The 60,948-nt window shown below is 43.2% G+C and overlaps 1 protein-coding gene across 1 annotated transcript; it reads left to right on the forward strand.

Moving 5' to 3' along the window:
- Positions 1-6,000: 6,000 nt before the first annotated feature.
- LOC149288284 (unconventional myosin-VIIb-like) lies at positions 6,001-59,589 on the forward strand. Its single transcript, XM_089492015.1, has 48 exons — positions 6,001-6,018; positions 11,227-11,340; positions 11,438-11,590; positions 12,039-12,223; positions 13,280-13,401; positions 14,010-14,152; positions 14,380-14,493; positions 15,533-15,686; positions 16,375-16,451; positions 16,675-16,794; positions 17,344-17,486; positions 17,766-17,976; positions 18,297-18,432; positions 18,550-18,653; positions 26,523-26,663; positions 27,137-27,295; positions 28,007-28,099; positions 28,594-28,688; positions 29,047-29,131; positions 29,479-29,697; positions 29,840-29,971; positions 30,347-30,547; positions 30,876-31,040; positions 32,514-32,597; positions 42,168-42,295; positions 43,095-43,221; positions 43,518-43,637; positions 43,945-44,118; positions 44,466-44,693; positions 45,218-45,385; positions 46,239-46,356; positions 47,011-47,137; positions 47,441-47,598; positions 47,777-47,958; positions 49,031-49,155; positions 49,266-49,423; positions 49,572-49,725; positions 50,341-50,496; positions 51,289-51,394; positions 52,636-52,749; positions 53,254-53,338; positions 53,969-53,971; positions 54,126-54,232; positions 55,642-55,827; positions 56,222-56,338; positions 56,871-56,954; positions 59,053-59,172; positions 59,512-59,589. The coding sequence occupies exons 1-48, from the start codon at positions 6,001-6,003 to the stop codon at positions 59,587-59,589; spliced, it is 6,291 nt and encodes a 2,096-aa protein (XP_089348141.1).
- The last annotated feature ends 1,359 nt before the right edge of the window (positions 59,590-60,948 follow it).

Genomic DNA, 60,948 nt, shown 5'->3' on the forward strand with positions numbered 1-60,948 from the left:
ACTTTCCTGTATCTTAGATGCTATTCAGCAAGGACATGCACAAGATTTTTCCCATGTCCTGTTCAAGACCAGTAATGAACATTAATTTTCACATAAATGGGGAACCGTCAAGCTCCCCCCCCCCGAGATACAGATATACAGATACAGATATACACTGATTAGCCATAACATTATGACCACCTGCCTAATATAGTGTTGGTCTCCATTTTGCCACCAAAATACCCCTTGAATGTTAAGGCATGGTCACCATCCTGACTGGTCTGCAGCTATGCAGCTCCTTAAGCAAAAAAACTTTATGTTCTGGCACCTTTCTATCAACCAGCGTTAACTTTTGAAGCAATTTGAGCTCGTCTGTTGGATTTGACCACACGGGCCAGCCTTGTCCCCCCACCTGCATCAATACGCCTTGGCCCCCCATGACCCTGTCACTGGATAGGTACTGACCACTGCAGACCGGGAACACCCCACAAGCTGCAGTTTTGGAGTTCCTCTCACCCAGTGTCTCCGTTATTTATTTAAATTGGTTGGCATTTTTGGTTGTTGTTAGAGTCTCTATACACTGTACCCACTACCTACACAAATGAGCTTACAATAAACATGCTTCGCAATGGGAAGCTTTGAAATTAGTCTGATTTGTGCTCCTAATATTAACTACCCCTAGGTGGCACAGCATGTTAACATTAGAAGTCCTTTGTGCATGCAAGGTACAGATCGGAAAGTATAATTATACATGTAGTATGAATTAAAGGGGAGTGAAAACGTAACGGGGAGGAAAAATCATACTTACCTGGTGAACAAGGATGACAGTTCCCATAGGTATCCATACAGTGGGTTTGTAACATGCATACTTTTCATTTTTTTAATTGGTAAACACTTTTTATTTAGTATATAGGACTCTCATATTTAAGAATTGGGGAAGTGACAGATCTCAACTGCCATGCTGATATCATAATCGAGCCACCTGGTTAATATAGATTTATTAATAATAGTGTACATTAACCCGGAGCTGTTCATATAATCAAGGTGTACATAACGTTATCTCATGTGCTCATATAAGGTAGGCATTCTGCCTTATAATAAATACCAAAGGCTCAAGACACACCGACCAAAGGTCTCTGTAATGGTTAATGAATAAGGATTTATCAGTTATCTATGAAACTGGATCGGGAAATAAAACATCATTTACCCATTAAGGTATTTGTACTTGCCAACACAATAGAGTAAGGACGATAAAGAACATTGTTTGGACTTCCCCATGGTATGAAACAGAATAGAAGGGTTAATTTTGATTATTTACCAGACAGTGAGTTTAAGTGAGTTGGTATGAAATGAAAGATCTCATACTCACTGAATTAACTATAAACTACAAGTCAACAAACCAAATTGGTTTTTGCTGCGAAAATTGTGATTTATTTTTTTTTAGAAGAAAAGTGAAGCAAGGTGAATAAATCCCTGATACAGGTCACTGCAAAATGATAAGCCATACAATATGAGTGTGGTGGACCGTTACGCACCAATTTATGGACTTTAACAAAAAATAACAAAAAACGTTTGTATTATGTGGCCTGTCTGGAGACATAGAGTAGCTATTTATCCTACAGACAACATCGTTCAAATAGTATAACATAAATGTGGGCTCATAGGGGGATTGGCTTGGAGTTCAGTTTATGATTATATCAATTACATGCGGTGAAAAGATTAGCCCTGCCAAGAGGTGATCAAAGTCCAGTCATAAATGGGAGATACCAAAGCTTATTTACATATTCTTTCTTGGATTCTCTTCAAAGCAGCAGACACATAAGGTAGGCTTTAAAAAAAAAAAAATAAAATAGTATATGAATATTATATATATATATAAATATATAGTTCTAAGTGAAATGCTTCTCTTTGGCTAATATTTGATTACCATTTGTAGGTGTTGTAATACTGATGAGGACAATGATATGATGATTCTTACAGGGTCCTCACATGCTGTTAACATGAGTCACAGCATTCAGAAGGTATACATTTTCCAGCGTTTAGGTTAGAGTACATTTCTAGGTCTTTTTATTTCTTTAAAAACACATTATTTAATTGATTTCATCGACCCTTGTGAGGAACAGCCTGTCTACACAGTACTATCAGGTTCCGGGTTGCTGCTAAAATAACAATGACCAATATGCACACAAAACAGAGCAAGAATCAGAGCATATCCAGCTATTACCATTGGAAAAAAATACATTAGAAATAAATATTGGGGATTCTGTTACACTATATGGTCATATATTGCTTAGCCCGCCACCTCCGGTCATTATTATTTTAGCAGCAACCGGGGAATCCAAACGTTTATGCTCTTCAGGCTGTGCTCCCCTTTCTGTGTATATATATTTTTTTATTATGCACATTTGCAGTTTTTGACCAAATGTTAGAGTTGGGCAGCCACTCCTGCCACACAGATGCCTCATTAATGGTGTCCAGAGAAGGCTTTAAATTGCCCGAGAGACTCATTTAGGTTAAAATGCCGCACTGTCCCACTGATTCAGCTCCTTGATAAGCCATATAAAAATTAGATAGGACTCGCCGAAATGTAGGTACTTTTGACGTAGTGGTGGGGTAAGCAATATGTGCACATAGAGTGTGACGGACTCCTCAAATATGTATGCCTTAGATAGCTGTTGTTTGAATGGTATTGGCTGTTTGCGCTGATTTATTGCTCTGTTTAGTACACAGTATAGGATATCCTTTTTCTTTAACTGTTACACTAGTTTTAAACATGGATTAAGTATCTGCTAGGCATTGTACCTAATTTGGAGACCATGTTTGCCAATTAAACATAAAAAGACAGTCTACTGTCCAAAACTGCCTTACTAGTGATGAATTCATGTTATGTATTTAGATGGCTATGCAAACCCAAGGATATATATATAAAATATGCCATCAGGGCTTTATATTCAGACCCCGAGGCCAAAGACAATATGTCCCTGTATAACAGCTGATTGCTTTGGGAATAGCAATGGCACAAGGCAAGGATGCCCATTGGCACCTATGCTGTATATCCTAACAATGGAACCTTTTGCAGCCAGGATTAGAAAAAAATAGAGATATACAGGGTGTTACATTGGATAACTGATAAAAAATCAGTCTATATGCAGATGATATAGTTTTAACTTTAACAAATCCTATGTTATTTTTAAAAGCCTTTATGGATGAAATAAAAAAAATTACAGACTAGTTTCCAATTACCAATTAAATATGGGAACGTCTCAAGCAATGGCGATTAAGCTGGACTCAAAAAAATATGAAGCTAAATTTCCCTTTTGACTATGGTGGAGACTTCACATATTTAAGATTAAAATACTTACAAGGATCCAAGAGATAGCTAACAGTATAGAAAGCACCAATACGCTGATTGGGCTCATAAACTTTATTAAATCATATGTTCTTCCCAAATGGACTTACGTTTTTTTAAGAATGCTGCCCTTATCTATACCTTTGGGTTGGTTGCGCAATCTACAGAGACTTATTATGAACTAATGAGAAGAAGCTGAGATTAAGTAGGTGTTAATTGATGAAAAGTATGATAAAAGGTCGTTTTTCAGTTCCAGATGTGGTTAAATATTAGGTTACCAGTGTGAAAGTGGTACAAGATTCAATCATTAATTATGGAAAATATTAAAATTTTGAATGGATTGGATAGCACAATCCAATGTTTGTTTTTTTAATTCAAAATATATTCAGATAAAAAAATATGAATATTTCAGACCCTAGTTACACTGACAAAAAAATATAGGAAAGATTTTGAGATTAATGAATGGTGTAGATCCCTGTTACGGGTGAAATGGTTAGCCACTGTTTAGAGCTTCATTAAAAAAATAATACATGTCACTTGGTACCAGCCGTAATGTGTAAAGTATTTCCTTCATCACGAAGTCTGTGTTGGAGACGCAACAACAACGATGACAGCCCAACACAAGTATGGTGGAGCTGCAATAATCTTCAGAATTTGTGCAAGTGAATATTTCAATTTCCTTTGTATTAAAAAAAGATATTCAAAATTAGCTGAAATTGCTCTATTGCAGCTAAGTTTACCAAAAAATACCCTTCTTTAAAATATATATTATTATTCAAGGTTTAATAGTAGTGAATGTTGTTACAAAACCATATACAGAGCTGGTGAAAAATAAATCATCAAATACATCTCCAACATAAGATGGAAAAAGGCATGTCTTCTAACTTTGTAAACTCTGACATATTTGAAACACAGTGAAAATTATGGTTGGAAAAATTTCTGGTTTCAGATAAGAAGGGCAGTTCCCTGTGCATGAAGAAAAATTAAAAAAAAAAATACTTTTTTCTAGGTCCCTTGTAGTAAAGTTGCAAATTAATTTGACATATTAGCAGCTTTTGTGTTGGGTAATGTATTACGTTTTAACTTTTGTATTAAGATGATTATTCTGTATGTTTGTTTATTGAACAACGATTTAATAAAGACTATATAAAAACTTGGCCGTCACCATAAAATATCTCTCCTCAAGACAGGGGCCCAATTTCCTTAAGCATTTACTCCCCTGCACTCAGCAACAGCCCTCTAAAGGCCCTCCCTAACATCCAGACACCACAAATCAAGCCCCACCTCATTGAGGTAAATACTGTCACCCCATAATAACAAGCCAGATTCCTTCGTAATTTTATACGCTAAGATTATCACATTTGATATTCTTAATTACCCTTTTAACAGATGCATGACATAAATCATCACCCTATGTGTAATAGAACCCATTTTAACATTATGAGCTAACTCCCTGCTGTATTGTGATTAGATGAATTATTGATGCACAATAAATAAAGCAATTTATTTATTTGGATTTTTAATTCTATGCCTCCACCGAGACCTGCCTTCTTCATGGGATTTGTGAAGTACTTTATGTAATCCCGACCCCTTCCAGGCCAGGCTTTCCCCCAATACCACCCAAAAGCCACAGCTTTCCACTTTCCTATCATACCCCCTTACACTACGGTTTTTCACTATGATGCTTTCTGGTGCACTGGCATCCTCTGTAACTTAACTTAAAATTTAGAATATACTATAGAGTTTTGTTTGCATTCATTCATTGAACTTAATTCAGTGCATTGTTTTGGGGATTATTATTATTACAACATTCTTTTGGTGATTTGTTTGTGATCATTGCTATGCTAAATAGTCATTTTTCATTTTCCCTGAGTGTGGTTTTATGATGCTATTTGAGCTCATCACTCTTTAGTTACATAATTGTCTCATGTACTTTTGAATGTAATATATTAATTTGGGTATTAAAAGTTTGTTAATACATTTCTATCAGCAATGTGTTTTTAAGGGACCCGCCTTAATGAACATGCTCGGGTATCACAGGGATATCCAAACATTTCCAGCAGTACGTCTACAGTAGATGGTGTGGGACATAATGGCACTTGTTAGAGATGCTGGTTGTATCTTCATGAAATGGACTCTTTATATGCCTCTTTTGCCAAAGAACAGAGGTTTCCTCTGGCACAAAGGGATGTGCATGAAAATGTGTCAGAAATAACAAAGTTAACAGTGTTATAATTAAACACCAATTTTAAAAGAGAGGGGCAAAGGATTTCAATTCAGTGTATTTGTTACAATTTTGTGTTTTTCAATATTTATGTCCTCTATGGAGTAAATTTCATTCCACATGGCAAAATATTCATCAGTGTTTAGAGCATAATAAATATTGGCTTTATCAGCTTTACTCACTGGGATGCCATTTCAGACAAAGTTCTGCTTGGTTCATTATTTGTTCATACTTTGCTCTATAGTTTCTACAAATGAGTATGAACATCCAGTTATTCGTCATCAAAATGTACAACTAACACCTACCCTCAGCATCTGTCTATTCTAGCTCCATCATATATACATGCATATAACCCAGTTTGTTGGGTTTTTTGTTGAGACCACTTAACTTAATTCAGTTCTTCTTCTTCTCTGTAGGCAACATCTTCAAGCCAATATCTTGACCAGAGATGGTTATCCTTCGAAAGGTAAGGGCTAGGTGCTGAAATATAAAATTTGAAAAGCAATGTCTAATAGAGCTACATAAAAAAGAAAAGTGCTTTACTTGCTAAACAAATACATCATTATCTAAAACTCTTTGGAAGGCTATTTTCTCCCAAATCCTGACTTTAGTGCAATGGTTGATCAATTCAGGAGTTCTATTCAGAATGGCTCTCCACATACAAACTGGCAGTGATTTGCCCCTTTGGTGTGCAACTTCAAGGGATCCAACTAATTTTAGCAGCAATTTTGTTGAATGTTGGCATCAATATTGACTATTACCTAATAGCTTGTAGATAAAAGGTGACTATACAGCGCACAAAAGCAACAGGTGAGCTACACAAGATACAATTCATGCACTTTTGCCAGTTTATTTGCTTCATAGAGTGTTTCTTTTTAGAGTGTTTTTCTTTTTTCTTTTCCATTTCTTTAGTTTCTTTTGACTAAGTATTTACCTACGTTGTTCCATGTCTTTAGTGCCACTGTGGGAGGCAAATGAGGACGGTATTAACAGTAACCTCACATCAGTAACCTCAATGTTCTACCATTCATTTTTAATAAGCCCTGTCCAAGTTATGTCTATTATCCATCAACCATTTTATGAAAATACCTCTCCTACAAAAAAAAAACCCAGGAGTTTGAGTGGCCTTTGTACATGCACTGCAGAATTGCACACAATATAACTTTCATTTGTATTGCATTGTATAATGAACTACATGTATATTTTAGGAGGCAGTTTCACTGTGACACGTCTAGCAGGAGGACATTGACATGTACACATGTCAAAGTTCATAAACAGGATTAACTGAAAATTGTCACAGCAAAACTGGGAATTTAGTTTATTACCTTACATATACTTACAGTTGTAATCTCTGAATAACACAGGATTGCTGGATCCCTCTTCATTTTTTACTGCTTTGTCTTTTATGTTGGAGTAGAAGCTAACTTATGAGCTAATAACAAGTAAAAATACACCTCAAAGATTTGTTCAGCACAGATGGTCCCAAAATTATGTTTTCTCCATGTCTTTGGAGTATTGTTTTGTGTTAAATCGAATGTGATTTAGCCTCAACAAAACACTGAGTATTAAGTTAAGATTAACAGTAGATTTATCCACATTTTTGTTCTTAGTTTTAGATACTTGCATTATCAAGGTTATTATAGATGTCAGTGGAAACTAAAACTTGAATGATCATTTTTTAAATGTTTATCCTATGTTGTCATGTATGCAGTGATGTAGTCATACTGGATGCTGTCCTACTCTCACCCAGGGCAGAATCCCCAGCCACCCCCTCCATGGCCATCATTTGGTATATGACATCATATCCTGGCGCTCCATATCTTAAAGGTGCAAAATGCCAGATGAGGCCATATGGAGATTGTGCCCAGTTGGCACAGTCTTCCAAGGTGGGGCAGTTGAGGAGATCAGAGATATTCATTGTAACTGGTCCACTAAGCAGCAGCAGAGTGACTGACCTGCTGCCCTAGTTGACCCAGGACAGAATATACTACGGTGCATGTATGTGTGGCTATGCCAGCATTTGTGGTAGGAAAGCAATGCCAGCTGTTTCACTGGTCATTCCGGAGAAGGGAAGTATGCTACATGGTAACAAATCAGTAAAACATGTTTACATTACCTAGGATTCATTCCTTTAACATTTCAATTAAATCGAAAACCATCTGTGTCCAACTCTTTAAGGTCTGATTAAGTCAGTTTTTTGTTGCACCTTAGTGGTGACAAGACAAAACATTAATCTCACTCTGCAATGTGTTACCTTAGCAGATTTGCCATTTTATCGTTTTCCTCTAAAAGTTTAATTGCATAGAGACAAGAAACATTAAAGATACTTTTTATGTTTCAATTACAAAAACCTGTTATTATTCGGTTTTGTGCCACATGACAGTTAAATATTCCTTTAACATTTTTGAATGAGACAACATTTGGTATGACAAACGGGAGTCACCATGGAAACCAATGGATTGTGCCTGCTGATTGCTCCACATTTAGCAGGTGCTCTTAACCATTTGACGACAATTGACGTACCTAACAAGTCATGGGTTTAACCAGGGCCGGCCTTAGGGGTCTGCGACCTGTGCGTCCTCACAAGGCGCCATGGCAGCAGGGACGCCTGCCTGGGACTTAAATTAAAACATTGGGTTTTTTTTGGTTTTTTTAAACATTATTTAACATCCTTCATGTTAAATAAAGTTAAAAAAACAAACAAAAAATGATGCTTTAATTTAAGTCCCAGGCAGGAGTGAAATTTTCAGCAACCGCTCGGCGCCCGTCACTCTCCGTGACTCTGTCACGGTGCCGGCATTTCATGTTGAGCGCCGGAATATGACATCATATTCCAGCGCTCAACATGAAATGTCGGCACCGCGTCAGAGCGGGAAGATGGATGCCTCCTCCGCAGGACTCCGGCAACAAGGTAAGTGAGGATAATGAGAAGTAGGGAGAGGGAGTAGATAGTTAGAAGGGGTGGGGGGGATAGTGAGAAGGGGCGGGGGAGGTAGTGAGAAAGGGTCGCCAGAGGAGTAGTCCGCACAGGGCGCCAGAACACTTAAGGCCCGGCTCTGGTTTTAACCAATCTTAGAAAATGTTCAAAGATCACTTTCTTCTTCTAGACGGTGGTGCTGTAATGCATCGATATCTTGTAACCTATCTAACTTTTAATCGTCTAAAACGTATCCATTCATTGGGGTGTTTTTATTGGACTTCTTTTGCTGAGTGGAGAACAGAGTCCTATAATCACAATGTCACAATCGTACACTGAACCTTCTTTTTTATTCTAGCTACGTGGCAACCCCCACAGCAGTATCCATCTCAAAAAGGTCCTCTATTCAACATTCCAATGGCCTCAACATATAAGGCCAACAGTGCCTCTTATCAACAGGCCAGTATGGGTTACCAAATCCTCCCAACCCAGTAGATATTTAGGCATTAGAAGCTTATATGGCTGCCCTGGTGTCCTCTATGTGTATGTCTTCCTCCCCACCATCCACCTTTAGCTCTTACTGCATAACTTTGACAAAAGTGGTTTATGCTTTACTTTTACAGGGGTTCTTTAGGTGTCAACATGGAACAATCACTTATTGCATCACTTTTAAGGAGCACTACTAAATCTCTCTGTAAATATAAGTAATACATGACCAATTGAGTATTGGCATCAATCAAATATTTCTCATTTACAGGCAGTACCTTCTACAACCTCTGCATTAGATAATGTTGGTGTATACAGTGCCCTCCACTAATATTGGCACCCTTGATAAATATGAGCAAAAGGGCTGTTGAAATAGCTTTTATTATCTTTATTGTTTAAGTCTTGAACGTGGCCTGTTAAAGGACATGACCAATTGAGTATTGGTATCAATCAAATATTTCTCATTTACACTCTTTTTACAGGCAGTACCTTCTGCAGCCTCTACTTTAGATAATGGTGGTATATACAGTGCCCGCCACTAATATTGGCACCCTTGGTAAATCTGAGCAAAGAATGCTGTGAAATATTGTCTTTATTGTTTAACCTTTTGATCTTTTCTTAAAAAAATACACACAAATACTCTGCTATCATTTAATTGATGCCAATACTCATTTGCTCATGTCCTTTAACAAGCCAAGTTCAAGATGTGCACATTTATAAAAGGAATTCTACATAGTTAACTAAAGGATACCGTGTGAGAGGTGCGATCAAATTACCTATGTACCTTATTACTATCAACTATTGCTCTTATTTGACATAGTGGTATATTAACATTTCACATATTGAAGAACAACACATATATTAATTTATATTCATTAAGAATATTCATTTGATTTAACCATGTTTCACATGTTAATTATATACATGTGTTTGGATAATTTTTCAGATGTACCTCTCCTGGAATTGATGACGAATCACTATTCTAACCGCCCCGGTCATTAATAGTTGTTTTCATAAGTAATCTTATCTGCCCCATCATGTCATAAACTGTCCATGCACACACTACGTCAGTGTTGCTTGTTAATTATCAGACTGGTTGCCATGGTACCATAATGAGAAAATAGAATGGAATCTTGCTGCACATATTTATTGATACTTTGGAGACAAATGAGCTTTCAAAAAATACTGGCTTGAATCCATAGTGGGTTTATAATTGCGGTTGATATTGATATAAATATGATTTCAATGCAATGTGAGAGCAATTTTCAGATTGTGTTTATTACGGCTTGTAGCGTAAATAACTTAATGACAACTGTAACTGTACCGGTAACACCTTTTGTTTGACAGTTTGCGTAATTTTTTTCTGGAGATGTCAAGTAAAAAATTTTTTGAAGTGGAGATCTACAGCAGTCTGTGGTAGGGTCAGCATTATCTGATCAGACATTTTCCCTTCTCCTCACCCACCCTTACAAAGGGTGTCCAACAACAATCAGCAACTTGACAATAGGGGAGAGAGAGCTTAATACAGAGAAATAATCATGCAGATCCTGATCTCATATATAAATTAGGTCGTTTTTAATGTGCTTTGATTGTTTTATACGCGCAATAAAAATTTTCCATGCTTATAATTGTCAGTGATGCATACAAACAGGTACCGCGTCAGGTGTTATATTTAAACATGGAACACACAATTTTTGTACTTTGCTCCTGTAATACCACATTCAAAAATATGTGTGTTTTAAAGGACATGTATCTTTATTGAGTTCATCAGGGTTTTCTTTTTATTGACTCAAAAAGTAAAATAAAAATACAGGTCATTAGTGTCACGGTCACCCCTTCGGTGCTGCACGCGCGTGTGCAGAAGACTGCTCGCGCACGGTGGTTGCCAAGTTCCCCGGTCACCCCTTCTGTACCGCAAGTACTCTTGCTACTTCTTGACTTTGCGGATTGTTTATTTCAATGAGAACTGTATAGTGTTTCCTAACTGTGACATTGTATACTCTTACTTACTCACTGTACACCTTTTATGGTCCAATGTGTTTCATTTGTATACTTGCAACACAATGTATGCATTTCATATCTTTTTAATAAACTGAGATTCATGAAAAAAAATGTCTACTGCAAAAAAACAAGTTATATTTTTTTCTTCTCTAGAAAATTTCTATACAAATAGACCAGTTGATATGCAAGATTAAATTGTTTCTTTATTATTGTGTGTTGCTCAATACCTGGTTCATGCATAAACCTGTGTCTTGGGTTTTTCAATCGCAGGGAGAGCATGTTTGGCTCGAGATTTCATCCGGCCCTGACAACAAAGTGCCCATTGGAGCCGTGGTCAAAGAATCTCACAGTGCAGAGACTTTGCTTGTGGATGATGATGGCAAGGTGAGCTAGAAAGAGCAATGAACAGTTTATTGTGCACTCTCTCCAGTTTGTGATGAGCTGTTTGTGATACTACATATTGTCTTTTTGTGTGTCTCAGGAGCACTGGATCTCAGCACGGAATCAGACTAGTGTCCGCTCCATGCACCCCAGCTCATCCAAGGGAGTTGAAGACATGATTCGACTGGGAGAACTTAACGAAGCTGGAATTGTTCACAATTTGCATATTCGATACAAGGAGAACAACATCTATGTGAGGGAGTAATAATTTAAACATAAGTGGCTTAGAGTTAAAAATTAGTGGCTTAGAGTTAAAAATGGGGTTTAACTTGAACATCCTGTCTTCAGAAAGATTTGGAAATTTATAAATATAATGCACTTTGCAATTGTCGACAGTTTCTTGAGCCACTAGCAAAGGCTATATAACACTTTCATTTAAAGTTGTTGATTTCAGCCTTAACTCAATAGATTGGCAGTGTTCTGCTGCACATGACAGCAACACAAAAATACTGAACTGCTACCTCATCCCACAGAGTTTTGTGTCATCTCAAATGTCCATTGAATTAAATAGGGCGTTCACGATCTTTATGAACATGAAAAATATAGAATTTCCAACCACCAAGATTGACAGATTTCAGTTACATAGCCAACGCTTTCTTGTATGTATGTAATCATGAACTAATGACATCTTGTTGTTCTAGACATACACTGGAGCAATCTTGGTGGCTGTGAATCCATATGAGGAGCTGCCTTTGTATAACACAGAACAGATCCAGTTGTACAGAAATCGTCGAATTGGAGAGCTTCCTCCCCATTTATTTGCCTTGGCAGACAGCTGTTACTTCAACATGCAGAGAAATAAGGTTGATCAATGCTGCGTCATCAGGTATTGGAAAAACAGTGCTGTTTATTTCCAAGAACCTGTCATTGCAGAATAAAATTATTTTAAAACCAATTGTGTATGATATTGCTAACTTTAAACCATTGTGCTTAACTAGGCCTGGAGGACCTCAAACAGGTAAGTAATAAATAATGTGTGGTTAATTTTGCAGCTCACAAGGCCCTCAGCTTTAGAAGTAAAGTTTCAGGTAAAACTGTATATATAGGTCTAGTTATTTTGTAACATTGAATAATATGACCCATTCTTGAATTGTAACGGAAAAAACATTAGTAAAATCAGCCCCTGACTGGCCAGCTGGCACATTGGGCAAATGCACGGTGGGCCACTATCCAACAAAGCCACATACTCACCCCATCTGTCACTCCAGCGGCCACATACTATGTGAGAATAAAAACATAGTGGCTGCGCAGGGCCACCCCATAATTGCCAGTCTGGTCCTGAGAGTAATATATGAGTTATTTTTTAATAACCTTTCCTTCCACAGCCATACCATTTTTTTTAAACTATCTTACTCAGTTTTCAGAAATCATATTTCTAGTCCAAAGCCAACAGTTTTATTTATATTTTACTATTGCATTCTAACGTGTTGGGAAATAAATCAGTGTAACACCATATTAACTGAATAGTTCCAGCCTTAATCAGCATGCCAACTGGTGCTTATTGCTTAGCGATTCAAAACCTAGAAATATAACTCCCGTACAGGGATTTGGTTGCCCATAGTCCTTTCCACATAGTCTTATAATGCTTGGCACATGCGCTTTTTCACCAGTGCTCCGCAATTCAAGTGACAATGACATCTTATTTATAGTGAATATTCACTAGTAACTACCTATAGTGTTTTCTACCAGGCTCTTATTTTTGGATGTTATTATTTTTATCAAACAAATATGTATTTTACCTTCATCTAGACACCACTATTTGCTTTCTTTCTTAATATTGTCCTAAATCTGTTAGAGATTTTGTCTTATTGGAGTAAAACACAGTAGTAATTTGATCCCTTGTGCTAATGGTTCCATAATCTAGGATTCTGTCCTCTTTCAGTGGTGAGTCTGGAGCTGGGAAGACAGAGAGTACCAAGCTGATGCTGCAGTTTCTGGCTTCGGCAAGTGGTCAGCATTCATGGATAGAACAACAAATTCTGGAAGCAAATCCCATCATGGAGGGTTAGTCCAAACATCTGGGCACATATAAAAAAATAATTACATGTTTATGAACATAGTACCATCTACATTTCCCCTGTAGCACACCACCTTACTTCTCTACATGTTGAAGACCAATAAGCATGGTGTATAATATGTGGTACAAATAGTTTAAACAAATATATAATATATATATATATATACAGTAAAATTATAGGTTATGGCCATGGGTGTATGTCTGGAGTACCTATAACAAAGTATAAAACTCCCTCCCATGGATTGGCAGAGTAATGTGTACTATATTCCATGGTGGGATCTCCACCTCACGGTTAGGTGTACAATGCAGTGGAAGGAGAGTGCTTTATGATGGTGAACACATACACCAGCAAAGTGGCTCCCTACCTGCTTGTTTGTGGTAAATTAGGTTGGATAAAAGCATTGCTTGGGGGAATCAAAAAGAAAATTGTAAGTGGCCTGGATGCATCTTAAATCTGATTTACATGGACATTATTTCAGGATTAAGTGGTAGAGCAAGTATCCCAATAGCTCAGAAAACATTCTTAACATTTTTGGCGTGCATCGTCTCTGCCTAATCTCCATGCCTCTCCTTTACTTTTGTCTTTTCTTTCCAGCTTTTGGAAATGCCAAGACCATCCGCAATGACAACTCAAGTCGATTTGGCAAATACATAGAAATCCATTTCTCCAAAGAGAATGTTATAGAGGGAGCCCGCATCGAGCAGTTCCTACTGGAGAAATCACGTGTATGCCGACAGGTCAGGGCTCACATATGGGTCACTGCAATGCTAAAATTTCAAAAAATAATTAGATATCTTTGATAATAGAATATATTTTGTACTTGTGAGTAATAGATGTATGTCAGCTCTTTGAATAATCAAAAATGTATGTTACCTTATTAAAATGTTATTAATATATCTCGGTGGAGAGATTTCTTTTTGTAATTTATAATACATTTCTTTACTGTACATCTGGTGTTCTTCAGGCTACAGGAGAAAGAAATTACCACATATTCTATTGCATGCTGTTGGGAATGAGTTCAGAACAGAAAAAGGAGTTAAAGCTGGGCAGCCCTTCAGAATACAGATACCTGACAATGGTAAGCCCCTCTTTCATGTGTAATTCTGTTTTCTCTTCCTCTGCCAATGCAAACAGGACAACGCTGATGTGTGCTGCTTTATTTGCTCTTTGGGCATCAGAGGGATTTACTGAACAGCACTATTTGACTAAAGACTTAAAGGACTGCTCCGGGTGATTGGGGAAAATATATATATATATATATATATATATTATATATATTAGACTCCAGTTTGCATGTTGCTGGTGCAGGTATAATTAGTTATTGGAGGTAAAAAAAGAGAATGATGTGTCATTTTCCCCTGCCTGACTCAACTGAAAGGGGGAAGCATATACAATATACTTTTTGCACATGCTCTTTAGAACTCCCATGGATGTTAGCGGGAGCTGAGCTCAACGGAATTAGTAGATGCTATTGACTGTCGCTACTCGCAGTGACTTCAAACGGAAGGCTACAGAGCATGTGCAGGCAGATTACTTGCACATACTCTGTAGCCCCCTGTAGCTTCTTGGTGGTTTCATTAGAGGCTCCAGTACTTAAAGAATGGATGCACCAATTTGCAGCCAGTAAAATGCACTTAGAATTGGGAATTAAGGGTATACCATTAAGGGTATATCTCTGAAAGTATATTCACACAACAAACATAGTTACATATATATATAGATATGTAAATCATTGTTCTGTGGACGAGTCAGTACTTATTTTTGTTCTTCACTATGTTTAGCTTTTTAGCCTGTACCATGTATGTTATTGTCTGTTTATACACCTTTTCCACCTTTTCAATCAGATGCAATAGTTAATTACTACATATACAACATTTATTGTTATATCAGTCATTAGGTTAATTTGTAAATTTTGTAACAGAGAAGTTTGCCCAGATCCATGATTATCAGTATTGGTTCCACTCTCTAATAAGCATTCTTTAGCAATGACAAAATATTCTTCAATAACATAGACACTCTTTATATTGGAGTCCGAAATGGAACTATGGTTTGTCTTAGATATTTCTCCCATCATCCTGAGACAGCCTAGATTGAATGCATTTTTTCTCTGAACTCAGGGTAACTGCACAAACTGCGAGGGTCGCGATGATGCCAAAGACTATTCTCAGGTCCGTTCTGCCATGAAAATCCTTCTTTTCACTGACACAGAACAAAAAGAGATTGTTAAGATGCTTGCAGCTATACTCCACCTGGGCAATTTGATTTTCCAAGGTATGTGTGCATGCTGAAAATTACAAATCTGCACAGTACATAAAAAAAACAAAACACTGTTATTATAGGCACAAAAGACAGTGTATTAAGGTACCAATATAGTGGCTGTGAACCTGCCCCCCTGCATCTCAATGGCATGGCTGATTTGTATATGCCATTATATTCCCATAAGTCACCAATATATATACCGATTCAGGCTCAGGTAGGCACTTCAACAAGCAACAAACTTCAACAGTTTGAGTGGAAGGTTAATTTCCAAACCCTAGACCCTTTGAGCTATGGAGTAGCTCCCCTCCTGTGCCGCAACTAAGAGCAGGGGTTGCTAGCAAAACCCAGCCATTCTTTGAGCTCTATTATCAGTGATGCAATGGAAATTTATCCATGTTACTAGTGGTCCTGGCTTCTGATAAATCACTAGAGGCTCAGCCAAAGGCTCAGGGAATTTGTGGTGCTCTCAGTATTGATCACTGACCTGTGTTTTATGATAGCTTGTGCTAATTTTACAGCAAGCACCTGCATGGCGTATATGTGATACTTCAAGCTCATTGTAATGTTTATGCACAGCTGTTGAGTCTCATCCAAGGTGTTTAAAGATGACGATATGATTATTTCTGCATTGATTTAGACATTGTGCACAACACTGTGTAAGCTAGCATCCCTCACCAATCTCATTGATTGTGATCTCCAGGAGCAATGTTCGGAAATCTTGATTGTTCGGATGTCTGCGAGTCCATTCACCTATCCACTGTGGCTGATCTTCTTGAGGTAATTAGAAGAGGTCATTTGTATTCATAATCCATGCTTTATAATTATTTAGCACGGCACAGTTTCTCACCAGTTGTACTTTCAAACTCCCGAATACAAAAATTTATAATTTACTTGTTTCCTTTTTAGCTTAGTGTGCAAGAAATATATTCTTTTCAATTAAATATAATACAATATTCGAAATATGATGTGTTTACTGACAATTGTCTTTTTTTTCTTCCAGGTGGACTCCAGTGAGTTAAAGAATTGCCTCACGAATCACACCATAATTGTCCGAGGGGAGAGCGTGAAGAAGCCGCTGAGTTGCATACAGGCCTCTGATGGCAGGGATGCATTTATGAAGGTAAGGATGAAGAACTTTGCCAGTTGATTGCAATCTTCTCACTGCATTATAGGTATATTTCTAGTAGAAGCAGAACTCACATTTAAGTGTATGAAACATTTGATAATTACTAAGACTATGCTACATTTCAGATTTGCTGTATATTATTTAGAGATACAGTTAAACTTGAGATAAGAAGCAATTCTTGGTGATGCCCAGGTAGTGCCCCAGAATTGCATCAGATCAAGCATATGGTTCCACTTTATACACTTATGCCTATAATTAGCTTATATGATGTTTACTGCACAAGTCTTGGAACAAGGCTCCAGAGGGCTGTGTTTTCACAATAGACCTCATCAGTGTAAGGTTCCGTATTAAATAACGTTCTAGACCATTTATCATCCTTGCTGTTCCCTTATCTTTCTACTGATAATTGAACCTAAGTAGTCTGACCTCAGAACCCAGTGTCAACGAATGATGAAACATGGAAATAAACATTCTTCAGTACTGACACCTCTGTATGTATTGTAAAATACAAGTCCTTGGTTAACCAATGTTTTCCATATCCAGGGTATATACGGAAGGTTGTTCATGTGGATAGTTAATAAAATTAATGGTGCTATATTCACACCTGAGTCAAAAGGTCTTGGAAACGAACGCAGGTCTGTGGGATTACTTGACATCTTTGGGTTTGAGCATTTCAATACAAACAGGTAAAATAATCTTACTTTTACTTGAAAGAATTAGTGCTTTATATTTAAATTAACTTATGCATTAAGGTTATCTTATAACAAGTGTTCTGTGTATGTACTTATTATTCCATTACATATACATACATATACAATATACAGCTGATTCAGAATTTGTTAAAGAGTGAATGTTATTTATTGTGCATGGCAAAAGGCAGTATCAGAATTAACCGACAGTATGTGTATTTACATACCCGTTGTATATGCTTGTTGGAGTGCATTAAAATGTATTGTTCCCAACAGCTTTGAGCAGCTATGCATTAATTTTGCTAATGAACACCTGCAGCAGTTTTTTATACGTCATGTGTTCAAGCTGGAACAGGAGGAATATAACACTGAGATGATCCTGTGGCATCACATTGACTTCACAGACAACCAACGCACATTGGACATCATTGCACTCCGACCCATGAACGTCATCTCATTGATTGATGAGGAGAGCAAGTTTCCCCAGGTGAAGAAATGATAACTGTGATTGATAAAAGAACTGATTGATTCTTAGACTGAGCCAGAGGCTCCAGACCACATTTACAAAAAGAGCTATCTTGTCTTAAGCCGTGGAACTCCTGTGTCCAGAAATATTTTTCATAGAAAAAAACAAAATAACAATAACTACCATAGACCATAGGATTTCACATAAACCTTTAGAATATTTTTAAATGTTTTTCTGTAATACACATGGGTCAGTAGTATGGCCACCCAATGTGTTTGATAGAATGGTTAGTCTAACCACTAATTCTACAACTTTTTTTTATTGTTTTGCTTTGTTTGTAGGGAACTGATGCAACTATGCTGATCAAGCTCAATTCCATTCATAGTAAAACCAACATTTACATCCCGTCCAAAAGTGATCATGACACCAAGTTTGGAATCAACCATTTTGCTGGGGTTGTCTATTATGAGACAGAAGGTGAGGATGATGCCATAAAAAAGCCATTTATATACTCACTAGCACTGCTTCCACTGGCATGGTTGTTGTTTTTTGCGATTATTTTAAATATGCCACCTATTGGACTCTTGATTTCAGGGTTCCTGGACAAGAATCGGGATTTGTTGAGCAAAGATCTTTTACTCATGGTCCATTCCTCCCGCAGTAAATTCTTAAAGGAGGTATTTCAGGTGGAAAAACATGCAGCCTCTTCTAATCGTGGTACTATTCGACACGCCGGTCTTAATCAGCACAAGGTTGGATTTATCTCTTCTTGAGTGATGGTTTCCACCCTCGTGGATATATTTCTTTGTATTTTGCCATTTCGCACATAGAAAGTACTTTGAAGCATAATTATGTTGTCCTGTGTTGCCAGTAGTAAGTTTCAGTGTAATAAGCCCATATAGAAATAATTCTATCGAAGACTAAAATATAGGTGGCACCTTGATTTTTTAGCAATTGTAATTAAAATGTGGGTCCTAGCGTGTGGCCATCAAATGCCATTTCTAAAAGATTTAGGGTAAATCAATGTTTATTAAGGTTTTTCAGTTTTGTGGGAAGAGGCAGGGGGAAGGGTACAGAAAATCAAAAGAATCAAGGGGGGGGAGGGAAGGAATGAGCAGGTACAATTGACACTATGCAGTGTACAGATATCACGTCGACAGAACATGAGTACAAAGGAAAATGGCCACAACATTTAAATGTAGCGAAAAAAACGGCACGGCAGGAACAGGGCGCTCCAGAGCAATAGGACACATGGTCACAAATACTCCTTCTCCGCAGAGCACATGAGAAAGGGAGTGCGTAGACACTCCGGCATTCGTTACCCATAGGGGGGGAGCCTAGGCGTTGCGCCTATGCGCCAGAAGGAGCAGGGGCGCTGGCGCCAGAGAGCAGGGGGTAACCAATCGCGCCGAGGCAGACATCTAAACCAGGCAGGCGGGTGCTACTGATGCGGACACTGCATGCCATGTAAGCACGGTGCGGGGATGCTTTAGGGTTGGTTGACGGGGGAGCGAGGCAAGAAAACGGCGACATCCCCTGTGCAACCTCGAGTGAGCTCAGCGTGATAACACGCACGGACACCCCCAGCACCTAGCCTTGGGGGCATAGCCCTGGACTTGTAGGGAAGGAGGGCAGCAAGGATGCGAGGGAAGGGAAGAAGGGAAAAGCGGAAACAGAGAGGACAAAGAAGAAAAGAAAAAAAAAAATGGGGGAGGGGGGAGCTCGGTAGGGGGCAAAGTGACCACGTTTCGGATGGAGGCAACCCGGAGGCCGCAGCTCAGGAGGGCACGCCGTCAAGCAATGGGCTAGCAAGCAGTTGCAACCTGTGAAACCAGATGCGGTGATGTTTTTCAGACCTCTCCGTGGCAGAATAGATCAATTCCTCAAGCACTCGAGTCCGCTCCACCCGTTAGATCCACTCCCGAATCGCAGGGGGGGAAGAATCACCCCAATGCAAGGGGATAAGGGCTTTCGCAGCTGTCAGAAGGTAGCGGACCACTGAGTTTTTGTACCACGAAATCGGGTGGGGCATGTGGAGAAGGAGAAGGAATTCCGGCGAAAAGGGAATGTCCCTGTCGGTGAGGGATCGAACATGGGAGTGAATGGCCGGCCAATAGGGACCACCACAGATGAAGCAAAGAGCAGGGAGATGCACCACACCGCCAGCACTCATCCCTCCTATCAGGACAGAACCGGGCTGTGGTCGACGGGGGCCTATACCACAGGGCCATCAGCTTGTAGGACATCTCCTGGTCCCTGTTATTAAGGGAGCAACGGTGAGTCAGCACGCAAATCTTTTCCTACTGTTGCTCGGTGAGAGTGAGTTGCAGTGAGGCCTCCCACTTGCCCTCGTGAGGTGGAGGGGAGGGAAAAACAGCCGAGAGGAGGAGGCCATAGAGGAGCGATACGCCATGAGGTGGGGGCGAAGTCACGGTACACAGCGCTTCAAACCTGATGAGGTCCCTAAGGACCTGGTGTCTACGGCCCAGGGAACGAAAGAAATTGCCCAGCTGAGCATAGTGGAAGCGCGCGAGGGCCGTGGGAGGGGCCGGGCCCACCAGAGCCTCCAAGGGCTGTAGACCCAATGGGGAGAGGTATGCGCGGATGCCCAGCGTCCCCCTGGCGGCCACCTCAGGGAAGACGTCGCCTCCCATGCCCGGTGGGAAATCGGGATTGTCGCGTATCGGAGTAAGAGGAGACGGGAGAGAAGAGACAGAGGTGCCCCGCAGCACCGAATGCCAGACACTGAGCGTCGCCCGTATGAAGGGGTGAGGTGCCGCCCGCTGGCAGGCGCACTGCGCCTCCAGCCAGGGTAAAGAACTAATCGACGAGCCCAGCATGCCGCTCTCCACCTCCAGCCACCGCTTCCCACCAGCACCACAGGCCCACTCCACTATCCGTAGGAGATGGCATGCCCGGTAGTATGTACGCGGACACGGCAAAGCCAGGCCACCTCTCGACTTGGGCAGGATCAGGACATTGTATCGAACGCGGGGGGAGCGGGGGCCCCATATAAAACGGAGAAAGGCAGAGCGGACAGAAGCGAAGAAGGAGCGGGGAATGTGTATGGGTAGAGTCTGGAACAAGTAGAGGAGTCTGGGCATCACATTCATTTTAATAGTGTTGACCCTACCCAGCCACGTGACAGTGAGCCGAGACCATCTGCGGAAGTCGGACTGTATAGCGGAAAGGAGTGGCAGGAAGTTGTTGGCGTACAGCCGTGAGTGATCGGGGGATATCCACACTCCTAGGTATTTCAATTTAGTATCGCACCATGCGAAGGGGAAAGCCGCACGCAAGGAGGTACTGACAGCATCTGGCACATTAACACCCAGGAGCTCAGATTTAGACATGTTGACTTTGAAGTTGGAAAGGTCACTGTATGCCGCGAGCTCCTGCAGGACAGAGGGCAGGGAGACGCGGGGCTGGGCCAACGTGAAAAGGTGGTCATCTGCATACCCCAAGACCTTATGGTGGGAACGCCCCACCTGGAGTCCCGAGATGTCCAGGTTCTGGCGTATCGCCTGCAAAAGGGGTTCCAGTGATAAAACAAACAGCATCGGTGAGAGGGGGCAACCCTGTCGGGTCCCGTTGCGGATAGGGAAGGGATCGGAAAGGATGCCGTTGATACGAAGCCGCGCAGAGGGGGCAGAGTAGAGAGATTGTATCCAGGTCAGGTAGCCCGCTCCAAAGCCCATGTGACGGAGGGTGGCCAGCATGTACGACCAATCCGTCGGTGGATAGGAAGAGGGACGAGGCGGCAGAGGACCGCGCATAATGAAGTAGATTAAGAGCGCGGATGGTCCCATCTCTAGCCTCGCGGCCCGGGATAAAGCCAGACTGGTCAGGGTGGACGAGGGAAGGCAGGAGGGGTTTCAGCCAGTTCGCTAAAATTTTGCCAAAGAGCTTAAGGTCCGCATTGAGGAGGGAAATAGGGCGGTAACTACCGCAGCAGGCAGGATCCTTTCCTTCCTTAGGGATAAAGGAGATGGTCGCCGCCAGCGTATGGGGGTGTACTAGCCCTCCTCCCAAGATGGAGTTAAAAGCCTCCACGAACCGTGGGCCCAACAGGTCACGAAAGCGCGAGTAATATCGCAGAGGGAAACCGCCCGGCCCCGGGCACTTCCCGGATTGGGAGGACTTGATAGCTAAAGTGTATTCCGTGAGAGAGATGGGGACCTCCAATGCGGCCGCCACGTCCGGAGTCAATTTGGTGTGAACTGTGCGGGCGAGGTAGTCTCGAAGACGTGTACCCCCGGAGGGGGACGCACGTCCGCGAGAAGGGAGATTGTAAAGGCCAGTGAAATAATCAAGAAAGCATTGGGTGATGTTGGAGTGAAGAGATTGCAGACGGCCATCCGCGGACCGAACCTTAGGGATATAAGTGAGTGGGCGCGCGCGGCGAAGGGCCCTGGCCAGATATTTGCCGGGCTTGTCGCCGTGTTCATGGAAGAGGGCCCGAAAACGTTGGTATGCCCTATGGTGTTTGCGGTTTAAGAGGACAGCCAATTGGCCCCGGAGCAGCGTAAGGCGCTGTAGAAGCTCCCCAGATGCGGTGGACTTGTGGGCCCGTTCCGCTACTGCTATCTGCTCACAGAGTGAGGCAAGCTCCCTACCCTCAGCCTTTTTTCTCTGGGAACAGAGACGAATTAGAAGTCCCCGGAGCACGCTTTTGTGCACTTCCCAGACCGTGAGGTGGGGCGTATCCGCAACCAGGTTTTCGGCAAAGTAAAGGGAGATGGCCGATGTTAGTTCGTCACATATCGCAGCATCGGAGAGGAGGGAGTCATTCAGGCGCCACGTCCTCTCCGAGGGGCGGAGAAGGGGAGAGTCCAAGGTCATGATTACCGGGGCATGGTCCGACCACGTTGTCAGGCCAATGCTGGCGCGGTTCAGTAGAGTGGAGTGCTGGTAAGAGAGAAAGAAGTAGTCGATTCGGGAGTAGGAGCCATGGGGTGTGGCTAGGGTGGAGGGCCCTCCAACAGTCAACTAGGCGATGGTGGGAGAGAAGGGAATTAATTTTGCGCGGGACATGCGACGAGGACCGAGCGAGGCCGGTGGAGACGTCAAGGGCCGGGTGAAGAGCCACGTTAAAGTCCCCTCCCAGCACAAGGACACCCTCACTAAAATCTTGCAAGCGCGACAGGTTGGTCTTCAGGGCTACATGCTGGCCTCGATTAGGGAGGTACAAGTTAGCGAAAGTGTAAAGTTGATTGGCGACGCGCCCTTTGAGGAATACAAAGCGGCCCTCCGGGTCCGTCTGAGTGGCAAGCTCCTGAAACGGGACCGATCTGGAGAGTAGGATGGCGACACCCTTCGTTCTGGCACCGTGGTATTGCTAAAGGCCCCCCTCGGATAATAAAGATCGGCTAGCCTAGGAGCTCGACCCTCCTGGAAGTGCGTCTCCTGGATAAACGCAATGTCAATTTTCTCCCTCCGGAGATCGCGGAGCAAATGGGACCTTTTCTCAGGGATGTTAAGGCCTCGTGCATTAAGGGTCAGAAAGGCGAGCGGCCTCGTACCAGACATGGCGGGAGAAAAAAAAAAAAGGGAAAGGGAAGGGGGGGGAGGAGCTAGGATGGGACAGTCGGTAGAGGAAAGAAGGAGACGGGCAAAAGGTAAAAAGGGGGGAAACAGTGGGGGAAAAACAAACACTCAGTACATCAGTCGAAGTGGGAAAAGAAAAAACTGCCGTATGGGGGACCCACTCGATAGCCAAAAAAGACGTACGGTGTGGGGTCGTGTAACCAGGCAACAAGAAAAAACGGTGCGGCAGAGCCGAACTACGTAGAACGGTGACGAAAGGAAAAATACGACAACTAGACTGGCCACCGCTGCCCGCACGGAGCAGCAGCAGTAAAACCCGCAACGACGGGGCACCCCCATGAGAGGGAACAGCACCGGGGAGAGCACAGGATGCGCGCAATGCAAAGGTAGATGAAGACGCGGTAAGAGGGAAGTGTATGCCATGAAGACTCCGGTATCGGGGCGCGAAAGAGTGGGAGCGTTGAGGTGTCAGAGCATGTGCGTGCGTGGTAGTGTCTGCCACAAATGCAGGACCTAGTATACGACAGTGCAGTAAGTAAAAACAACGATGATAAGGCTATATCCCAGGAGGGATCAACACCAAGTAGAGCATCGGGCGGGTTACGTGGTCGTGCAACACATTTAATATAACACAGTATAACCCATAAACAGCAACCGATACAGGCAATGAACAGGGGGGGCATGGGACATCAAGTGAGGCCCTGACACCGGTGCGGAAGCACCACAAGTAGGAAGGAGTCCGCGAGGGAGCAATATCCCTGGGGAGGGAAGGGGGGAGAGAGCGTCGTGCGTTCGCGCAGAGAACGTGTTTGCGGTGGAGAACAGGGCTCTGCATACAACATTGCATAAGAGCTTACAACATAGCAGATAACATTGCATAAGAGCTGTAGCATATACAAACATTGAGTAGAAGGCTACGTCAGCGAGCGTGGCGCATCGCCGTATAACACGTATACATCAACTCCTACAGTCGACAACAGGGTAGCAGAGCAAGGCAGTGCGCCGCGACTCGAGTGCCGTGCGTAGTCAATGAGGCGGCCACGACGACAAGGTCTCGTGGAGACCCCAATGTAGCCAGTGCCAAGGGAAAGGGCCGAGCAGGGCTAAAAAAAAAAATGCAAATAGAGGCCGTGCGTATGTGGAGTAGAAGCCGCGGCGACAAGGTCTCATGGAGACGGCTAAGTGGCCAGCACCACGTTGTGTGCATCTGAGCATGGCCGTGTACTGTGTGTGGACGTGCAGGGTGTGTGTGTGGGAGTGTGGACAAGAACTCCTATGCATGCATGAGGATGGATGTGAACTGGTGTGTTGTGGGACCATGGATGTGGAGTCTCGTGGTGGAGTGTGGATCCGGAAGTGCACAGACGAGAGCAGGGATGGTCAATTGTGTAGGCGCGGTGAGACGGAGTGAGGCGCAGATGTAGCAACTCCGTTAGTACGGAAAAAACAAACAAAAAAAAAACCCCAAATTGTAGCACTTCCATAAGGAATCATGCAAGCATGCCGCCTAGGCAGCAGGAGATACGGGCAGCCAAACACCCCCCCGTGCAGACAGGAGAAGGTGAAAAAGATAGGTGCAGTGTGGTGTAAGAAAGCCAAATGTGTCAAAGTGCATCCTGGACCACACTGGATGTCACGAGGGCAAGTCTCACGCTGTAATTTACCGGGTGCAGAAGTCACAGACAACCAAGCGTGACCCATACGTGTTTATAGGTATATGTATATATAAAAAAAAAAAGAAAAAATTGGAGAGTCGTGCAGCCACAGGTGTGTAGGTGTGTGTGGAAAATAACGGAGGGTGGGCTTTAAACAAACCCCCCCAGGTAGAGGCAAATAAAACATATAACAGTGCCCAGCGTCCCTAGGGAGAGAACCCAGAGTCATCAAAAACATTAAGTCCAGAGACCAGTCGGAGACTCGTAGCTCAGGGAGGCCGAGGGCCGTCAAGACGTCAGGGAGCTCGTGGTAGTGGCCATGATGGCCTCCTTCAGCGGGAAATCGGTGAAGTGACAAATTATGTCCCTGGGTGGGCCAGTTAGGGTACCTCGGGGCCGGAGGGCCCGGTGCATCCTGTCGATCACCCCGGAGGCCTCAATCCGTCGGCCCATAAGATCGGAGAGCAGGCGAGTCATGAGAGCGGGCAGGTCTTCGGGGGCCTCGGTCTCGGGTACCCCCCCTGATCCGGACGTTCTGTCTGCGGCCTCTATTCTCCACGTCCTCGAGGCGGCGTCAAAGGGCACTGATGTAGAGGAGGTGCTGGTCAGAGGTGCACTGGGTGAGCTGCAGAGTGTGGTGATGCGCCGCGGAGGAGTCCTCCAAAGATAGCACCCTGCGCTCCAGAGCCGTGAAATCGGCGCGCAACGTGGCCACCTCATCCCTGACCACCTGCTTCAGCTCCAAAATAAGGGTGGAAAAGTCTGTCTTCCATGGCGCCGATGAGAAGAGCTGCAGCACCTCTGGCGCAGGAGACTGCGGAGGGAGAGGTGGAACAGACCGATCCTCGTCGTGGGATGGCGAGCCAGTGGAGGAGCCGGCCTTGTGGTCGTCTGAGGTCTGTGAGGTAAGGTCGGCCGGTGTCCGAAAATATTCCCTCAGGGAAGACGAAGCCGGTTGAGAACGGGTCCCCGGGGTGGCGGGGTCTGAGCTGGGCTTTTTTGTGCGGCCCATCGTCGGGGTAGCGGATGATAGCTAATAAAAAAAGGGCGAGCAGCGGCGGAGCAGAGGATTCAAGCAGCCATCTTCTCCGGCAGCCGGCCACGCCCCCTCTTCTAAAAGATTTAAATATAACTTCTCCTTGTCTGTTTTTAATCTGTTGTTACTATTGTATACAGTTGGATAGATGCAAGTTACAGAAAAACGTACTTCAGCATTTAATATATTTAGACCATAGAAATACCACACTGATCCATTCCTTGGAGACTTCATTGGCGTTTTCACTTTACAGATGTTATCGTCTTAGTATTTAACCCTATTGATACAAAGTGTGTTGAAAATTTTAATATTATCTTTTTCTCTGCCAGCAAATCTCGGATACTAGCAAGTCTTTGCCTACTTTGGGTGGTCAGTTCAAGCAGTCACTTGAGCAGCTGATGAAAATATTGGGCGCTTGTCAACCTTTTTTTGTCCGTTGCATTAAACCCAATGAGTTTAAAAAGCCAAAAGTATGTATCACACCCACCCATTCAATCAGTTACTTCAATGGCCTGCATATTCATCCTCTGTGATTTGGTATCAGAAATATGGTACTTTGGCAGAGCGGTATAGATTGCGTACAGTTCTATAACAATGTTTAGTGTTTCTGGTGTAGACTTAATTGCACTTGTAAAAGCTAGAACCAAAGGTAATGGTGGCTTCCTTTGTAGGGGCTAATGATTTGTTCTTGACACATTTGATATTGACAGAATGAGGACGTTCAATAACACATGAGATAGACAGTCAGACGAGATCTTGTGTCAGATAGGAACAAACATGACAATTTTGCTGATTTAAGCAGACAAGTTTGATCAAGGACAGAATGACCTGCAACTTTAAAAAGTTAAAACTGTCTTTGTAGAATTTTAAAGCTTCAGGGCTCTATAAAAGCATCTTTAACCCTGAACTGCTAGAACAAATTTGTACTTGTACTTGTCCTCAGATGTTTGACCGTGAGCTGTGTATTCGTCAATTGAGATATTCTGGAATGATGGAGACCATACGAATACGGAAAGCAGGATATCCGATTCGATACAGCTTCTCAGAATTCTTCCACAGGTTCCGTGTGTTGCTGCCACTAATGTCTCCCAATCAAAAAACGGTAAAGATACCAGTGCATCCATCATAGGCAGAAGTGATTAGAAATATTATTTGTGTGTTTGGCAATCAAAATCATTCATTATCATTGAATGGGTGTTCAAAAATGTCATTGCAGAATAAAGCTTCACTGACCCCTATGCTTAACATACAGTAGATATTCTCTTTATTGTTGCCCGAGTCCTGCAACAATTCACATTCTTCAATGTATTTTCCACTAGTGAAAGAGATCAGTATAAAAACTTATAGCACCCATCTGACTGATGACAACATCATCTGCTAAGCTGTAGTCTAGCGGGCAACCATGATCAAATGAATAGAGTTTATGGTCTTTGCAGAGTGTTTCACATACAAATACTCTGTAGGAAAGACTGGGTACTTTTAGATTTCTACAATGTTAGTATAACACACAATGCAAAGGATTCCATAAGATAAACTAAGCATGTAAGAAAGAAGAGTTATCATACGTTTTATACACTTGATTCCCCCACACTCATATAAATATCTCAGGACTGTTTTATACGCAACAATAAGTCAGCCACTAACACATGCTCTTTATAAGTATGTTCTCACAATATTCCCAAGCTTTACATAATTTATAGTGTCTGGCTTGCTGGATATACCATTTTAGTACGTCTGCCAGATTGTGCCCCTTAAAATGGCACATGGTCAGTTTTTATTACAGGTCCACTTTAAATGTCTGTCTTTGTTTCAGTGGGATCACTTGGCTTGCTCTGTTGATGTTATCAAAGATGTGATTGGAAAAGATGAAGACTGGAAAGTTGGAAAAACAAAACTTTTCTTGAAGGTATAACTTGAGAAATGTGAAAAGCATGACCCGTTCTGTAGACATCAAAAGGACTAAAATATAAAATTAAATCACCCATTTCTTAGCTTCATGTTTTGTATAGTCCTTTTAAATATTGCTCCTGAATCCTCATCTTTACACCCACAATATACCTAAACATCATATCCATTATCTATGCCTCTACTTTATTCTTACTTTCTAAAGATTGAATGGGACCTAAACCTGGCCAAGGCAGGTCTGGGACGTATCAGGTTCTCTGGAAAAGCAGAGCCAGTTTTACTTCTGTTATTGTAGAAGTAATCATCTTGAGGGCTTATTCCAGAACCAGGAATAGCAAGGCTACCCAGCCTAGTACATATACTAAAGGAAATTAGGTTAGCTTGTTAGGATTCACAGCAAGTGATTCATGTCATTTTTGTTTACTGGTACAAAAAAAAAATACCGGTATTTGTTGGTGTTTCCATGACATTTAAAGTTAACATTTATTTGCTTAGGACCATCATGATACCAAACTAGAGGTGGAACGCGAAAAGGCAATTACGTCCAAGGCTATCCTCATCCAGAAGATTTTGAGGGGATATAAAGACAGGTAAATCATTCATAACTGAAAGAAGCATTCACTATATTCATTTATATAAATGTTCAAGTCTGATGTCTCTAGTGTTACTTTGTTAGCAAATTCTAGTCGTTCCAGATCCCTTCAGATTAGGTATAAATAGCAATTGCAACACTGAATGCAAGTATGAGTTAAAAATATATACACCAAGTAATGCTACTTACTTCAGGACAGAGTTTTAAAAGTAACAAAAAATGAAATCTTAAAGCTTTTTCTTTATTTTTGACATTTATGTATACAAACATGTATAATAATATTCGTGCAGATATGTATTTCATAGCAAATGTTTCTTTCCCCCAAAAAAAGTCTCTTATCACTTTCATCTTTCCAGAAAACATTTTCTTCAACAGAAGAAGGCTGCAGTGAAGATTCAAGCAACTTGGAGGGGCTACCGCTGTAGGAAAACATATCATAAGGTGATTATTTCTAATCTGTTTTTGCAAACAGAAGTCATGTTTATTTTGATATTTCCAACTCGTATTACTGTGTTCTGTAAACTATGTATTTTTAAAGTTGTAACACTATGATTCTCAAACAAGGGTTCATGATTAAAATACTATTCTAGATCATCTCTCTTGCTGCTGTTGGATTCTGATTAGCTAGTCATAAATATGTTGTTTTGTGTGAATGTTGCTTCATGAGAGTTGTATTTTAGCATTGACAGTATATACACCACCTTTCTAGATTATAAGTAAGTATGATATGGGAATTAGGTACTTTTTGTCCATAGGGTCTTTTTTACCTGTTATTGTGTTTGCCTCAGATGCAACATGGTTTCCAAAGGCTTCAGGCAGTGGTGAGAAGCCGACAACTCCGTCAGCAATACCAAAAGATGCAAGCCATTGTTACTAAACTGCAAGCTCGCTGTCGGGGTTATCTCCTGAGAAAGAAAGTCACACAACAAAATAACGCTGTGCTGGTTCTCCAGACGCATACTCGCGGGATGCTGGCCCGTAATCTATACCAGAGAATGAAGAGAAATGTAAGAGCCATCAATAGATAAAACCTCAAAATTACACCAAGCTTATTTCCTTTATATAAAAACAAACTTGTGGCATTTCCATGTTGTCTTTACTTAAGTTCCAGTTTCGTGTTTGTACATTTCTGCTCAAACTTTATTTCAGGAGTTCTTAAGTCAGAAGGAATGGGAGGAGGCTGAAAAGCATAAGATGATGAAGAAAGATATGATCAGGCAACAGGAGAAAGAGAGTTTAGAGATGGTGGAAAAAGTGTTTGGGTTCTTACCTGCTCTCGCTGTAAGTAGTCATCAAAGCAGAAAACATGTTCTCTGTTAACCCCTTAAGGACGATGGGCGGTCCCTAAACCCATTGAAAACAATGCATTTTGAGCCCGTACATGTAGGGGCTTTGTCATTAAGGGGTTAACTTAAGATTCTCTGTGGGGTGATAGTTATAGTATTAGAAGCTGGACCCAGCAGGATGTCTTTGCAGTTTTATGAAGCTCAGTGACCAGTTAAGTGGAGTTGCCTGCCTAACTCTGCCCATTCCAGATTAAACCTGATTTCTCTCATGGTTCAGCTATATAGCTACGCAGCTAAAACTCTGACTAACTGAACAGAGCCTTTGAAAATTAGATCAGTGGTACATGAAGTCTTACCATCTTTCCTTTAGGACCTGGAGTCTCCATCAATACTAAATGAAGTTGATCTAGATGCTTTGCCTCTAGAGCCTCAGAGAGATATTGATGAGCTGGCAGAATTCACCTTTCCAAAGTTTGCTTCCACCTATTTCCAAGGCTCAGCGACTCACACGCACATCAGGAAGGCTCTACATCAGCCTCTGTTATACCATGAAGACCAAAGTGATGTTCTGGTAAGCCAGAAGATGCTTACAAATGCATCTGTGTAAAAAGTGGACACATTAAGAACCTCGCCCAGATTTGATATAGTAGTTATTTCACTCAGACTATGTGGTTTATTCTGATCACTATAGTATACAGTTTACAATGAATAATATACAGGCCTTTCAACTAGAGGATAAATCTAGTAGACAATGTCTACTAAGTAAAACTGTATACGTGCATTAATTCTGCTGATTATCATTCCCAGAGAGAATTGTCTCCTTTTGGTTCAATTAGTGGCAACCACATCAGTCACCTGGAATTGACAATTAAGTTTTATGGAACTTCTCTATATTGCAGGCATCACTGGCCATTTGGAAAGTCCTACTTCGTTTTATGGGAGAGCTTCCTGAACCGGCATTTTACGTCCCAAGTACCAGAAGTAGCTCTATGTTTACTCAGATCTATGACACCTTGACAAGAAAAAACAATGTCCGTACAGGAATGAAAGACTACACAGAAGGGGTATGTGTTGCAGTGCAAAGAACCAATACACCAGTCAGTAAAAACTGTTCATGTTGATGAGTAACATTAAGGAGCTCACAATATTTAATCTTGTAGGAGACAAAGGAATGGGCAAACAGGGGACATATATTCCCCTTCCATGGTACTGATAGGGCAGTGAAGCTGTGTACATGCAGGGTGCTGAAACACACTATTTATTAATTATTGCACTATTGGCTTCATAGAGTGCAAGTAAAAATAGATTTTTCTAGACCTATAATGTATTTCCAAGCACAAGTGAAGTATAAAATTACATTTTTGCCAGGCCATTGTTATGGCTTGTGTATTGCTGGCCAATATCTGGCCTATATAATGGTGCTTACAGATAAAATAAGAAATAATTATGTATTAGAGACCAACTTTATGCATCTATCTTATCTTCCTGTTCTCAAGAGCTGATGATTCTTCCACATTAAGTTTCTATTCCCTTATTGTTAAGTTGATCATTGGTTCGGTAAGCTTTTTAATGGTTGATGAAGAAAAGAGAGGATAACAGGCAGTTGATCAGGTTATATTAGTTGTGCCACCAGGGCCGGCCCAAGGCAAAATGCCGCCTGGGGCGAATTTTAAAATGCCGCCCCCCCCCCCTTATTTACCCTTCCTTGCCGCCCCCCCATTATCTACCCTCCCCCCCTTGTACTTACCTTTCAGCAGTCCTGCGGCGAGTCTCCCTGTTCTGTCTCGGTGCCGGCTTGTAATGTTGAGCGCCGGAAATCTTCCGGCACTCAGCATTATAAGCCGGCACCGAGACCGAACAGGAAGACTCGCCGCAGAGGAGAGAGGGGCGCCGAGCGGGTACTGACAGCTTGGTAAGCTCGGCGCCCCTTTCTCTCTCTTTCGCTTTAAAAAAAAAAAAAAAAAAAAAAAAAGGGCTTTTGCCCCACTCGGCTCCATTGTCGGGCCGGCCCTGTGTGCCACCTTCTGCCACAGATCTCACATTTCCCAAGGTATACTTTGAAACAGAATGCCTCCTAGACAAATGTACTGATCCCATCTGCCTCCCTCATTCATATAACATTGGAAACACATGACAAATTCCTCCACCCCATCTCATCCCCGATATCCTTTTCATTACTTTTCATTGCACAACCGGCAGATCACCGCAAACGGATGGTAGTACTGTAAGCTACAACACTTAGCTGCTCAATTGCTACGGTATAAAAGGAAAAGGCAGTCCTAGTCAGCAGAGACATTTGCAAGATACAAATGCACTAATGTTTGTCTTATTTGTTAAACCAAACCCGAGGATTTTACATCCTACTCAGACTAGATATTGCAGGATGCTTTTTAAACTCCAGCTAAGCTTTTGCTTGAAACAACAAAGATGGGTCAGTCAGTTAATAACTTAAGCATGTGTACTATTAAATACTAGCCGTGTTTTAATAGTGTTGTGAGAATGAACTCTTAACAGAGAATATCCATGTTCTCATATAGTCACAGCGAGGGAATAGGAAAGGCAAAGCTTCCAAAGAAATCTCTTCCATGAAACTCAAACGCTCCTCGAAATTAGCTGGACAGGTACGTCTATTAACCACATCTTGTTAATACATAATATCCAAACTGTACTTTTTATTAGTAGTTTGGTTAGATTTTCTTTTTAATTTTACAAAGTAGTGCCAAATTAAATTTGAATCCTTTATTCTTTTTTTTTTCAAAATCGTGTTTTATTCAGTTTTTCAAACATTTTGGGAAGGAGAGGGGGTAGGGGTACAGAAAGGAAAAGGTGGGGGGGCAAAGGGAGACAGGAACACATGGTATGCGACAAAGGAATGCAAGAACACAATGCCAGGCACCGTCTACAAGTACACGGGAACAGCGGGCGGTCCACAGGCGACAGAGAATAGTATCACAAAAATTCTTAACAGTGGCAGAGCATACCGAGCAAGACAGCCCCATACACATCGCAGGTAAGTACGCCGACCAGCCAAACAGCCCGACAGTATAAGGCATCTATGCATCATGCCCAACAAAAGAGGACAACCAATAAAACCAAGTGGCCGTGTAGGCCTCCCTGAGTTTCGGAGTCGATGCAGAAAGATCCTCAATCCTCCTGATCTCCTCCACCCTTGCCACCCAGTCCCGATGAGAGGGAGGGTGTGGATGTTTCCAATGTAGGGGTATAAGGCTTTTAGCAGCGTCAAGCAGATGTCGCACTACAGATCGTTTGTAATGTGAGAGTGAGCAGGATGTGTGGTGTAGGAGCATGGGCAGAGGCTGGAAGGGCGGGGGGGGGGAATCAGAGAGCTCCGAAATTACCCGGTGAACCTCTTTCCAGTAGGGCTGTATCAGAGGGCATGACCACCATATGTGTAGCAGGGTACCCACCTCCCCATCACACCTCCAACATCTATCAGAGGTGCCCGGAAACATCCTATGGAGCCTCTCTGGCGTTCTGTACCAATTCGTCAGCAACTTATAATTAGTCTCCTGCGTCTTAGTCGCCCTAGAACTTTTGTGGGTGAAAATGAAAATCTTATCCCAGTCAGCGTCGGAAAGCCGAACGTCGCAGATGGACTCCCAGGTCGCGCAAAAGGGCGGTCGAGTCGTGTGAGTCGCAGTCAAAAGCAAGGAGTAGAGCAGGGAGACGGCCCTCTCCGGTGGGTGGTCTCTTGTGCACAAGGTTTCAAAGCCCGTGAGAGGCCAGAAGAGACGGTCCCCAAGTGGCAAAGTGGAGAGGTAGTGCCCAATTTGGTGGTATGTAAAGCGCTCCAGCCAAGTAGGCGAGCGGCCCGGCACCAAAGACTCCAAAGATAACAGACCCCCCTCCCCCAGGAGTGCCCGGACCCGGACAGGGACAGGTACCCCGAGGAAGTCCAGTCGGCCCCCCACGCACCCTGGCGCAAAATCTGGGTTCCCCCAAAGGGGCAGCAAGGGCGAGGGCACAGTAGAAAGGCGGGCACGCCAGCACACCTCCCTCCAAACCGCCAAGGTCGCCCGAATGAAGGGGTGCGACACCCCACCACGGCCACCACCAGGGCCCCACAGGGCATGAAACACACGTCCCCTCAAATCGCCAAGCTCCAGAGCGACCCACGGCTTAGTGAGGGGGCCAACGGCACCCCACTCCAAAATACGAAGCAGATGGGCAGCCCGGTAGTACCCTAGAAAATCCGGCAAGGCAAGGCCGCCCGAGGCCTTGGGTCTCGTGAGCTGAGAAAAACGCAGCCGAGGGCTCTTATTGCCCCAGACAAACCTTGTGACCAAAGACCGCAGCGTCCGGAAAAATTCTTGCGGGACCCGAATCGGAAGAGTCTGGAACAAATACAGCACCCGCGGTAAAAGGTTAATCTTGACAACATTAACTCGTCCTATCCATGAGAGATACAACGGCGTCCACCGCCGCAGGTCCCCGGACAGGGTGGCGAGCAATGGCGCAAAGTTCACATGGTAAAGGCGGGCAGGGTCGGCGGTTAGCCAGATCCCCAAATACTTCAGCTTCTCCGGGCACCACCTAAAGGGGAAGCAAGGGAGGAGCGCGGTCGCCTCCCGCAGGGGCAGGGAGACATTCAAGATTTCAGACTTCTGGTAGTTTATTTTAAGGTTGGACAGCTCACTGTATAAACGAAACGCTGCGAGGATATTCGGGAGCGTAATACTGGGGCGATCCACAATAAAGAGAAGGTCGTCGGCATAGGCCGCTACCTTGTGATGTCTACCGCCTTCCTGGAACCCCAATATGTTCGGGTCCGAGCGGATGGCCTCCAAGAAAGGTTCCAAAGACAGAGCAAAAAGCATCGGGGACAGGGGACACCCCTGTCTAGTCCCATTCCTTATCGCTATGGGGGGGGATAAAGCACCGTTAACCCGAACGCGCACGGTCGGCGAGGAGTAAAGAGCCCCTATACAAGTCAGCATTGAGGGACCCAGGCCCAGGTGCACCAGGGTAGCCTCCAAGAACACCCAGTCCACCCTATCGAAGGCCTTCTCCGCGTCGGTCGATAAAAATAAAATGCTACGGGTGTCCGCCCGCGCCCTGTGGACGATGGAGAGAAGCCTCGTGGTATTGTCACGCGCCTCACGCCGAGGGATGAACCCCGTTTGGTCGGGGTGAACCAGCTGCGGCAGGAAGCGAGCCAGGCGCAAAGCCATCATCTTAGCGAAGAGCTTTAAATCGGCGTTGAGGAGCGAGATGGGTCGGTAACTTTGACACAGACCAGGGTCCTTACCCTCCTTCGGAATAACCGTGATTGTGGCAGCCAAGGACTGGGGGGTGAACCCGTGGCCATCGCGGAGGGCGTTAAGCGCCGCAAGCAGATGAGGGAAAAGGTGCGCCGAAAAGGTGCGATAGTACCCCAGGGGTAGACCATCCGGGCCCGGATACTTGCCCCGCTGAGTGGCCTTCAAAGCTAAGGAGAGCTCCTCAGCCGTGAACGGGTCCTCCAAGGACTCCGCTTGTTCGCGAGTAAGCCTACGCACACCATGTTCCGCAAGATAGCTGTTGATACGGGCCCGGTGAGCGTGATGGGCCTCGCCGCCAGAAACCCGTGTGGACCCGTAAAGGGAGGAGTAGTATGCGTGGAACGCATCAACTATCTTAGAGGGGTACGGGGACAAATCCCCGGTGGGCGTCCGGATTTTAGGAATATGAGTGGTACGCTTAAGGGGGCTAATCATCTTGGCTAACAATTTGCCGCATTTGTTGCCGTGCTCCCTGAAAAAACGCTGGCTGTACAAGGAGGCCCGCCGAAACCGAGAGTTTATAATGTCAGATAAACGACCCCGTAGGGAGGTCAATTCAGCATAGGTCTCATCGTCTAGGGTATCCTTGTGCGTGGATTCTAAGTGCTGAATTTGCGCGGTCAGCCTATCAATCTCCAGCGCACGCTCCCGCTTCCTCCGCGCACCCTGTTGTATGAAAAAACCCCGGAGCACGCACTTGTGAGCCTCCCACACCACCAGAGGGGACATCCCCTGCGTAGCATTGTCCTGGAAATAACGCTGCAATTCTGTCTCCGTCTGGGAAACCAGGGCCTCGTCCAGTAAGAAAGAATCGTTAAGTCGCCACTTCCACTCCCTGGCCCTACACAGCGGGGAGTCTAGCGTGATGGTGACCGGGGAATGATCAGTCCAGGTCATCGGCAGGATAGCAGCCGTCTGCAACAGGTCGAGGTGAGTCTGAGAAAGAAATATGTAATCCAGGCGAGAATAGCAAGCATGGGGCGATGAATAGAAAGTGAAGTCACGGGTCGTCGGGTACACAGAACGCCAGCAGTCAATCAGGTGCTGCTCGGCAAGAGTCTTGCGAACAGAGCGCAGCTGATTCACCGGAATACAACTAGAACCAGAGGATGTGTCAGCCTCTGGCAGAAGGGGGACATTCAAGTCCCCCCCAGAACCACGAGGCCCTCTCCAAAAGCAGAGAGGGATGCCACAATAGAGCGGAGAGCCAAGTGTTGAGCCCTGTTAGGGAGATATATGCTAGCGAAGGTGTAAAGAGCCTCCGCTACGTGGCCTTTAACGAAGGTAAAACGACCCGCGGGGTCAAGGAGAGTATCCTTTACAACGAACGGGACCCTGCTGGAGATAAGTATAGCCGTACCTTTGGTCTTAGACTCCGGATTATTACTAAAATATCCCAGAGGGTAATGGGAATTCCTGAGGCTAGGGGCCTAGGCCCTCCCTAAAGTGGGTCTCCTGAAGCAGCACCACTGAGGCATCATGCGCCTTAAATTCTCTCAGAGCCCTGTGCGTTAACAGAGTAAATAGTCAGCGGAGCAGGCCGGAACGCCATGAAAGCCGATATGTGAAAGAGATCTCAGAATCGAGGAGGGGAGAGGGGGAGTGGGGGAAAGGGAAAGCCGGGGCAGGAAGGAGGAAAGTGTGGGAAACGACGTGTAGTGTGTGGGGAAAAATGTGTCAAGTGCCGGGCAGACTCCCACCCCCAAGGAAGGCGAGCGGGGTCCCCAGCAAACAGGTCGTGACACCAAGCCCCGTGGGGCAGAGAACTAAACAGGCAAAGAGGTCAAAGAGCGGCAAAGGCTCTACAGGTGAACCAGGTATAACAAAACCAGAAACGCCCCGCCGCCCGCCCAAAACAGAGCGAAAAAACAGGGCAACACCAAGTTGAAGAAAACAGGCAGTAATCGATGAGACACAGTGTATCGGTCAAAACAAGTGCGGAGCCCGAGGAGAGACCGCTAAGCCAAAAGAAACAATACAATGCAAAGCACATGGCCCGTGAGATATACAGGTATATATATATATATATATACATACATACATAAAAAAAAAAAAAAAAAAAAGGTATGAAGTGGCGTGTAGTATGGAATGGTATGTAGTGGCGTGTGTGCAGGGTGCGGCATGTCGCCGCAGGCGACACAATCGCTAGAAGGACGGCACCCGGGTCGTAAGGAGCAAGAGAGCCGCAACATGGTACACAAACACACTCCGCAATCCACCTGCGGCAGAGGGAGAAACTCAAGCCCACGTAGAGGCCAGCACGGCCCACAAGCTCATGCAAACGACGCGCGGCAAAACCGCGCAATCCGAGCGGGAAGCCTCCGAAGGCGAGGAGGGCCGAGACAACCCCCCACCCCCAGACACCCCCGGGACCTGGACACGGCAGGCAGCCCCCGAGCATACAAGAAAACCAAAACCAAGTGCCGAAATAATAAAATATATATATAATTTAAAAAAAATACAAAAAAACGGTCAAAACGGTAACCATGGGTGCACCCCGGGTAAAAAACAGCCGAGAGTCCGCTAGGAAGAACAGTCCCTGCCGAGGGAACGGAGCAGACAAACCGCACGGATACAGGTGAGTCTCAGCGGGGGCCTCCACCGGAACAATGCGGTCGCCGATCACTCCACCGGCGGATGAGCACGGTCACCAGCCTCGACAGCCCGCCGAGAAGGTCTGGTACGGGGGGGTCCACGATGCGCGGATCTACCGCTTTGGTGTCGAGGCATCACGTCCCGGGCGGTCCAGTCGGCAACCTCGAGCTGTGGCAGCTCCATCTCCATCAAAAAAGGCCGAACATCCGCAGGCCTGCGGATCGTGGCTGTGAACGAGCCCTGGCGGGCGATCAGAGCAAACGGATGGCCCCACCGGTAGGCAATCTTCCTCTCCTGGAGCGCGGCAGTCACTGGGCGGAGTGCCCGTCTGGCCAACAGCGTGTAGTGGGAGAGATCCTGGTACAAGGTGTCACGAGCTGAGAACACAGGTTGATAAGGAGCCCAGGTGCAGGGGATACGAGGGGCTCTGTCTGTACCTCACGATGCATTATGGTCTGGGGTTGTTACAGACAGGCGCAGGATTAAACCACAGACAACAGATCTGGATTAAGAGTTGTATTGACTGCAATGGTACATCAATAAATACAAAGAAAGTCACTCAACTTGGCAGGAAGCCCACTTGCGGGGCACACGGCAGATAAGCCCTCTTGCGGGGCACACGGCAGATAAGCCCACTTGCGGGGCACACGGCAGATAAGCCCACTTGCGGGGCACACGGCAGATAAGCCCACTTGCGGGGCACACGGCAGATAAGCCCACTTGCGGGGCACACGGCAGATAGGCCCACTTGCGGGGCACACGGCAGATAGGCCCACTTGCGGGGCACACGGCAGGTTCTGGAACAAGGCAGGTTCTGGAACAAGGCAGGTTCTGGAACAAGGCAGGTTCTGGAACAAGGCAGGTTCTGGAACAAGGCAGGTTCTGGAACAAGGCAGGTTCTGGAACAAGGCAGGTTCTGGAACAAGGCAGGTTCTGGAACAAGGCAGGAACCAAACAGGTAGTCCTCCAACTTCAGTGTCAAGGCCCAGACTGCAGGGCTGGGCAGGTTTATCAAGGCTGACTTGATCAGGTAAGCCACTGCAGCTGGACCTGATAATTAGTCAGAGTGGTCTGAGTGGCAAGGGCGGCCACTAGTGGTCGGTAAATGAAAATGAACAACAAAGTTTGAACAAGTCCAGCTAGCGCATGGTGAAACGTGACATACCCCCACTGCAAGGAGCAGCCTCCGGATGCTCACAGAACCATGGAACAGTGGTCTGACCGTCTGCGGTGACACTTCTTCTTTGTCCTAGCACGTAGTGCTTTCTCATACGCTTCCAGGTCTTCACGACATATTACATTGCCGTTGGAAGTCACTACACGATCTGATGGCAGTGGTTCTGTTGTGCTGATTTGGGCTGGATAGACAGATGTGATAGTCCCGGTAAGTGCTTGTCTTGTCCCACATCTACTCCTGAATTCACCAGGGGTTAGGTATTCGCCCTGTGCACGGTTCTCCTCTGAGCGGTGTTGAATAGCACCAAGACAGGGCTGGGTTGCAGGTGGAAAAGAGGAACGCTTACTGGACCTTTGGTCACGGAGACGTTGTTCGTACTGTTTCAGTTCTGTTCTGTGTACGATCTTTCCATCTGATGCAAGGACGTTGCCAGGAGCTCCTAGGGAGTGTTGTGCGGTTTGGAGTGTCCTTTTCCTACTCCTGTGAGTGGTAGGAGTGGTGTTCCTTACCGCACAAACAGCTGGGGGGTTGAGATCCATGACATCCGCCTCAGATGACGCACTGTCCATATCAGACCACTCGGGGGCGTCAGACGAGGTCTGGAGGTCATCTGACGTTACTATAGAGGGCGTAGGATCCTCAGGTGCCGAGGACTGGTTAACCCCTGCATTACCTGTCTGTGGTCGCGACAGGGAATGCTTCTGCTTTGTAACGTTGCTGACGTCATATGCAGGTTCTGGGGCATGGGGTTTCTCCAGGTGGGTTGCAGATGTCTTGACTGGTCTGTGCGGACAATATGTAATCCTGTGGCCAGTCCCTCCGCAATAAAAGCATAAGTCGTCCTCTTGTCTCCTTTGTATTTCTTTTTTGGTGAGCGGCTCTCGCTTAAAGCTCTTAGCAGCCTTCTTTCTTGGTGTCTGGGTCTTGGTTTTTGTGTCCACGCAATCGGCTTCCACCACAGTCCTTACCGACTTGCATAGGTGGAGTACACATTCTGCCAACAATTCCAGCACTGCAGGTATCCCCGCGAACTCCTTGTATGGGCCTTGACATTCTGTCACGAGCTGAGAACACAGGTTGATAAGGAGCCCAGGTGCAGGGGATACGAGGGGCTCTGTCTGTACCTCACGATGCATTATGGTCTGGGGTTGTTACAGACAGGCGCAGGATTAAACCACAGACAACAGATCTGGATTAAGAGTTGTATTGACTGCAATGGTACATCAATAAATACAAAGAAAGTCACTCAACTTGGCAGGAAGCCCACTTGCGGGGCACACGGCAGATAAGCCCTCTTGCGGGGCACACGGCAGATAAGCCCTCTTGCGGGGCACACGGCAGATAAGCCCTCTTGCGGGGCACACGGCAGATAAGCCCTCTTGCGGGGCACACGGCAGATAAGCCCTCTTGCGGGGCACACGGCAGATAAGCCCACTTGCGGGGCACACGGCAGATAAGCCCACTTGCGGGGCACACGGCAGATAAGCCCACTTGCGGGGCACACGGCAGATAAGCCCACTTGCGGGGCACACGGCAGATAAGCCCACTTGCGGGGCACACGGCAGATAAGCCCACTTGCGGGGCACAAGGCAGGTTCTGGAACAAGGCAGGTTCTGGAACAAGGCAGGTTCTGGAACAAGGCAGGTTCTGGAACAAGGCAGGTTCTGGAACAAGGCAGGTTCTGGAACAAGGCAGGTTCTGGAACAAGGCAGGTTCTGGAACAAGGCAGGTTCTGGAACAAGGCAGGAACCAAACAGGTAGTCCTCCAACTTCAGTGTCAAGGCCCAGACTGCAGGGCTGGGCAGGTTTATCAAGGCTGACTTGATCAGGTAAGCCACTGCAGCTGGACCTGATAATTAGTCAGAGTGGTCTGAGTGGCAAGGGCGGCCACTAGTGGTCGGTAAATGAAAATGAACAACAAAGTTTGAACAAGTCCAGCTAGCGCATGGTGAAACGTGACACAAGGATACCTCGTGGCCCCCGAAGGCCCAAAAGTGATGGGCGCGCGCCTTCAGCATAATCTCCTCTTTCAGCGCATAACTGTGGAGACAACAAATTACATCCCTTGGGGGGTCCCCCGGGCCGCCACTTGAGCGCAGGGCTCTATGGGCACGTTCAAACTTTATAGGAAGCCTCTCAGGGTCCACAGGCCGCCCCAGGATCATGGAGAAAAGCCTATCCAGCACCGCCTTAAGGTCCTCGGGTCGCTCACCCTCAGGAAGGCCCCTCACCCTAATATTGGACCTCCGTCCCCGGTTGTCCAGGTCCTCAAGGTGGTAAAAGAGGTCAGCCAGTTGGTGGGAGCAGGAGCGGCAATGGAGCGAGAGCTGTCGCTCAACATCCCCGGTCCTGGTGTCAACACCGGAGACCCTCTCCTCGAGGCGGGAAACTTCAGCCCGCAAGGCCGCAACCTCGGCCCGGACTGTCTGCTTAACCTCAGCAACGAGGAGACTGAAGTCGTCCTTGGTAGGCAGCGAGGAGAACAGCCGGCGCCAGTCAGGCGAGGGTGGAGCGGAGGAACTCGCTGAGGGCAGCAGGGGATCACCTTCCTCCGAGGCCCGGGAGCACGCGGGAGTCTGCGCCATATTGGGTTCTCCCTGCTGATTCTGCAGAGGCTGGGGAGTAGAAAAATACTCCTTCAGCGAAGCGGATTGGGACCTGCCGCTGGGCGCCGGGGTAACCGGCTCCGGTGGACCCTTCTTGGTGCGGCCCATAGCTTATGGCACCGGAACGGTAGCGAATATTAGGGCGGGCGGCGCGGAGCAAACGGGTCAAGTGGCCATCTTCCTCGCCGGCTAGCCACGCCCCCCCCCCCAAGTTCGAATCCTTTATTCTAAACCACTAATGATCCTCATCCATAAATGACTAATATGATTTTAAAAGTCATTAACACCTGTTATATTCTATTATACTGTTGTATAAATGTTATCTACAGGTTATTTTTATATGCCATTTCTGTAGCTTCTCATATATGATATGGTTAGCTGGGTTTTTTCTATGTTTTAGTGAAAAACAGATTTTATATTTTCTCATTTAACTTACCAGCTATTTTTAAACCTCTTAAGTAATAATAACCTTGATAAATAGAATACTGAGGAGGAAACTTTAATGGTTATATACTACATATGTGTTCCTAGGTTGCCAGCCAACTGAATAGCGGACAGGATATTTTGGAAGACGAAAGCTCTCTAATCGACAAACCCATGTCCATCATGGAGAAGATACATTTCATTGCTGGGAATGGAATTCTGCGACCAGAAATCAGGTAGGAAGCAGTAAGATTTAACATGAGACCAGGTGCAGGGATACACAGCTTTTAAAAGAACAATAAGGTTTTACGTTATAAGTCATCAATGTTTTATGTGTGAAAATACAGGAAATAAGGAAATGAGCTACAGGGCTTCACTCTGTGACTCTGGGTCAATCCCAGGGAGTTTCCAGGTACGCATATGGGGCAAAGCTCTGTCCAATTCATAGATGCTTGTGCCACGTGGGATAGGATACTTGCTTTACTCTTCTGGACTCTTCCAACACTGAATAAAATTGCCTGACCATGTGCACCGGGTTTAACTTTTACACCTTTATGTAACACTAGTCTTGAAAAAATAATAGATGCCATTCAATGACCCATTTAAACCTTAATTAATACATAAGGTAATCGTGTGGTCATCTTTTTGTGCACAGTACAGCACTACAGAATATGATGGTGCTATATAAACCAATAAATAATAATTTGGATATATGGACGTTTTTCGAATTAGATGCCCAGTATCTGTCATGAGTTGTGAGTTGTTTGTTAACTGGTCTTCGGTGGTATGCTTACCAGTATTTCCCCATACAAGATCCTTTTATTACAGTCTGATATTCTATCCATTAAAAATAGATTTTATCCCCAGCACTTACCCACTAGAATGATCACATCATGACACTCATACAAATGAACCCGTCCTATGGCAATGCCAGCAGCCCCAATTGCTCGCATGGATTTCTAGTATTTGGCGCAATTACATGTTTCCTGCCTATAGCAGCTTTTTCAGCAATTTCCATCTGTTTTTTTTTTCTAGGGATGAGATCTACTGTCAGATCTGCAAGCAGCTATCTGGAAACAATAACAGGAACAGCTATGCCCATGGCTGGTTTCTGCTGTCACTTTGCTTGGGGTGTTTCCCTCCATCTGACAGATTTGTTAAGGTGAGTTTAATTACTTTAGTTTAATTGTTTAATTACACACACGTTTTCTATTCCCGATTTGTGCTATATTGAAGATTTGTGTCATGAGAAATAAGTAACTGACTCAGCTGTGCCATTAGATGCACTTTTTACAGGACAAACAGAGGAGGGACTTTAAACTGCATGAACTTAAAATACAGGTTGGATTCAAATACTGTAAATAATAGACATGAAGTTGATTAATGCAGGATATATGTTTAATCTGTGAAATCTATCTGCCACTATTGTACTAACTGCTTGCTGTTTTCCATCCAAAGTACTTGAAGAACTTTATCCAAAGTTCACAGGTGGCTCATAACGCCGTCTGTATGAAGCAGCTAACACGAACCGTGGCTAATGGAGTACGATCTGAGCCACCCAGCTGTCTGGAGTTGCAGGTATACAACTTCACAGTAAAGTGTTATGTTCATAATGAGTAAAAGAAAGCTTCACCCTTTGGGAAGCAATTGCATGAGAATTACATTCCAAATATCTATATCTTATCCAATCTAGGAAAATAAACATAGGGTACCTGGTATCAGGGTCACATAGTAAGCTTGGTAATTTGTATCAATCCGCTACCAGTATTTTATTATAATAAAAAAAATCCATGAAACACAATATCATCTCTTGGATAGATTACAAAATTTATAATGTCCTGAAAAATGTGTTGTACTGATTTTTACAATATGGTGTATTTTGCAGGCTATGAAAGGGAAGGCTTCTTGGTCTGTGCCGGTTACCATAATGACAGGTCAGAGTGTGAACGTCCAGGTGGACTCTGCCACCTCTGCCCAGGAGGTCTGTAGGAGCATCGGCCAAAAACTGCAACTGAAGGACACTTTTGGATTTTCACTTTACATCTCCATTTTTGACAAGGTTAATTAAATACATGTTTGTATCTGTTTTCATGTCCCTGCTTGTACACAAGTAACACTGTGTCTATCCCTAACGCTGAAACAAAACTCATGTGCCTAACCATTGTCTTTGTAGTCAAACACAGTGCCTCGCTACTATATTTTAAATATACTGTCACCAGAAAATGTCTACATTTATAATAAATAACAAAAAAGGAACTGTGTGGAATGATTACCCATATAGGTTTAGATCGAATCTGCATTCATTTCATCCCTTCTTTTTAAATGGGTGCTCATTTTGAACATATTTGAATCTCATAACTTATTTACAACTGGTGGAAAATAATTTTTTTAATCCTTGTACCTCAGGTGTGGTCACTGGGCTTTGGGTCAGAACATCTCATGGATGGCATCTCACAGTGTGAACAATTAGCGAAAGAGCAGGGGGAGAAGGAAATGTATGCCCCCTGGCGACTATTCTTCCGTAAAGAGATCTTCACCCCTTGGCATGACTCTTCAAAAGACCCTGTTAGCACAGATCTTATCTACAACCAAGTTATACGAGGCCTTCGCTTTGGGGAGTATCGTTGTGGGAAGGTGAGGAGTGGGGATGTACCCCGAGCATTGTCAGGGAAGTAAAATATTTTTATTGGTGTTATTTGGTAAAGTATCTTGAAGGTTTCTTGCATGTGTATGTGTGTTGGTCCGCAAGTCAACAAAACTGGGGCAATAAGGCTTTATGAAGTCATGTATAGATATAGACTATATATATATATATATATATATATATATATATATATAGTATGTGTTGCATGTATATATATATATATATATATATATATATTGCAATCTGTATTATGGTATTGTATCTCCTTAACATCACCATTTATTGTTGCCCATAGTGACTGGTTAGGCTGGATTAGTAAAAGTTGCCCTATAAAAACAGGGTTGTTTGTGACCTCAACATATGAAATATATAAACAGTAGTGTTATTAAAAAGCAATGGCAATCCAGCACTATTAACCAAAGGCATTGCAGTGTCTAAAGGTATGGCAACGCTATTCTTTAGAATTATAAGTGGCATCTAACCGACACAAAACATAGTGTATTATCTCCTGCAGGAAGATGATCTGGTCGAGGTAATGGCAAAACACCATTATATTAAATTTGGAGAGGTGCTAAAAGAAGAACATATACACGATGTTGTACAAGACTGCATTCCTGCTAAGCAGCTGGAGCACAAACCCTTCACACATTGGGCAAACCTGCTGAAGGACAAGCAATCCAAGGTAGGACATTATTGAGGTCTCCCTATCATCTCACATAAAGCTGTTATTGATTAAATGATATGTGCCTGTGCTAGTCAATAGGTAGGGGCTGGCCAGTATTTGTTGGCTAATTAGCATAAGGCATGTTCCAAATTGTTTCAGTTGTATGCCTGCTGAGGTGTTGTAGTCACCTGTTTTTGGTTGTGAACGTTATGGGCACCAGCTCATAGTAAGAGTAAGAATTGCAAGCTCTTCTTGGTGTTTCCTCAATATGCGCAGTTCTAGTGTAATGGCTTGTAGTAGAGAAAGCTTTTCATGCAGGGGTGAACAGGACAGTTTAGTCAAGGATTTTATAACTTATACATTACTATGTCAGAGAAGTATCCATTGCTCTTAAATAGTACAGGGATCGCACAAGAGCATGTCATAAATCAAAGAACCACAGGGGAACAGCAAGACATGTAGTCAAGGCGGTCTAATGGTCTGGGAAGACAGCTGTGGTTTAAGAATGAGTAGGCAAGCTAAAAAGGGTCAAGTACCCAGAAAGCAAACAAATGGGGTTAGGAGACAGGAACACTGACAGCAGATTAGCATATCAACTCTTATATAGGCTTTGCTGGTGATTGGGGAGGTATGGCTACAGTACCTAGGTTTCCCCAGGTGATTTGAAGTAATTGCAGGCATAGCTGCAGCCAAACCACCTCGATACGCCCAGTCCCTGGCCAAGCAGGACTGGCCAGGGAAACCACATGGCTGCAAAACAAGCAGGTGGACCTGCCACTGCTATGATAATCCACGATAAATGTGTGAAACAATTTTATATTGCCTTCAATTCTTACTAAAAATGTTATGCATACATATATCTCTTTAACAGGCCAAATTTGTTGTGGACCATCTCTCAGATCTTCAGGTCAAGGAAGCTCTTGTTGAATACTCAAAGCTGCAATGGCCTTTATTATTTTCCAAGTTCTACGAAGCCTCTAAATTCTCAGGTAAAAGGGAAGAGTGCCGTATTCGATTGTTTTATATGGTGGTAAGGCCACTTTTAACTTACAACAGAACATTTTATAAGGATACCCAACTCATGATTGTTACACCTCAAAACTCAATAGTCTCATCGTACTTCCATACACCATAACACTCCATAACCCCAACATAATTTGAAGTTCAGAATTAAAATTATGAAATAAAAAAAGAGAACAACCAGAGGCAACTATACACAAGATGCAAGAAATGTACCAGACCCAAACTGTGTGATTTCTATGCTTACACGTAGTAGTTTGCTTTGTACCCATATGACCTTAAGGCCAACATTGCACTAAAAACCCTGCTCTTCAAATGCCCTGGTTATGTGGCTCCTATACGAAAATATACATTTAAGTCTACATTTCTGTGTAGGAGGAACAGGTATTTGATGACTGTGACCGTTACAAAAGGATGTGCATGTTCATATTGTAGGCAAAACTTCTGTGTCAGAAATCTGACCAAGTATGATGAGCTACACACATGAATACTGCAATGTACTGTAAACATACTAATTAATTCATAGAAAATGTATAACGAACACTGGAAACAATGTTCCAGCTCTCACAGTAGTGGCAGATAAATGAGCTGGATGCGTGTAACTCGGTTTTTCTCTTATTTAGGGCCCAGCATCAACAGGAACCATTTCATCATTGCAGTAAACTATAATGGAGTGAGCTTCCTCGATGAATCTGAGAAAAAACTCTTAGATCTGTCATTTCCAGAATTAATTCGCATCAGTACAAAAAGGTGACTACAGATCGCAACTGCACATACCATAACTGTTTCTTAAATGTGAAACTGAACACTGGATTGTAAATGTTCCTCCAATACTTTCAACAAACCAAGCCATATGCCAAAGAAATGCCAGACTTAAAACAACCGCTTGTTGGACACAAACTTGTTAAAAGTCACTCCAGTGTAGCTATGACATCAATGACATCACATGCCATGCTGCCTAACATAGAGACCAACAAGGCTCACACAATGCTGAGTGACAGTCCAATCTCTCTAATAATTACCTAAAGTGATCAGGTATCTTCTGCTTTTTAGGGCTGAGAAGCCATTTGGCCAGTGCTGTGTTTTAAATACGCTAAGAGGAGAAGAGTTTGTTCTGACTTCCCAAAACAGCGAAGAAATTGCCAGATTGCTCCTCCACTTTTTAGATGGTTTGAAGGCAAGATCTGAATATGCCGTGGCTCTGCAGAACAGCTCCAGGATTGCAGTGGAATCTCTGGATCCCAAAAGCAAGACTCAGACAGGTTACTGATCTATGTATTTTACAACAGCCTCAGTGGTGCATATGTAATGTTTATGGTTTGGGGAAAATCCTGGTATAATTTAAATTCATCTATTTAAATAGTATTAATTTTATTATTTTTTTCCCAGATGAACCTGAAATTCTTAGCTTCCGGACTGGAGATCTTCTGCACCTCAAAAAAAGTCCTGAGTTGCAATTAGGGCCCAACTGGACATATGCCCAGAATGAGAGAACAGGGAATAACGGGGCTGTGTCCCTGGATGCCATCCATATCATACCAACCCTGAGCAAACCCACCACTGAAATTCTGGTAAGGCAACTGAGAGTGAGGCTTTGTAACAAACATACCTGTTGCACAAATGTATATATAACATACTATTTACTATTAATATAAATTGAGATTCCACATTTCTTTGAACAGGATTCATCCATCAAAACTGGGCACTTAGACATTACATTGAAATCTTTTTTTATTCAGATGTGCCCAAGCAGTGACTCTAACCAGTACCCTATATCATATATTCCTCCTGTATAGGGGGCTTCTTAAAGCAGGGTGTTGGGTTGTATATCTAGATGGATTAGTAGCAGGAAGAGGAAGGTGGTTCTGCCGTTTTACAGATCTCTGGTCAGACCTCGTCTAGAGGATTGTGTACAGCTCTGGAGACCCCATCTCCAGAATAACGTTGATATTTTGGAAAGGGTTCAGAGGAGGGTTACTGAAATGGTGAATGGTTTGCAGGTTAAAAATGGGTATAGCTTGGAGGTAAGAAGAGAGAGGGAAGATGTGATATAAATATTTAAATGCTTAAGTAAGTTAAAGAAGACAGGATACACATTTATCTTAAAGCAGGAGAAATGTTAAAACAGGAGGCCATAATCTAAAAAGAGGGTCAGATGGTTAGATGTAATATAAGAAAGCTTTACTTTGCTAAGAGTGTGGTAGATAAGTAAAACAGCCTCCAGCAGAAGTGGAAGAGACTAATACATTGAGGGAGTTTAAACGTGCATGGGATAGGCATAAAGCTATCTTGAATCTCAGACGAAACAAAGGATTTAGGTCTGAGTCTTACAACTGGAAAAATGGGCAGACTAGATGGGCCAGATGGGTCTTATATTCTGTAAAAGCCCTTCAGTCTTTTGAAGGGCTATGCATTCCCAGTTTGGATGGTGAGAAGGGCTGCATGTGTCCTTTATTGGATACGTACAATGGGTAGGAGTAAGTGGAAGTTGGTGTGGGTGTTGAACACTGGTTTTCTCTGCATATATTTGTTTCTGTACAGTTTGAGATTAGCAAACAAGCCTTATTAATTCATTAGACATCATATGAAGATTTCTATTAGATTGTCCTTGAGTAGTCTACATAATTGTGTCCTGTTTTCCAGAGGTTGATTGCGATGTCTCCAGAGCAGCGCAAGTCAGAATTAATGAACTCTCAGCTTGATGAGTTTGACAAGCAAGAAGAAGTTAAACCATACACTTTGGAGGAATTTGCCATTCTGCACTTCCGGTAAACGTGTTGCAATGAGAATTCAATATGGTTAAAGATCCATATATGCTCATTGCCATATAGACGAATACAATAGATGTGCCATGCTTTTATTTTATCTTTATTCACAGGCCCCCAGATCCAGAGTCATTGTCCAGGGCGGTTTTGCAGAGATCTCGCGGGAAGTCACAATTATGGGCTTACTCCAGAGAGCCATTAAGACAACCACTGCTCCAAAAGGTGTGTGAGGTGTCAGAATTACGGGATTTCGCATGCCAGGCTTTCACTGATATCCTTTTTGAGTGCATCAAGGAAAAAACTTGAATGTTAGGCATCAGTGCATGTTGTAACCATAAATTTCCAAAGCCCCAGAAACCAGAAAGTGTTTATCAATTTACCATCTACCCTTGTGTTACAACCACCTTAACACTTCTTACCTATCATGAAATATATGGGAGACTACCCATCAAAGCAGTCTCACTCTCCAGTGGAGTTCACAGATCAGATATTCATAGGCCCTGTCCGTGAAGAGGCTCTCAGGGATGAAATTTACTGTCAGATCTTGAAACAGATGACTGGAAACAATAACAGGTAACTTTACCATTTCAGTTTGATGAGGAAATATTGTGCATTAATAATATTCCATATGAAAAAGTGATTTAGAATAAAGAGCAAAATATATAATATATATAATTCATTTGTGTGATGTTTTGGTGTTGATATCCAAACTTGAAAAGCTTTGATGGAACAAACATGTGAATATAGATGTGTGTCTAATACACATACACGGCCAGGTTGTCCTAGACCAGGTTGTCCTAGAGGCGGTAGGTCAATTCCCCCAGCGGGCAAAGGGCCAGTCCAACATGGACTGGGTCACTCACGGAGGTGGGAATGCAGCCATAAAAGTGTGGCTACCTCACATTCAGAATGCCTCAGAAGTGGTCAAATCCTACACACATACAAAAATCATGATATAAAAGTACACTATAGAATAAAAAAAACAGTCATTAAGAATAACAGTTCCCAGAAGTCTTGTTACAGTATTCTGTACTTCATCTCCCTGTGTTTGATTTTCTTTGTGCTAATTTTATCGGTGTATTTCTTTGATTGTCGCATATATATGGTTACATGTTTTATTTTGTATCTTGTGATTTCCAAAGGCTTGGCTGCTGGCACTAACACAAATGTTTCTTCTTTAAAAAACAGCTTCAGCTTGAAAAATGGCTGGCAGCTTCTCTGGTTATGTACCGGCCTTTTCCCTCCCAGTAAGTTGCTACTGGTCCATATGCAGAAATTCCTAGAGAATCGTCGAAAAGAACAATTAGCCAAGGAGTGTTTGAGGAGAATCCAGAAAGTGCTACAGTAAATACAACTTATTTTTATTAATTACATTTTACTTGATGCATTTATATGTGAAAATCTCTTCTGTTTGTTCTTTACAAGAAAGGAAGTGGAATATGGGATAAAAAATAAGCTGTGAGATAAATAGAGTAAAGGCAATGAGCAGGACAAAGTGTGAAGAGGAAAAGTATGAGGAGAGTGCAGAGAAATGCTGCAAAAGGGGAGAGAAAAGCTTTTAGGGAAGGAGAGAACAAAAAAGCCTAAGGAATAGAAAAACGAGGCTGGGGAAGAGAAAGGGAAAACATACTGACACATTATGTGTTCATTTTCAAGCTACTTGTTTAATTTTAAATAGTAGGTATGTAAGGACATTAGTAACAGTATTATTCACGTAGTATTTTTTTTAACAAAGAGCCTCCAAAGTTTTATTTTCCAAAACATCTTCCAACAACAGTTTGGCAGAGATAATTCTACAGGAGGTCAAACATATGGGATATGTGGACAGACATTTATACACTGTAGATCAGCAGTTTCTGAAATACTAAGACATGCCCGTCTGGCACCCACAACCAGCAACAAAGTCACTTAAATCCCCTTTCTTCTCCATTGCGATGCTCTGTATGAACTTCAGCAAGTTGTCTTGACCACGTCTACATGCCTAAATGACTTGAGTTGCTGCCGTGTGACTGGCTGATTAGCTATTTATGCAATTGATGGTGTACCTAATAAAGTGGCCAGTGAGTGTATATATCTCACACTCATACGTTTAAACAGAGCTAGGCTTCTACAATCTCTTTATACTCTACATTGCAGAAGTGGTGCCCGGAAGCAACCTCCTCATATTGTGGAGGTCGAAGCCATACAACAGATGAGTACCAAGATCTTCCACAAGGTTTATTTTCCAAATGACACAGAAGAGGTAAGGCTGTCAGTGACATCTGTATTAGAAGTGTCTAGAAGCAGAGCCGGCCTTAGGTGTTCTGGCGCCCTGTGCGAACTACTCCTCTGGCGCCCCCCCCCCCCACTAGGGTCATAAATGAAAACATTGGGGTTTTTTTTGTTTGTTTTAACTTTATTTAACATCCTCCATGTTAAATAAAGTAAAAAAAAACTTTATTTAACATGGAGGATTTTAAATAAAGTTAAAAAAACAGCAAAAAACCCCCCCGATGTTTTAATCTAGGTCCAGAGGGGGCGGCAGCGGACCCTGCGTCGTCGGACCCCGCGTTGTCGGGCGTCGTCGTCGGACCCCGCGTCGTCGTCGGACCCCGCGTCGTCGTCGGGCGGCGTCGGACCCCGCGGCGGCGCCCCCTGGAGTGTGGCGCCCTGTGCAGTCGCACAGGTCGCACACCCCAAAGGCCGGCCCTGTCTAGAAGTAAGCAAAGGAAAGGTTATTTTTTTCTACAAGCAGACATGGGAGGGTTGGGATCTTCTAGGCTGGGAGCAAGGACCCTGGTCCCTTGTGTGCACATGCACATTTCCACACGCAAACACTTACACACTAACACACAAATACATACATACACACTAAAGCATCCTCACTGTATCACACCATCATACCATCAGATCGCTATACTTCCAAAGCTTTTCCGTTCAACTGCTTGCAGTGTGAGTGAGCAGTCGATGAACTGCCACAGGGTCACATAGCATTGCGGTAAATGACCCTGCCATATTCCTGCCTCTACAAGTGGGCCCATCCCACTCGGACTAGCCCATTTGAAGAATTGTGGACCGAAACATGGTTGCCCAAATACCCCATGAGCCTGTCCACCCGTGCAGACAGGTTAGTTAGGATGTGGAATGCACTGCCCTGTGAGGTGGTTTTGGACGATTTCTAGCAAACACAAGTATAACAATTTCACAATTCTTAAGGTAATGTTGATCCATGGAAGAACCTGATTGCCATTGCAGTATGGCTACTTGAAAGTGAACTTGATTGACTGAGTAACTGTTTAAGACTTGTAGACTACTAGTAGAGTTACATTCCTTTAGATAGATCAATGGGCACAGTAACTTGTATTAAACGTGATACACTTGGCTTCTATCGAGAAGTGCCATTTTTTTGTGATGTACCATTATAGTTTTTTTATTATTAAAGCACCCTTCAGCAATGTTGCTGTATTCATATTGTTTAAATGATTTACTGTCCTTTTGCTACAGGTGTTTGAAGTTGGAACAAACACAAAAGTTCGGGAAGTTTGTCAGAACATCTCTGACAGATTACAGCTCGTGTCCTGGGAGGGGTTTAGCATCTTTTTGAAGATAGGAGACAAGGTAAACTATAGCTCACTACTTAATTTAGACATACATTTTTAAGTCTCCAACCTAAAACTTTTAGTTTTCACATTATAAAATATTCTTCTTTATACATCACAGCTGTGCTTAAAATATTCAGTGTTATGCTTTCAGGGGAAGGACCCTTATTTTCTAACAAATATGTATATTGTTTAATGAACTCATGCAGTAAATACAGAATGAGACACCACACACCAGCAAGCAGGAGTGCAGGAATAAATGTTATCTTAAAACACAATGTACACCTTGACATTGGTAGCCCTGCCACTGGATCTTGCTGAGGACATATAACCCCTAATTCCAGCATAGGTGCATCTTCATCTTCCAAAACTGCTGAATGCCAGCTGTTTGTACCGACATCCAGAGTGTAGCTCTGGATGGGACATGACCAGCAGGACTGCCGCTGCAGAAGCTTATTCTCTTCTTTCTAGTAACTGCATTGCAATCCCCCTTTCTAATATTAAATCCCTCTTCCTATCTCAGGTCATCAGCCTTAATGAGCAAGATTATTTCTACGATTCCTTGAGACAATTGAACGACTATAATAAGAAGAGTCGGCCAGCAGCAGGTGATTTATCTTGGATTACCATACATTCCCTACTAAGCGTGCACATAGACCTCAACGACTTTCCTGATAGTATATTTACACTCTCTTCTGTTATTCTTTGGTAATTCACATTAACCAGATTAGAACAACAGAAAGCATCGCTATGGGATATGGTAAAATGACATCTGATGATATCTGATCATAGTGCATCCTGACACAATTCTCTGCTTTGTGCTTTGGGATGTAGGACATATCTTTGTGTAGGTTCTAGCTGAGAGGCCTGCAATGTGTGCTTTTTATTGTGGAAAGAGGTAAATTACAGTGGGAGAAAATGATTAAACTACTGGGCAAAAAATAAAGTAGGCTGAACATAAGAATATATGTTTGTGTTTAAAGATAACAGTTGTTTGCCTCTGTATGACAATGATAGTCAGGCATGTAATGAAAGCTAGCATGAGAATTAAACTTGGCCATGTGTCACTGACAATAGTTGTACAACTAAGAAATGTCTGGAAGAGTTTTCAGGATGCACAGGATACTCTAGTGTAGGTCTGGGAAAGCAGAAGCGTTTAAGATCTTGTGGACTCAAGTGTGTGACTGACATCATGATCTTGTGGAGTAATTATAGGTGAGAACTGAAAAATATTTCAGAAAGTAACCTTCTGGCTGCGGATATGAGCAAACAAATGAGCCATCGATGCATGTAGACTGGCTGTTTTAAATTAGATACTTTGTATGGTATTGGTCACAAGAATTCTATAATTAAGTCCTAAAACTTTATATGCAAATATATCATCTCTTATTGCAGGTGCACCTTCATTTGCCAGTTTTCAGCTCTACTTCATGAGGAAGCTGTGGGTTAATATCCAACCAGGGAAAGATATGAAAGCCGACTGTATCTTTCATTATCACCAGGTAAGGTATGATGACAGCTTATGTGAAAGGAGACAGGACTGACTACAGTGAGGTGCAGGTATTGGCCTGTAGAAACTTAACAAACTAGACAAGCAGGGCCGATTCCAGGCTCTGGTGGGCCCTGGGCAAACAATATAATAGTGGTATTAATAATAATAGCGTATTTTGGTGTTATGCCTGTTGGACATTTTTCTCTTGTAGTGGGGACAGGTGCTGTAGGTGGGGAGTACAGGACTTGTAGTGGGGGGACAGACAGGGGGCTTGTAGTGGAGGGCCTACTAGCCCTGTTCCCCCCCACTACTAGCCTCTATTCCCCCCACTACAGCCACTGCCCCCCCCCACTGTAGAGGGAAAGGTGCTGTAGTGGGGGGGATAGGTAGTGTAGTGAAGGGGATAGGTGCTGTATGGGGGGGATAAAGGTAATAGTGGGGAAAAGGGGCTGAGGGAAAATTAGTTGATTATAAAATTCAAAACAAAATTTATAAAAAAAAAAAACATTTGAAGATGGCCGCTGGACATGCGTATGAGCTTCTGAACTCAGAAGTCTCTCCTGATTATCAGAGACCTCCTTCACTCAGACTCCTCATTGCGGGACTGCCCCGGGCAACCCGGACATGTGGTCACCCTAGCCCCAAACCGGCAGTATGACTGCCAGTGGGCCCCCGAAGGTTAGTGGGCCGTGGGCAAATGTCCGCTGAATTAAGCGGCCTTGTAGACAAGACACAATTAAAATACTGATTATTTCCCTTGTGATATCCTATGTGGTTATTTGTAACTGACCTCCCTCTCTTGTGTCTTCCTGAACACTCCTACCAGACTCATTTTTATATCATCTCTCCCTTCATCTGCTGCCACCTGACCCTTACTTACCAACCCCCACCACCCAATATCTCTGTACTTATATCCATATACTCTCCTTCCCACCCTGTTTGTGTATCCATGATTTGTACGTGTGCTGGAATTCCCTGCCTCACTCTTTCAGGCTCTTCCCTACTTACTCTAACGTTAAGGTCTCACTAACATCCCACCTAACCAGAGAAGCAAACAATCTATCCTCTCAATACCTACCACCCACATCCTGAAATGAACTATCTATCCTCTCAAGGTTTAGATCCACAGTACACTGACCTCTCCAAATGACCCCTGTTACAATCCACTCATCCTCACCCAAGCCGTTCCTCACCTTATGTCTCATTCCCCCTTCTCCTTCTGTACCAGTATGTCTTAACATGCGTTTGTTATGGTCAATTACGTATATTGTCAGTTTTTAAATGTTATTGTTAATTTTGTATATTCTCAATTTTAACGTTGTTGCTAATTATCTTTCTCATGTATTGGAAAAGCCCTATGGAATCTGCTGGTGCTCTATAAATAATTTGTAGCGTAATAATGTTCTGTCATATATCCAGGAGCTTCCCAAGTATTTGCGTGGGTATCACCGCTGCTCTGGGGAGGATGCTGGAATTGTAGCTGCATTGATATACAAAGTGCAATACAACAATGATCGATCCCACCTGGCCACCATCAACAAAAATCTTCGGGAGGTAATACCAGAGTACTTACTGCGCAACAATACTCCAGAAGACTGGAAGAAGGTACGTCCCAGAATCTAGACTGAACTACTTGGTGTAATGACTTTTTTGAAACAAGAAGGTGAAAACTAGAAGAGAGACCTTTTACATGAGAAACTAGCTGAGACAGACTAAGGACCAGTGGAGAGTCCACCAGCATTTTCAGCATTTATCATATCAGTTGTGATACACCCACAACAAGCACAGTAATGCATGTTTAGCTGAGCTCACAAGCTTTGGTCACACATTTCACAGCCTCATTGATATAGAGACAAGCTGATTGATAAGAGACTAGTATACAGTGCATTTAAGATATACTGATAGACATAGCAAATCCATAGTGGTTTTTTTATAGAAATCATTCTAATATTTAATAAGCTCCTCTGATTGACTCTCGTTACTCTTCTTCATAATATAGAATATAATCACAAATTATAGCAAACATGAAAGTAAAACTGTGGATGAAGCTAAAGTAGCATTTCTGAAGATTATCAGCCGCTGGCCAACTTTCGGCTCTGCTTTTTTTGAGGTCAAGGTGAGTAAAATACAGTATTTGGAATGAAGACAGCGAACAAAGCAGGGTGAGGTTATATTAATTAATGACACCCTCCCTGTTCTTTGTTTCCTATTATTTTACCCTTAAAGGAATAGTCCAGCACAAAAACTAAAATAAATGATGGGAGAACATATTTTGGTTTCCTTATTTGCTGCTCTTTTCAGTCTCAGACAATGCCTTGTATTATTATTTTGCAATATATTATAGTGATTTGTACCTTTCCAGTCTCCAAGCTTGCTATATACTATTAACTATTTGTCTGACTGTATTTCAGCAAATGGTGAAGAACTTTTCAAGACATCCAAAAAGCTAGTCAATTAGAATCAACTGCAACATGTCTGGTAAAAATGCTGGGCTACCAAATTGGGTGGCTTCCCCTCTCTAATGCCATTCTCTCATGCTTTCTGGTGATAGGAACACAATTTTACCATATGTGTTAGTTGATTCTTGGTGACTAGCAGTGTATTTAACATAAGTTATCTATTGACATATAATTTTTTGTTCTTTACAGCAATCCTCAGATGCACAGTTCCCAGATATTGTACTGATTGCAATCAACAAACATGGAGTTTCACTGTATCATCCCAAGACTAAGGCAAGTCATTAAGTCATCGGATACAATATAGTATAATATGTGTTTATGCCACAGGGCATGCATATACAGTATGTGACAACATATATGCCTTTGTACTAATGAAAACACAGTTTCACTGTGTATACAGTGGTATTCTGATGCAAAGAGCTAAAAAGTGGAGCAGAAACATTCTATTAGTTGCTATGGTGACTGCATAATTTTTTACTATTTTGCACAAGTACCTTTATAATAAGCCCTACGTACTAGTGAGGCTCCTCATGGTATTAAGTTACACCACATTGGAGTGCAATGTTTGCTTTGTTGAAGACTTTTGATACATACCATATTTATCGGCATATAACACGTACCGGAAGTGAGGGAGACGTGGGTGCAAATCGTGCAGCTCTAGGATTCATCGGCGTATAACACGCAGGTAGGGTTTCAGCTTCGTATTTTAGTTATAAAAGTGCGTGTTATACGCCGATAAATACAGTATGTCTGAAGTACACCATGTGACCAAAAGCATGCAGACATCTGACCATCACACCTATAAGCATACCTGCGAACTCTGGGAGAAGCATTTCTTCTCTGGTTCTCTGGGTCAAAACCTGAATCCTCTGGGTCGCAGGTTCTTGACACGTCCCACTTTCCACACATTTCCCCTTAAAATGGGGGTGTTTCCAGCGATGTCAGTGGGCAGTCCTGGCCGCGTTCCCACAAGGGTAGGCTCTGTGTAGTCGGAGCCCAGAGGTTCCCAGGTATGTATATGAGCTTGTTGGACATCCCATTCCAAAACCATGGGCATTAATGTGGAGTTGCCTCAGTTCTTTTGTAAAGGATTTCCACAAAATTTTGGAGCGTGTGGAAATTTGTGCCCATTCAGCCGGAAGAGCATTATTGCGGTGAGACACTGATGTTGGACAAGAAGGCCTGGCTTGCAATTGGTGTCCCAATACATCCCAATGGTGTTCAGTGGGTTTAAGGTCAGGACTTTGTACAGGCCACGTGATTCATCAAACCATGTCTTTATAGATCTTGCTTTGTGCAACTAAAACAGGAAAGGGCCTTCCCCAAACTGGTGCCAAAAAGTTGGAAGCATACAATTGCGTAAAATGTCCTTGTATGCTGTCGCATTAACATTACCCTTCACAGGAACTAAAGTGTCCAAAACCTGATAAAAAGCTCCAGACCATTATCTCTTCTTCACCAAACTTAACAGTATGCAATATGCATTCCGGTAGGTAGTGTTCTCCTGGCATCCGCCAAACCCAGAATCTTCCACCAGCCTTCAGCATAGTGAAGCGTTATTCATCACTCCGCAGAACACGTTTCCAATGTTCCAGAGCCCAGTGGCACACCGTCACTCCACATCACTCCAGCCGACATATGGCATTACGCACAGTGATATCCGGCTGTTTGAAACTGTAGTGAGCGATGCTAGAGAGCACGGGCGAGAGACTATGAAGGTCTATGTATCTTTGGTGAGGATAACCGGAATAAAACGATTGTGGGAAAAGTTTTTTTGAGTTGGTTCTCGTACTTCTGCACTACTCAATCCCACAATCACGTGAAACAGCTTTGTTGGGCATATATTCTAAAGGTTCCTTAATTATGTTTTCCTATTGGTGAAAATAACTGTAGCAAGAAATTGGAGACAAAAGAAAATAATAAGATGGCAGGGAACCTTGATGGGAAACGGAACATCCCAGAGGCATTACATAAAGATGGAGTCTATAACTTTAGGGTCCAACTCACGGGGATTCCATGCTAATCTAATTGATAATTAACATTATACGGGGGCTGCACAGTTAACAATCCATTTCTTTTTCACTTTTATTTTATTCCATTGTGGTTTTTTTCTCATATTAAATGCTTGTGTTCAGTATCAGTCTGATTTCTGAAATGTGCAAATGAAGATACATTTGGATCTTGCATAATGTTATACGTTTCTGTAAGATATGTGTCGAATGGCAGTTGTTAAACAAATGCACATTTTGAAAGTTAAAGGACTGTATTCCATCCAAAATATTTCAACACGAGCTTTAGCGAAAAAATACACGTGATTTTACAGTAATTGCAATGTCATTTTGTATATTGCCATGTCTTTCCTGCGCTGTAGGATCTGCTAGTCAATCATCCTTTCAACAAGATCTCTCGTTGGAATAGTGGGAATACATACTTCCAGATGACAACTGGGAATCTTGTGCGTGATAATAAGATCCTGTGTGAAACCTCACTGGTAAGTAGCAATAATATCAGCGGTGTTCCCTGACTGGCCATCTGGTAAAACAGGCAATTTCCCAATGATCTGCTCCCTCAGTGTGCGCCTGCTTATGAGTATGGGAATGTAGCTGCCAGCCGCACGCACCTGATTACGAGGAGCGAATGAAATCCCCAGTCTGGAGCTGAATGTATAATATATCTTATTTGACATGTACGATAAAACCTATAACGTGCTGTGTGAAGGAAACTAAATCAGCTACACAACTGTCAGTTTATACTTCATTTGACAACATGGAGAGGGGTGTGTATATACTGTGCTTTGTGATGTTTCATTTATTAATATATTTCTGTGCAGGGCTATAAAATGGATGACTTAATGACATCATACGTCCACTATTTGATGTTAAAACACCAACAAATGAGCTCAAGCTAGCAATGAGTGTGACAGCTACTACCGTGAAGATTATTAACTCTCTATTGATCATCGTTAACTTAAATGGCCTTTCCTGCCAGTCTGTGCCTCTCTCTGTAGAAAGCACAGCCCGTTCCAGGCTCCTTCTCTACAGCTGCAGACAGCACCTCAGCAGTGGACAGTACCAGCGATCCTGCAGAGCATTTCTTCTGTACTAGTTCTCTGCTCCAACCTGCAGAGCATTTCTGCTCAGGACCACCATAACACACTGGTCTGCTCGTGCAGTGCATCACTTCTCCTTCTCTGTCAGAAACTTCATATTACTCACTTAAGAACATAATTTCAGTACATAAGGTTAATTACCAGCAGTGTCTTTGTATTCTCTTTCCCTATTACCTGGACATGCACAATTCCAAGAAAAACAGAACCTTATCCTATTTATGCCAGGCTCTGAAAATGCTTATTAGTTCACAACACAAATCTGCAGATTATCACTCATTTCATTCTTTCATGACTGAGGTTCTTGAAATCATCCATATTGTATCCACATACCCAACCCAAATGCTGTAGCATATTACACAGCCTCAGTACAGACAAACGCTGCAGAGTATCTCTCTCATCTAGCAATTAGGGCAAGTCCTTTATATACAATTCCCAGGACAATGTAAACTTTTAATCTACCTCTGTGCCTGACCGAAACATCACCCCGTGTTTTCTATGCAACAAATTGCGGATCTTACTAAAAAAAAATAACTAGGTGCCTTTATTATACTGAAAATCTAAAAGCCAAGAAGTGTCATCTTGGAAGATGCTCCATCATCTGCCATAGAAAGCAAACGCTCGATTTGTATGTTGAATATATGTATATAGATTTATATATATATATCTTTATACTATGTTGAAGGCACTGTGGAGTAATACTTATTATGGAGTAAATGAATGACATCACTGCTATACTGTACAGCGTTTATCTGAGAGGCATCCATTGTACGTCTCATTGATTTTATTTAAATAAAATAGATTGAAAGTTATAATACAGAGGGCATTTTTTTCATGTCTGTCTTGTCATTTCTGCAGCTGCGTGTCACTGAAACCTTTGAACTGGAAATAGATTGTGACTCTATAACTATATTTGGTGGATAAAATATATTGTCACGAAGGATACAAAAATTTAAAAAACATCTCTCTCCTTAAGAGGTTAAAATAACATTAAAATGGATCCAAAATCCAGCGCAGGCGCTGTTAATGCTGTAAATGACTATTGTAGCTGGAAACGTCTCATTTTTAATGGAATATCTTCATAGGTGTACCGAGGCTTTTTATCACTCCCATCACTCCTATGTTCCAATGGCACGTTGTGTTCGCTGATCCAAATTTATG

The sequence above is a fragment of the Sceloporus occidentalis genome, unplaced genomic scaffold (genome assembly GCF_023333645.1).
Source record: "Sceloporus occidentalis isolate IW3139 unplaced genomic scaffold, rSceOcc1.0.p SCAF_53, whole genome shotgun sequence".
In the NCBI taxonomy this organism is placed as follows: domain Eukaryota; kingdom Metazoa; phylum Chordata; class Lepidosauria; order Squamata; family Phrynosomatidae; genus Sceloporus; species Sceloporus occidentalis.

What these genes read in the sequence shown, in the direction of transcription:
- LOC149288284 (XM_089492015.1), top strand. An exon ending in ACAAGGAGAACAACATCTAT is followed by an intron (nt 11,591 to 12,038) that starts GTGAGGGAGTAA and finishes TTGTTGTTCTAG; the next exon opens with ACATACACTGGAGCAATCTT. An exon ending in CTGTGGCTGATCTTCTTGAG is followed by an intron (nt 16,452 to 16,674) that starts GTAATTAGAAGA and finishes TTTTTCTTCCAG; the next exon opens with GTGGACTCCAGTGAGTTAAA.